At 35.7% G+C, this 72,089-nt stretch overlaps 2 protein-coding genes and 1 long non-coding RNA gene across 4 annotated transcripts in view; 1 reads left to right on the top strand and 2 right to left on the bottom strand.

Annotated features, from left to right (window-relative positions):
* The window catches only part of LOC117314649, a 4,036-nt gene extending 3,905 nt beyond the window's left edge, over window positions 1–131 (bottom strand). Inside the window, exon 1 of the long non-coding RNA XR_004529558.1 lies at window positions 90–131. This is a non-coding gene — a long non-coding RNA (uncharacterized LOC117314649). The remainder of the gene's footprint in view (window positions 1–89) is intronic.
* Window positions 132–22,866: 22,735 nt separating this feature from the next.
* Window positions 22,867–24,992, top strand: LOC117314644. 2 transcript variants are annotated; one of them, XM_033868723.1, is made up of 3 exons: window positions 22,867–22,969; window positions 23,507–23,655; window positions 24,542–24,992. In XM_033868723.1, exons 2-3 carry the CDS (start codon window positions 23,559–23,561, stop codon window positions 24,961–24,963), a joined length of 519 nt encoding a protein of 172 aa, XP_033724614.1. In that variant the 5' UTR covers window positions 22,867–22,969; window positions 23,507–23,558; the 3' UTR covers window positions 24,964–24,992. The 2 variants fall into 2 exon arrangements, with proteins under 2 accessions (XP_033724614.1, XP_033724615.1); XM_033868724.1 differs by lacking the exon at window positions 22,867–22,969 and having other exon boundaries at window positions 23,504–23,655.
* A 7,298-nt stretch (window positions 24,993–32,290) lies between these two features.
* On the bottom strand, window positions 32,291–65,128 carry LOC117314639 (receptor-transporting protein 3-like). The gene is made up of 4 exons (XM_033868718.1): window positions 64,073–65,128; window positions 45,393–45,537; window positions 35,819–35,989; window positions 32,291–35,373 (listed from the first exon to the last, which is right to left on the bottom strand). Exons 1-4 carry the CDS (start codon window positions 64,444–64,446, stop codon window positions 35,209–35,211), a joined length of 855 nt encoding a protein of 284 aa, XP_033724609.1. The 5' UTR covers window positions 64,447–65,128; the 3' UTR covers window positions 32,291–35,208.
* Between the last annotated feature and the right edge of the window lie 6,961 nt (window positions 65,129–72,089).

Raw genomic sequence — 72,089 nt, 5'->3', positions numbered from 1 at the left:
AAGAATGTTTGACTTATGGTGTGATAAAAAAGTGGTCAAAATAGAAAAAAAAAAAAAGTAATTTACAATAAAAGAATAAAGCAAATTACCTGTTGGTGTGGCGTTTTCCTATCACCAGTTGTCCCAGGTTGTGGTCTGCTGTGTGAGGTGACTTGTGCGGATTTTTATACCATTGCTATCTACTGTGTGGGCACATGTTGCTAGGCTGTAACAGTCATTTAATCATAACATCGTAAATTTACACATATCAAAGCATCATTCTCTTTATTTGCGTCTGAAATACTCGACATTTATAAAAATAAGGTACATGAATCATGATAATTTTTTATAACAAACTTTTCGTTATCCCAGCAACTACATAAACTCTTTTCAATTCATCATTCATTGATCCGATTCGCAAATATATTTGTATAAGTTGATATAAGTATTTCAGATAATCACTATGTAAATCAGACATTATATCACTTTCTTTAAACCTGTAAAAGAAGATAATGATGATTAACCATGGGACTCAGGGACTGGAGTCTATATTTATTCTTTTCTTTAACTTTCACACATTTATTTTGCGTATTCTTGTGTTCATAGTTTAGCTTGACTTTGTTGAAAATATTTCAATATTTATTACATCGAATGGGTTTTTCAAGAGGAAAATAAGTTTAGAGATACGAACGTTTACACATGTACTCGCGATCCTTTGGTATTCAATATTAAATTTTACAAAATTGATTTATTGAATTTGGAAGTATTGCACGTCCCATCTAGTTTTGACATTTCTTTCCCTTATTTTGAGCTTCCTCCATCACCTTCTAGATATATAAACTGTAGGACCTTAATAGCACTGACGATACAACAACTGTATCATACAATTTAATTCATTTTGGGAGCTCCTTTATCTCAATCTAAATTTGTATTGAAAATGGTTATATAAACCATGCAATATTTCATATATCTCTCGGTTCATTGATAGTTGGTCTAAAGAAAGTACCCGAGATAAAATTACAATGATTAAATTTACTTATAATATAACACACCACAATCACAAAATTAAGGATAGAAGTCGGCATTAATACGATTTGGAGTATACTTTTTCGTGAGATCTATCGAATTTCTGTTCATATAAAACTAATAATATACCACAATGGGAACCTACTACTATAAACCATTTGAGTCGATTGTGTTCGTATGATTTCGAAGTAAATTAAAAGGCCGAGTGGGAATCAGTCGCGACTTTTGTACAAAATGACATTAAAAATGTATCATATTATCTTAAAGATGTGCCTAATACATTGATATCTATACAGTAGATTGTACAACAATATTGCCATTCCATGTAATTTAAGTAATACAACTTGAAATGAGAGTAGGTTCCCTGGAATAACATGTTATCAACAAAAACAAATGCTTTAAACTGAAAATACAATTTGTAAAATGAAGCAGAATTTGGAAACAGCTTGAGAAACGTATGCGTAATATAAGCCGGTTTCACTGCTAATAAGGGTTGAGACAAGGCATACAATGAAATGACAATGTCGTGATAACATGTGGTCGACGCAACACAACATGCGTATTTTGCATCATGTCGCATTGTTTCCTTTCAGTTTTATTCAAGCATAGTCTTCAATTATTTCGACTGTCTTGCATGTCCGATCAAGTACAAAACTACAGCATTGCTTCTTGATTTATAGGATTTTCTTCCAACTAATACAATTTAACATAACTTACATCAATTGCCCTCAATAAACAATGTATCGTGGTCATATCTCAAGCAATAACACCACATTACATATCAACGCACAAGGTCTATATATTTTTTGGTGACACTTCGAGTTTCTTTGTATTTCAACATAAAAATAACATGAAAGCTTTATGATTACAAAGTACAAAACTCTACAAACATGTGCAATTTAAGTTAAGTCTCTATTTATCCCTTCCAGAGCTCAAGTGTGATATATAGCATTACATAGTCGTTGAAGATAGAAACATAGAAGAGTCTATTTAATCAATTATATTTCGAGGCACAGGAAGAGAAAGACATGTGAATGACACGAATCTCGAATACCTGAACGTTCCCGGTTTCGTATATGTTAAACAAATTATAATGCAATCGCAAAGATAAAAATACAAATATCTGATATTTACTTTTGAGGAATTACCAAAGGTCAAATTTATTACAGTTTTTATATCTATGAAATATGAATTTATGGACTAGACAAGACGAGGCGGACGCATTGTTAATATCAGTTAGTTTAACAGCCTCATATACCTTGTTGTTTTGCTATCACTTCAATGGCTACAAGTACAGAACGTAGCCATCTATCTCATTATATATGAAATAAACTTAATATCACTATAAAACAACTGTATTTCATGCTTGAAAAGTGTGCAAATGAATATTGGTCTAGAATTCGGAGGTCTGATATAAACATCCAGTCAGGAAGCTTCATTGTTTCTTCTTTATGATAATATCGAAATAGACTAGGAATACATTACTTAGCTGTTTCTTATCTAATGTCAACTTTACACATATATTCATTCTACTCATCAAAGTTGTCTGAAGCTCCACTTTATTAATTCTAAACCTATGACATTTTATGAAATACCAATGCTCATTTGGTCAAATATTACTATTACTTCTCTTCAACACAGACTTTTTATCGGTATGGACTCATGTGCCATTCATGTTGGCAGTAATATCATGAAGTTCAAATGTAGCATCGACTCTTCTACATGATGTATTATCGTCAGATGAACGATTCCATAGCGATAAACACGTTAAATCTTGGTTGGTTTCCTGTCTTTAAACAAAATTATAGTAAAATCGGATATGGTTACATAAAAAGCCATTTTAGTCTTTGCAATAAGGTTATAATCGACATCGTCTGTTTTCTATATTAAATTGGTGAGGAGTTATATATAATGATTCTTGATGCGGTCAGCGAATATCCTGTTGTTGTTCTCAAAATAGAAGACATTGTTAGGTCTCATCCTGTTGGACGGCGGAGGACTAACAAACCAAGACAAATTATTGCTCGGTTACTCGCGGAAAAAACGCAACGATGGCGAGGAAACATTTCAAGGAGGTCGACTCGTAAGAATATATTGGTAAATGAGGATCTTACAAAGACTAGTAACTCCATCTGTTTTCAGGCCAGGAATCGAATGAAGGCCAAAAAGGTCCTGCAAACCTGGTCGATTGAGGGGGTATCTTTATAAAATAATATCTGGTGAACAGATCTCGATTCAACGTGAGAGCGATCTTACGGCCATGTCCCATCAACGACCTTTATCAAAACGGTGTCTCAAACACGAGTGCCAGTGAATGATAGATATAATGTAACTCTAAAAAGTAGTACTGCTACTGATTGTCTTTACTTACCTTTGATGTTATTCTGGTCCTTATATAATTATTGTTTCAGCTCTCAACTGATTTTGAAAGAGAGTTGAAACTAGTAATTCTCTTCCATTCAGCCCTCTGGCTGTCCGGTAACATTAGCATTAGCACTTGTCACTCAACAAGGTGCGCGGGATTTGACCTTAAAAGACCAAACAAATACACGAAATGCATAACCCCTGTACCTACAGCCCAAGGCACTGCAACGTGTCTCTCTGTGCTTTTTTGTCATTCAGGTACGCGGTGTGTGTTCAGAACACATTACGGAGACGTTGTTCTGGAAGTTGAGAATGTTGGAAGCGGCGCGGCCCCTTACGTTCCATCCATTAATGGCGGAAACAAGCGTTCAGCTTCGGTGGCACTTGGTGAGCCTACAAAGGTAAATGAGGGTAAGAGAGTTAAGACAGACGCCATGGCGGCAAAAATGAGCGAGTTGGAGGCTCGTATTGAATTGTTCATTAAGGAGCGAGAGAATGAGGATTGTGGACCACGTACGAGGGTCACTATTCCATTCGTTTCTGACCATGACCCGTTGGGTCTGGAGTGTTATGACGGGAACGACTCTAATTGTGGAGACAGATATAAAGGTTTGGTTCCCGTGGATAATGTCGAGTTGAACGACATATATTCCGATTTTTTCCCGGCCACAGTGGCTAACGAATTTGACATGTCGGACATATTTGGGGAAACTAAGTATGGTCCCGAGGTACACGAGGGCATGGCGCGCCTTGTAAATTCGGCATGTAGAAAGACTGCAGATATTAGTAAATTGCAGGAAAAATACTTGATACCCCTGAATTGCGAGGGTTTGACGGTTCCTCGTTGCAACAGGGAAATATGGGGGAAATTGGGTAAGGATATTCAGACACGTGACGTACAATCGCAGGGCGTGCAGAAGGCCCTTGGGGCTGGTCTGATTCCTATGATTAAACTCACTCAAGCATTGATGTTTTTGTCCCACTTTAGTGAAAGGTTACGCCCATTATGTGTGGATACATTGTCAATGGTTGGCAATGCTTTTCAACTGCTCTCGGTCAAGCGGCGTTATGGCATGAGTCGGCACTACCGTCGGCGTATCACGGTATCTGTTCAAAAGATATGCCTATTACTAAGCAGCTTTTTGGCGATGAGCTCGGTAAGAGGTTAAAGGAGCTTACAGAAACATCAAAGGTCTTTAACATGTTTGGTCAGAACAGGAGCAGGAGGGGCCTGGAATAATGGTAGAATGCGTGGGCGAGGTCGCCCTTTTTATGGCAAGGCTTCCAGGCTCCAAGAGGCCGTGGGTACAGAAAACAGTACCAGCGGAAGGCAGGCGTAAACCAACAGCAAGGGCCTCAGAAGCAGAAGGACAAGAGGATGAGGTAGGTGAAATTTTACCTTCTGGCCTTTTAAAGTAAAAGTTTCCCTTTACTGATGATGAAGGGGTTTAACCATAGTCCAAGGGCTTGAGTTAGAGTTTGAGAAAGAGCCTGTTCAGGTCAAGGTTCCAGGACCTATCTCTTTTACTGCTAAGGAGATGGAGATAGTAGGTAATGAGGTTAATGACTTGATGAGGAAAGGATCAATAGTAAGGTCACAATTTGAGCAAGGACAGTTTATTTCTAATATGTTTTTGGTACAGAAGAACAATGGGAAGTTTAGGCCGGTGATTAACTTGAGGAAGTTGAATTATGCATTAAGTACCATCATTTTAAATAGGAAACTCTGCTTGAGTCAAAAGAGAGAGGAGATTTTTTCACTTCTATTGACTTGAATGATGCTTATTTGAGCATACCTGTGCATAAAAGTTTCATGAAATATCTGAAGTTTAGCTGGAGAGGCTGTCTATATGAGTTTATGTCCTTGCCATTTGGTCTTTCTAGTGCTCCTCGCATATTTACCAAAGTCCTTAAGCCTATTTTGCGAAGGTCCGTAGCTTAGGTATAGTGACCTTTTATTATATTGATGGATTCCCTAGTGAAGGCCAGGAGTAAGGAAGTATGTGAAGGTAACGGTAACGTTTTGGCCAGTAACTTTGTACTGGCAGGTTTTCAGGTCAATACGGAGAAGTCGGTGATGGTTGCAGATAATATCATCACTCACCTTGGTTATGTGATAAATTCCATTTCATTCACAGTATCATTGCCAGAGGAGAAGCTGGTTAGGATTTGTACATCTTGTAGGAATGTGCTAGGAAAGGACCTTATCTCGGCGAGAGAGCTTGCTAGTGTGATAGGTCTTTTCACCTCTGATTTAAGGGCTGTCAGGTTGTCAGAATTATTTTACAGAATAACTGAAGGTGAAAATATCTCCAGTCAGGGAAAGGCTATGATGATTTGATAGTGCTGTCAGCTCAATCTCGAACAGAGGTCCGTTTGTGGCTGGATAATGTGAGACTACTGAATGGTAAATGTTTTAGACCCATGGAGAAAATAGTGGTTATTAACACAGATGCTTCGCTTTCAGGCTGGGGAACTCAGATGGGGGAGGTTCAAACCCAGGGGTTTTGGTTGCAAGATGTCATATCAATGTCTTAGAATTGAAGACAATTTGGTTGGCCATTCAGGCATTGTGTTTACAGGCTTCAGGTAGGCACATTAAAATTATGTCTGATAATACATGTGCGATTAGTTATGTGAATAAACCTGGAGGTCGTTCAATTCAGTTGAATGAGTTGGCGAAATTTATTTGGATTTGGTGTGAGGAAAGAAATGTTCATGTGTCGGTATTTCATATACCTGGTTCGGAAAATGTGGAGGCAGACCATTTGTCTATATCTATCAGCTCCTCAGTTGAATGGTCACTAGATGTTGATATTTGAGAGAATCTGTAAACATTTCTTTGATCCAGATGTTGATTTATTTGCTAGTAGATTGAATTGTAAGCTGGAAAAATTTGTATCCTGAATGCCTCATCCCCATGCTATGTGTTATGATGCAATGGAGTAATCTGAGGCCTTATATTTTCCCACCTTTCAGTTTGGTAGCCAGAGTCCTGCAGAAAATAAAGGAGGACAAGGTGAGTTTGGCGATAGTTGTAGTTCCTTTGTGGCGGAACGAGGTATGGTTACATATTCTACTAGATATTGTTGTGGCTGCTCCAGCACGTCTGCCAAGGTGACAGAGGTTGCTGCAGTCCCTGCAAGGCGAACCGCACCCCTTACATCGCAGTCTGAGAGTGATCGCATGTTGCGTATCCGGAGATCTCTGAAAAGAAAGGGGCTATCGAGACAGGCTTCCATGTTGGTTTGCTCCTCGTGGAAACAATCTACGTCAAAATAGTACTATTTGGCCTGGAGAAACTGGGTATCTTGGTGTAGTAGAAGGCAAATTGGTGCCAAGTTACCAACTCTGTCGCAGGTAGTAATGTATTTAGCGCATTTGGTTAATATGGGAACATTTTTATAGTGTTATAAACACCCATAAGTGTATGTTGGTGCAGACTACTGTTTTGTTAGGAAACAGTGGTTTGGTTGATAACCAAGTCATGTCTAGGTTTATGAGGGGTTTATTTCATGCAAATCCTCCAAGGCCTAGGTATAAACAACATGGGAGGTCTCAGTTTTATTGAAATACCTTGAGCCCCTTTATCCACATACAGGTCTAAGTTTACAAGTTTTAACAAACAAGCTGGTGTCTTTGATAGCTTTGGTGTCGGCTCAGAGAGCTCAGACTTTGTTGAGTCTGGATTTGCACTACATGCAGGATTTTGGGGATGCTTTTGTATTCACGATTCCTGAGTTGATGAAAACGGCGAAAAGATCAAATCCCTTTTATAGTTAGTGAAGTATGTGAAGCCATGTCTTTGCGTTGTCGAGGTTTTGAGAGAGTATATTGTAAGAACTTTTTCATTCAGAAAGTCTAATAAGCTTTAAGTCTCTTTCAGGAGAGGTAACGCAGTGACCATGTCTACTGTAGTGAGATGATTGAAGTTGGCGATGTCAGAGGCTTGGATCGACACCACAGTTTTTAGGCCTCACTCCATCCGGGGAGCGTCAACGTCAGCTGCTTTAGCTGCAGGAACAGGACTTAAGGACATTCTGGACACGGCGTGTTGGAAGTCATGTTCGACTTTCCATAAGTTCTACTTTCGTGATGTCAGTGATACAGCTTTACATTTGCTGGGTGTGTGCCTACTGTTTAACCAGTGTTTTGATAATGTGAAGCCCATGTAACTTTTGGGTGTCAATGTGACATGTTTGTGACATTTGGTTGCTTGTGTTGATGAAATTTATTGTAAATTATTAAATTGATGAATTGAAATTTTATCTCTGCTGTGTTTTTGTATGGCTTGTTGTAGAAGGTTCTAATGTAACCGGACAGCCAGAGGGCTGAATGGAAGAGAATCTCCCCCTCATCCAAGCATTCCCATGTGATGGATGAAAGGGATTCTCTGTAATGAAAGCCCGAAGGCTGGACGGTTACATTCCCCTCCACACCTATCGGGTTTTGCCGCCCAGAGTCCAGTTGGGTTTGCCAACAGAGCTGTCGGGCTTTGAAATAGCACGGAGAGACACGTTGCAGTGCCTTTTATAGGGTGACCTGTGGGTAAAGGGGTCATGCACGTGTATTTGTTTGGTCTTTTAAGGTCAAATCTCGCGCACCTTGTTGAGGGGACAAGTGCTAATGTAACCGTCCAGCCTTCGGGCTTTCATTACAGATAATCCCTCTCATCTATCACATTGGGATGCTTGGATGAGGGGGAGATCATTCCGCACGCTGAATTCTGGCAGCATTAAATGTTGCAGCCAGTTGCTGTTTGCCAATTGAATCTGATTTGATATAAAACAAATGAACAAATGACTAAAATTCACATTCATATCACTTACCTTAAACCACTCTGTGGTGCAAAATGTACCCCTTTTACGACATTTTATATACATATATATTTTTGTAGCTACTGTAATTGTTGGAATGCTGAACTCGAGTACTGATCATGCATACTTTTCTTGTAAAACTTTTTTTATTACCTACAAAGTATATGAATACTACATCGTAGAGGGTGCAGATTAAACAAATACCTGTTCTACGTTTCTGGTATTACCTGATGCCGTCTGATACAATATAAATACTAATCCGTTTCCGTTCCCTTGCGTCAACGCGTAAATCCACTGACTGTGCTGGTGGTAAACCTATCATCTGCTATAAACGGAAAGCCTTACCCGTAATTGTCTTTATCTTTCTCTATGATCGGTGTAATCATAAAAGGTGGAAACAAGACAAATGTCTCTGAATAACGCAAGCATTGGCATGTCTTACTTTTTTTCTACTTTATCATTAGACGTCCTCTTAATTATATACGATCTTCTCGTTCAATATGGAGATGTCGAAATTCATCCTGGTCCGACAAGAGCTGACGAACTTTTTAGTCCTGTACATTATAACGTACTTAATTTTGATTTTGATCTAAAATTGATTTTTTTTTTTACTGAATGTAATATATATGACGTTCTAGCATTCACTGATCTAATTTGTTGTCAAAAGTAGACATAATCGAGTTAGCGGCGGTGTGGCGGTTTACGTTTGAAAAAAAGGTTATACAGCGGAAAGATCTCGACATTAGAAACATCAAAAGTGTGTGACAAGAATTAGAATTGAAATCACAGAACATATTTCTAGGTACATTTTATCGTCCTCCAATCACTAACGACCATTATTGGACCATGATTCCCTTTTCTATAGAATTTGCATTTAATACCGGTATTACAATCATCCTGATTACTGGAGATTTGATTGACAATATGCTAACGATGAGTTACTGTGCCCTAAAAACAATTTGACTTAAAGCAGTTTATAACTGAGCAAACCCACTTTCACTGAATTCTCGAGACCTTTACTTGATGTGCTCCTCGTTATTAATGACAATAGTGTTTGAACATTCCTACGTAGGGGATCCTTTTCTTCATTTTTAAAAAAAAATCATTGTCATATACATAATTATTTGAAATTTCAACATTCATCAAATAAATGCGCCAAGATTGTGATTTTAACAATTATCGGGATAAATTGAATGATGTCGTCTGGAACGAACCAGAAGCATTATTGGATTATACGATTTCAAAAATCGCCTCAGACATGATATCAAATAAAGTAATTACATTACAAGCGCTGATCCCCTCTGGATGTGCAATAGTATAAGTAGATTACCTACACTGATTTACAATGACATTGGATACACAAATGCCAAAGAAAAAGGCAATGTACTTAATAACTAGTTTGTCCAATTGACTGCACTTGACGATTCACACCACACGACGATTTTGAGGTGGTTTAAAAATGCTCTCTCTGATAGGAAACAACGAGGTGTTGTTACTGATGGAGAATTATCAAATTAAACTACTATTAAATCTGGTGTTCTTCTTGGGTCTCTGATAGAACCCTTTTTTGCATTTGATATTTATAATTGTTACATTTTTTTACACTAGTAGTATCATCAAATCATTCGCTGATGGTACTTCTCTTTATCTCGTAATAGATAACGCAATTAATTCAGACAATATCATAAATAACTTTTTTTTTAAATTCATACACTAGCAACTTAATGGTTAGTTTTAAGCTATGCACAGATTGTAAGAATGTTTTATGAGAATAGTGCGGCTCAACAGTTTAGTTGATAGGGATTAGATTCTTCAGAGAACTAGAAAGCTCCAACCGGGATCGGGTTAAAGGGTCCTACTAGATCTTCCACCGGAATTAATCAAGTGAGGTCAATACTTTTGAAGAAACGGCATGAAATGTCAGCAATGAAGGTGCAAACATCTGTTTTCAAGTAGGCAATGTTGTCATATATGTTGTGAAAGATGACTGTATACTATATGTAAACGAGTAAATCGCACGATCACGCTATGTCTACGTGACACGTCCGTATACAAACCCGACCAGGTAAAGACTACGCTCAATGTAGGAAAAATAATAATTCAAGTAAAGAAAGTACATTATACAGCATTGATGACCAACTGATTTGGACAAAAATAAGAATAATTATAAGAGTAAAGACAATTTGTTATTTCACATTTATAGAAAAGGGGAAGGAATTAGATAAACAGGACAATTTGATAGGGTTTAAGAGACTTGTATAATATGGATCATACTGATGATGATCAAGGTATAGTACAGGAATCGGATACTGGGAGTAAAATAAGGACATTAGGGATGAAAAAATACAGAGTATTATTACTCTGTCAAACGTCGGGTGGAAGGTAGAGGGTGATAATAGCACTAAATATATTTGTGATTTAGAAAGCAACAGTTCACAGAAAAGTTAATACCAAAGCTTATAACAGAAATGGCAAGGAGATAGGGAATCTGAAAGATATTTTTAAATGAAAAACCCCTTTTCTACTCAAACTCATATAATACAAAGGGTACTGTATTTGATGTGATTCATCAGACACATTCTTTAATAATGCCAATCCTTTTATTAATAAGTTAACACCTGAGTAGAGTATCTCCATGAACGGTCCTCCAATGGGTAACAGAATGTTTAAATGCCTTGAAGTATATGAGCAATGGGGACTTGATGGTTTTACAGTGGATTTCTATCAATTCTTTGAGTCGAATTACATTTTTATGAAAATATGTAAATAAGTCAATTGCAGATGAAAATATGTCCATTAATCAACGTCAAGAGATAATGCTATGTATATTTAAACAATGGAAATCAAAGATATACATATATATATATAAATGGAGACAAATTATTTTATTGAATGTGGATCAATTGCTGCTGCTTCTGTTGCTAATATAATTGAACATTCTTTAACAAATATTATAAGTCGAGCGAGTTTTGTAAAAGGTCGATTTATTTGTGAGAGTACAAAATTATAAATGATATCATTAGAAAATCGGAAAACAATGCTCTACCGGGTATTCTATTAATGTTGGATTAGGGAAAAACATTCCATTCCTTTGAACGGACATTTATAGAAAGAAGTCCAAGAAGTCCATATTTTTCTTGCTTTTTGATTAAAGGTGCTACACCTCCGGCAGATAGTATTTTTTATCAATTAAAAACACGAATAGACTCGTATGTAGTTTTCTTCAGCAATAAAAGATACACACTTAACATTATTACCACCCTCGAAAAGTTTGTTATTATTTATTTTTAAGATTAAAAAAAATTAAAAATTATTAATGCGTCCCGAAGAAATTCCATTTCGCTCCGCCTCCATATTGAATGAAATACTGATTGCGCATGTGCCGAAAACAGAAACACAAACGAGTAGGAACAAAATGGTGAAGCAAGGAAGTATGTATTAGCCTAACATCTCCATAAAGAAGGAAGCATAAATTAAAGCAGGTGTAATTATAAACGACAATGGAATCGGAACTCATGCGGAAATGACACAGTTCAGATTTTGTTGGAGAGGCAAGTGTGTATACGTACACACGGACGTAGTTTAACGTTCGGTCTGTTGTCATCTTTACTGAAAACTGTTAGCATATGATGCGATTGAATCAATGGCAAAGATTTCTTTTGTGATATGTATTGATTGCAGATTCACTATTTGTACTTCACCAGCATAAACTTATTGATAAATCACACTTGTATCAATCCAGCGAAATGGGGCCGAAGGGGGTAACGCTAGGAAAGCACCGACTTTGTAATGAATATTATCAAAAGTCATATCAGCTTAAAGCCCATAAGATTATCTTGGTTAGAGTGTTTCCCGAACATAAATCGGCTAAGTAATAAAAGAGTTATGGGCCAATAAAGATGGAAATTTACATGATTTGATTATTTTATCAATTTTTCACACCACATCAATTCATTCCGGCCACCACTTTCACTTCTAATTTTTGATACTGTTCAATATAACTTATACCATTTTAAAGGGGATAAATCAACCCTTTTACTGCTGGTGTCCGAAAAAAATCCATTCAGTAATAACGGAGATATGACCTAATAAACACAATAAATCAACAAAAATCTCTTCACGCCTGAGTGCATTCCGGGTTTTGTACTCGCCCTAATATTGAAATGTTTATTTAGTTTTTATTTTCTGTTTGCATCCAAACCTCGGCAATTAAAATTTGTAGTTATGATATGAAACATGCAATATGTAGTTGCTACAGCGATCAAGGTCAAGTGTATACAAAGTAGATTATAATTTTCAAAAAGTTAGTAACTTCTTGGCTATATTACGACAATATTTGACGTAACAAAATATTTTTTTTATTTGTAGGTCTTAAATAGGCATACATATACGGACTAAATGTCATTTATTGTCAAAATAATAACAATCTATTACATTCTGGCGGAGGTGTAGCATCTTTAAATAATCTTGTCGTACAAGGTTTTAAAACTTTACAATTCAATGTTGAAAACAATGGTCACATATTCATTTCTTATTTCAACATAACCAAGGGTGTACGGTAAGTGGACCCTCCTTATTATCTTTTAATTATATTATTGAACTGTGTTAGGAAAACGTAATTGAAACTTCAGCTTTTCTAATCATAGCTCAAATATTTACAGTCCGCCTTTGTCCACAGTCGAAGTTATTAAAACATTTTTAAACTTAATTTTACAATTTTATCTGGAACAGCAAAGTTGATCAACTGAAAATGAACCTTTAATTAGCTGATTATAAGGAGGGAGGTCTTAAAGTTCCAGACATTTCCTCTTACATTAAAGCTTTAAAACAAATATGGGTTAAGAAATGTCTGGATGTTCACAATCAGTCAAATTGGGAAAAAACTACTTATGGATTATATAGAATACATCTGAGCGACAAAATAGGGACATAACGAAAAATGGGCTATTGAAAATAACAAAAGAGAGAAATTTATGTACTTTCTGGACAGAAATTGCACAAATATATTGGTCTCTCACCAAAGATCTCCCCACATCCCCATAGCACTCTCAGCCACTATAGTTAAACTCTAATACAAAGATAAACAAAAATACTCTTTTCTTAACATTGTCATGAAGGTATTTTCTACATTAGGGATTTGGTGGATGTTTAAGGGTTAACTGTAATATGAAAAGAGTACACCCCAGTTTTTTTGTGTTATTGCTCAATAACGTAAAAAACATATTACAGTTAACCCTTATAATTTAATTAACAACGATAAGAAACATTTTCATTAAGTTTAACATGTTTATTTTGCTCCAGATATTTTAAAACACATCGATAAATACAAAATCCCGTGAACAGCGATTACTCCGCTGACGTCACAGTTTATTTTTTTATGTTATGAGATGATAACATAATTTTTTGAGCCAATGAAAAAGCTTGTTACAAGCAAAATTAAATTATTAATTTTTAACACTTAATCAGTTTGTAGAGAAAAGGAAATTATTTTCAACTTTCTGAACTTTAATAGCTTTATACGTGCTATGCCTAGAGGCTGACAGAGAGCAATCAACTGGGACGAAAAAGACATTGAAACTGTTATTCATGAAAACAGCTGAGAATAGTGAAAACAATTTCATATTTTTTTTCTTATAAAAAACGGTGTCCACGATAATAGAAAATCCAAATGAAATCCAAGGTATGGTGGTATACTTTTTTTTACATTGTTTTACCATTTATTGAAACAATATTTTCAAAAATGTTTACTGTATGAAAGTATTCGTAGATTAGAGAAAATCCGTCAATGTTTGTCCTACAACATTTCTTGATGTAGGCCGTATAGGTGCCAAAGAAATTCGAGTTAACATCTCTCGAGTTTTCGAGTTACTACATGCACATTTCGACTTAGTATCTAGTATATAAAAATTTCAAGGTAAGTGTTCATGTTCGAAGAAGGTCGAGGGTAGTGGTTGATGCGTGTAATACTTTTATATTCTTCATGTCGACAAAGGCGACTGAAGGATGGTTTGGTTTATTTTGTTTAACGTCCTATTAACAGCTAAGGTCATTTAAGGACGGCCTCCCGTGCTTGCGACATGCATGCGTGTGGCGAGTGCGTATGTGTGTTTTGGGAGGCTGTGGTATGTTCGTGTTAAGTCTCCTTGTGATAGGCCGGAACTTTTGCCGATTCATAGTGCTACCTCACTGAAGCATACTGCCGAAGACACCCAGCAGCACACCCCACCCGGTCACATTATACTGACAACGGGCGAACCAGTCGTCCCACTCCAAATATGCTGAGCGCTAAGCAGGAGTAGCAACTACCATTTTAAGGACTCTGGTATGTCTCGGCTAGGGGACAGAACCCAAAACCTTCCTCACAGCGGTGAACGCTCAACTAAAGGCTAAAAGTGAGGCATTGTCAAGGGAGACATTAGGAAGAAGAAAGTTGTTAAGAAAGAAGAGAAAAGATAAGATCCCAAATTTAGTCGCCTCTTACGATCATGCAATGGGGGCAGCAGGTACAATTCTTACGTCCTACCTGCGGGGCAATCAGAGAATGGTAAGGTCTTCATATATCGGTACATTAACAATGAAATCGATTTAATATGAACCTTAAATTTTAAGCAATAATTTGGAATAATACATGTGGCCTAAGGACAAAACAATTTGCATTTGGAGGTTTTTGTTATAAACATTGACGTCCCGAAGAACTATTTAAGGTCCCAGTCAACAACATGATGAACTTGTAATTATATTCAGGGGAACGCCTTGCGGATTTTAAGATTGAATTCGCTATGACGGACAAGGCTGATGATAACGATTAATTGACAGAAGGTTTTTAAAGCTTCAGAGACCCGGGATTAAATTTATCGCAAGGAAACTTTTGGTTTGTTTTTTTGTTTAACGTCCTATTAACAGCCAGGGTCATTTAAGGACGTGCCAGGTTTTGGAGGTGGAGGAAAGCCGGAGTACCCGGAGAAAAACCACCGGCCTACGGTCAGTACCTGACAACTGCCCCACGTAGGTTTCGAACTCGCAACCCAGTGGTGGAGGGCTAGTGATAAAGTGTCGGTACACATTAACCACTTGGCCCCCGCGGCCCTCGCAAGGAAACCCTTTGAGCATGAAATACATTGATGCCAGAGAAGGCCGTTTTCTAAGGATATCTAAAAACACGCAAAAGCCATACCTGACCCTCTGCGAATAGTCATTACAGGTATGTTATCTTTATTTACCTTACACCTTTGCACAAGGTACATTGTCTTACCTTGTACTTTTGATATTTTGGTTTTGTTTAATCGAATTGAGTTTTATTTATGGTTTCGTTATTATGTCGGTAGTCTTTGTTTTCAAACCCGTGTTCCAGGAGGAGGGAGACAGCATTTGTGTAAGAGGATAACCAACTGTAACTTTAGGAATATCGTTTTGTGTACCATATCTCGTTAAAATATTTGGAATAATTTCCCCATCTCTATAAGGACTGTACTGAGCTGACAAAAGCTTTAAGGACCGTACAATAAAAGTTCAGAGTTAGCTAGGATAGGACTAACATGAATGGAAGCTGCATCATTTAGCTGTTTCATCTTGCAGAAGTCGCCAGTGATGCTAAGGCCCTTAAGTGTTGACAGAGGAAATTCAAATCGGGCCGGAAGAAATGTTAAAATCTGGATACGAAGTATGTCTAGTTTTTTTCGACAAATATTCTCTTGGTAAAACGTTGTTCTGACCTTAAGTAATATTATTATAATATTATATTATTATCCCAAATGGAATGCTGTCACCTTCTCACGACTTGGTGAATAAGGATGAAGGAATGACGAAAAGAAAGGGAGATATGATCAGAAACTGGAATATAGAAATAATTTTTTTTTTAACCCAGCAGCAGCATCTCATAATTAAATTTTAAAAAGGGGATGAGGAGGGAGGGATTTTCTCCCGTTGAATAAACAGCCTGCTGATAACACCTCCTCCGTTAGCTAAATATAAAATCAATATGATATCTACCTCCTGACAGAGGAGAGATCCAAACAAGATAACTATGTGCATAGCTATAAAGACTAGTCAAAGGGGAGATAAATCGTCTTCAGGAGGAAAACTGGATTTAATAGAGAAAAATAATAATTTTAATACTAATAATATGTATTTATGAATGTATTTGTATACTCTATGTGCATCTATTTCTTATTTTTAAGTCTTCCCCATACCATAAATACTGAGCTAAGATTTACATCATATGTGTAATATTACACGAGTATCAATATAATATATACTTAATTTATAGAATTTATATCGTACATTTAACACACATGTATTAAGATAACTCCTTGTAGGTTCAAATAGTGTTACATGAAAATGTGCCTGACGAGTTAGATGTTGATCATAAACATATCTGAAATATAATTATTAATACAATCGCAGTGGTGATTCATGTATGTTAAACGGAATTAGAAGTACGCACAATATGTTGATTATTTAATCTAAAAAACTCATCACTGCTACACTAAATAGATGTATTACTGAATTAACATGTAAGTGCAATAATATGTTACTGAATCAATATGCGTGTTTCCCAATTGATATATATATACTTTTCACTTGCTGGTTATTCAGTTGCACAGCTCTGTTTAATATTACGTTTTATTACATAACTCGTTTGATTTTCCTTAAGTATACACATAAGCTATTTTTGCACGGCTAAAATTAATATTGCACGGTCACGTGGCCTGTAGGCCTAAAGGAAAGTCGAGATTTCAGTGATGAATCTAAGTGTGTTTTAGTGATTATGTAATAAAACAAGTATACCATGGGTGTTTGCACTAAAGTCCAGAATATTTGACCGTCGGTACTGGTAATTTACTGATGTGTTATTGAACGAGGCCGAAGGCCGAGTGCAAAAGAACATGGATCGATTACCAGTGCCGACGGTCAAATATTCGGGACTATTGCACAGACGCCCATGATATATTTATATAATATTGATGAAAAATCTAAATCACTTGTTCATGGTTTCGTTTCTTATGCGCCATGCCTGAACAACTGAAGGTACTGTGCTCAGGGTAACGATCAGATCCAACTATTATATATCTAATATCTATAATTCAAATTTGAATTATTTTCATAACATGCCTGAACAACTGAAGGTACTGTGCTCAGGGTAACGATCAGATCCAACTATTATATATCTAATATCTATAATTCAAATTTGAATTATTTTCATAATTGGTATTATATCAAAGTGTATAATCATCATAATAGTTAGTTTTGAAATATTGCTATTATTTGGTACCATTTTAGAGTATATGTTTTTAATAATAATTGCTTTTAAATATAGTTACCATTGATCTAATACATTCCCTGTACCACTATGACATTAACAGTGGCAACGACGTTATAAATAACAAACAAAATTGTCATTTGTTTGATTGTTTCTTGAGTTTGCCTGTCAGTATTATAATAATTGACTATTTTAAAAATGTGATACACATATACAATATATAAAAAACGAATAAACAAATAATTAGATAAACAATACATATTTAATAATATCTTTTCATATAAATATCTAAACAAAATATAGGTGTATTCTGTCATGCGAGGGGCCGCGGTGGCCGAGTGGTTAAGGTGTCCCGACACTTTATTCTCTAGCCCTCCACCTCTGGGTTGCGAGTTCGAAACCTAAGTGGGACAGTGGCCAGGTACTGACCGTAGGCCGGTGGTTTTTCTCCGGGTACTCCGGCTTTCCTCCACCTCCAAAACCTGGCACGTCCTTAAATGACCATGGCTGTTAATAGGACGTTAAACAAAAACAAACCAAACAAACCAAAGTCATATGTGTGAATTATGTTATATTGAATAGAAAGTATTCAATTGTTCATTTAAAAGACGAAATGATAAGAATGAGAGTAAGAATAAAGGATTAAGTAGCAAAATATTTCCTTTTAATGTTACACTTAAATACTTAAAAAGTAGACGGCGCCATCTGAATGGGCTGTTTAAACGCGATTTTAGCAAATTTCTGCTCTAACTTGGTAAGGTTTTATTTAGAAATGTCTACAACATTAAAAATGCAAAATGTAATGCAGTGCCTAGCAAAATATTCCGTTATGCTACGTTCGCTTCATTTGGATCCGAACTGAACCAAATAGGAGGATATCATCTTGTTGATGGGAAACCGCCGCTCTGGTCGGCCAAGAACTAAAGCTATGTAATAAGTAGAGAATATATGATAATAAAGTTTCTACCAAAGTGATATTTGTTGTTATTTAACTTGTGAAATGTAATACAATAGAATATCAAGTAATGGTTTTATCATAGATGTACAACATAACTTAATATTGATAAATGCTGAAATAATAATTTCCACTAATCCAGTCCATTCTAAACCAATCCAGCAAATAATATGTACGAAAAAAAACGTAACCTAACTCTTTATTATACCCAAGTTTATGATAGTATGTGTAAATAAAACAACATGTATCACTTAATATTACTACAAAATATTACATTACTAATCATTACTCAAAAATGTGACACCACTAAATATTACTTAAGTAAGTACACGTCAGTGTGCGATGAAGCACAGGTAAGGCACGTTTTACCTCTTATGAGTTACCTCCCTTTAAACGAAATTCTGTTTATTTTTGCGGATGATTTCGTGAAAACACATGATATGTAACCTCACACTACATTGTTCGTCTCTTCTGGTAATTGTGTTTTCCGGAAATTATCGACCATTTACATCTGAAAGTTGTGAATGTTATTTCTTTCTCAACTCCAAATGTTGATAAGATACATTATTATTTAATGTGTATATACATTTTAATAGTATATTGAATCGCTATACAGTAAACTCTTGTGATTATAAAACAAATTTGGAGCATTTTCTTTCGATATACATATATTGCTATATAAAAACATTGCAAATTGAAGACAATATATGGAGGATATCTAACAGTGTCCTCAGTGATACCAAATATATTTCACGAGTTGGGCTAATATTTTGATATAAGCCACACGAGTGAAACATATTTGGTTGTTAGAAATTGTGTTTATTATATTTTATAGCAAAATAGATCGAGGTAGCTCAATCTCTTCCAGAATTCATAGCGACCCCTGTCAACGACTCACAAATGTACACCAAATCGTGACGTTATGTATTCTATCTTGCATTATGACGTCTTATAACATAACGGAGAGCTATATGCAAACCTTAATCCCCCCCTCTTGCGAGAAACGTATAGAACGATGATGAAAGATAGGATAATTCCAATCAAACTAATAGATGTAATGACAGGCCAGATGACCCAAGTATTTGGCAACCCACGATTACCAGCGAAATTGTTCACGGGCTACTTTCGTTGAACATATTCAATGTTTGATTTTAATGACTTAGTTTGTAGTCTCCCGTGAAAAAACTATAAAATGCAAATCAAATACGGTTATACCTAACAAGCACAATAACATGATCATCATTGAGACATCGTCGGTGTGATTGAAAGTCTTCATGTTTTGTTCGTAACGCAAATGCACACTGTGGCGGGAATCAAGATTCTTGAAAGAGAAGTAAAACAGTTTACATATATAAAGTTGAGACACTTCGTAGTTGAATATCTAAAATATCATATGCACTTATATAAACAGTTGTTGTAGCAAGCAGATATTAGAAATCTCATGGGGTTTTTAGAAACGCTTACCTTGAAATGTTTTAAATGGTGACTACACCTATGGGCGTTAGAAATTTCCTTTTCTGATTCTTCTACACATGCTGAGTCAGCTGTGAATTTCTTTCTTGTCATACTGGAATAGTTCTAGAAAGAAGACAAGATTTGTATCCAATATGTGAAATGTCATTTATGGGTTTGAACAAGATACATGTACATAAATGCCACAAAACAATTGTGAAATGCCAGATTATTGGGCAATATGTATTCATACAAATGTATTTCAGGACAGTATTTTTTATATGACGTGAATGGATATTTCAGCTGCATCATAATTAAACAAATGTGTGCGAAACAGACTGAAAAAGGAACGACTGGACGTAAGTGTGCGAGTGAACTACCGTGTAAATCGAACTTGTCCAGAATGTTTGAAAAAACACTAAAGCGGGATAAAACGGGACTGTTTGGTCAAACAGCAATGCAGATACAATGGGTACTTTGGGCATATAGCGGTTTAAATCATGACGGTGTTAAGGTAGCACACCACAGTAAGACAGCCTGGCCATGGGCAATTTTTTTGTTAAGCAAATAACTCCTGTATTATGATATGCATAAAAAATGAAAAATAAATGTACACTATAATTGGTATATTCAGTATGAAGTAGTACATACAGGCTTCACATTTATTAAAACAAAAATCAATAAATTGGTTCCGGATTTTAAATATCCGGATTTTCCGAACGTGTGTTTACACAGGAAATTTAGTTTTGCCTACAGCGCAAAATGGAAGCCCACAGAAAAGGTAAGATAGCGGAAAAACTTAATTTACAACATATGTCCAAACAAATTTAATTCTGTCTTTGGGATAGAGATATTTAATTTTAAATAGGTTTCAGAAAAAAAATTGTGTAGAGAATTGTGCCATTTTGGGTCAAATATCATAATATTTTGCAATTTTTGAGAATTTTTAAGCTGTTACCATGGTATTCACAGCTCTAAAAATCAGTTTACTTATCCTTCAGAGCTCTATTAAAATTGCAAATGTTGTACAGATTTCAAATATATATACTTTATTAGAGGTTATATGTAAGGTTAACTGGCAATGTTTACATATCTAAAACATGTGCCATATTTTTCAGAATTTGGCATTTTTACTGTACACTGCTACCTAATACATTAACTACGTCTGACTTACCTCCGAACCGACGATATATTATTATCCGCCTAAAGTGTGTGTGTGAACTAGCTGATGACGCACATTTTTACCCCTGAATTTATTAGGATTGACATATTGAGATGTACATACCATCATACATACAAACAATAATGAACAAAACGAACATATGTAGATATTTTTCAATAGAACAACACCAATCATTCAGATAGTCAGTGCTATAAATAACTATTTGACTAAGGGACGCAGAGGGTATGTAGATACGTTAAGAAACCTATTATGTTTGCTTCGATTTTTATTACATATATTTTCTTAAATATTACGCCCGATAATATTTAACAACAGTGAATTTTACAGTTAAAGTCGCTTTAACAATAACAAATGAAACATGTATTAACAACTTCCTAAGAATAATCGTTAATAACGCCAAATCTTACTGAGTATGAAAGGGTTTCTTTGTGAAGTAATTAATATTAGTATCAATGCTGCTTGTAATGATGTTAATTTGTTTTAGAATAATGAAAAACGTCAAATTCACTGCATCTTCCGATATATTCGTTGTATTAACAATTCCTCTAGATCGTCGATAAGTGTACATAAACGTCACCCTCGATAACCCCCGATGCTGGAGTTTTGATTGTCTCGTAAATGTCATAAATACAAGTAATCAATATTTAAAAAGAGCAATAAAGTAAATACCATGTAATAGTATTGAAACGACATACGTAAGACCTAACCTGAACCCACCTTGATGTCATTATACAAATTGTATCTAGACTCTGATAGGATGACACGACAAATGGATATTTGGCGATTTGTTTGTTTGAACTAAACGTAGAGAAGCCTTTCGTATAAGATAAACTTTTCATTAAGTGTTAGAATAAAATTGACCATTTGTTACTATAATTATCAACAGTAATTGGCCTGGTCGGATCCGTAATTTACACGGGTGAAACAGAGGTAGTAAAAGTCAGAAAGATTAGGTAACGTTTTGTATCGTTAATAGGACATTTTGAGCTAGGAAAATCTTTGGTAGATGTTAGTGATATGTAATCCTCCAAGGAAATTGCTTCTTTTTGAATTTGTAGATGTACAGCCATGACAGAGGGTTTCTTTTCTTCGAGTTGCGAGTTACAAAATGCGAGTTGCAAAGTGCGAGTTGTGAGTTACACAATGGCAGTTGCAAAATGCGAGTTGCGAGTTGCAAAATGCGAGTTGCGAGTTACAAAATGCGAGTTGCAAGTCGCATTTTGCAACTCGCAATTGGCAACTCGCAACTCGCATTTTGTAACTCGCATCTCGCATTTTGCAACTCGCAACTCGCAACTGACAAAAAGTGAACCTTCCCATGACAACATTACTGTTCTATAGTATGACTCAGACTTGTAACTCTTTAGCGGAATTGTTTCTATTTAAACAGAACCGTTTTGACACTCACGATCTACACTTTGATTGAACTAACAGGTCTGACATGCATTGAAGGATCAGTTACATACATTGTAAAGACACATTTAACACAGAACATCCTCTGATGAAACGTCCGTCAGTTATACTGTCCGTGTCACTGGCCCTGTCACTACCACCAGCCTTGTTAAACAATATCTCCATTAAAGGCCGCTAGAAATTGACAGGAAACACCAGGTGAAAATGATGTTCGAACTTTGATCCAGGTGTGTTCGTGTTGGTTAGCTTACCAATAACCCTTTTAACTAAACCTAACGATACACTATACCTTCTTGTCTATTTTGTTTTAGTTATTTTTTTAGTAAAATTGCCAACCAATCAATTTGTACATTACATTACTTAACAAAAATAACGAAGACAAATCCTGTATGAACATTTTGATAAACTACATAGGGTTTTGATCGACAGTGGCTTTCTCATTAGCATGGCCGATACCACTAGAACAGTTTCCAGAGGAGATAGACGTAATAGGGATTAGGGCTTTGAATAACAGTGGAAAGGTAAGTATGATCACAATTCTGAGTTTATGACTCTTTGTTTCGAGTTTTATTTGATTAAATAAAATAATTTTGCTATCTCTGTGACTATTTTTAAGTTCAGTCTACCTAATCTACTGGTAGATACGAATATATTTCATTTTTACATGAAAATGCACTCAAAACTTTTACTTTCTAAATAGAAATAATTTTCTCGGATATCAGTTTTTGGTGTTAGTGTAAATGTTTGATCAAATAAGTCATATTCATTGAACTCTGACACTTGGCTTTCGTTGAGATCGGTTCAACCTTAAAAACACAGGCAATCCAAAGCATGGTCGAGACAAAGGAAAAAAAACAATGGTATCAGAAGTATATTTCCTTGTCCCATTATAGGTAAAAGGTACATGATGTTAAAACGCAAGAATCACTCCACCACTATATGAAAACTATTGCAGCGAGTTTATGCATCATAAAACAATGTAGGTCTACCACATGCATGCTTCCCATATTGCGGTGAGTTTATATGACAGTAACGCTTGCTATTTTCTGATATTGGAGGTATTCTGAAGGATTGGCCCGTCAAAAAGTCACCGAGGAAATAATTTACGAAATGGACTCTTGTTCCCGTCTGATTTTGTATGTTTGCTTCCTCCTTGTATCGTCAGTAAACAGACTGGACGCCCTCAGATATGGACCCAAAACAACAGGTAACTATTGTCAATTTACTTTTATTGTGTGTCTTTTGTTTGTGTTTTATGTTATTATTTTATTGTTTTAGTTTTAGATCATAATGAATTGATGTGGTACCTCACGTTATTTGTTCATTTAATACCTATTATCTGAGTCAATTGTTCTTACAAGTAATGTTTCAATTTTAGACTGATATCAAAGCAAGATTCTTCATGATTTTTGGGACAGTATATATCTGGGACGTGTTGTGTCTAACTATCATCACGGGTAATCATGACTGCTAGGACGGTATATATCTGTTTGTCGTACACTGGGACGTGTTGTGTCTAACTATCATCACGGATAATCATGATTGCTAGGACGGTATATATCTGTATGTCGTACATTCTGATGCTCTGCCATATTTTATTTTATTTCTAGATATGAACACTTTAGGACATTTTGTCTCTAATTTTATTGATATTGAAATGCAGTCCTTCAAGGATGGAACACAATGGCTTGAATAGATACATGATGAAGCATTGACATGATATGCTGTGTATTTTTTAATTATTAATAAAGTTATGCGAACAGTGGAAGCGACATTACGACAAACTAGAAGATCTTTACATCGTAGACATTAATATCGGACAAGTATTGAATTATCGATATTTTCAGAGCATTGATTAATCGACTGAAATAATGTTTTGTTTTATTGTTGCGATTCTTGGCGGACAGAAAATAAATCTTCGAGACAAGGGCCATAAAAACTCATACTGAAATGAAAACAAAACTAAGGGAATATTACACTAGTAACATACATCTATATTCAATATTATTATTATAAGGACGAATTCACTGGATAGCAGGTTAACTATGAGATGATGTACTTTGATAGATTCTGTCTTTTTTTTATATACAAAGTTGGTGGATCCGATCCAAATGGGCTTACAACCGGTACGAGACAAGGTTTCGCCTTTGGGGGATTTGGAGTGGACGCCTTATGTGCTCTGTGTATACGAATGAATAACTATCAATGCTATTTGAGATACTGTTCCGGCGGAAGCGGATCCTTTAGAAATACCGGACGAGGATCCGGAGGTTTAGCTCAGGTTGTGCCTTGGAATCCTACCTGTGCCATGTGTGTGACAGACTCTTGTAGAAGACTGTGGTGTGCAAGCGGGGTCGGCCGTATAGGTATACCTACAGGAACAGTCAATGGACTGGGTGGTGGTCTTGGACCAGGGACTGGTTATACAGGTTACGGTGCGTATAGTGTGGCAAATAGATACGCATTGTCTATACCAACATATCCGAAATCTGGTAATTATGGTAAAAGTTATTAAATGAGAAATTAAAATGAAATCTAAATGATGCTGGTCATCCGTTATTTGTTAAGCTCACCAGGAAATCGCTACTGACTAGTAAGTGACTTTGTAACTTTGGGGTTTTTTCTGTCAGACTACCTGCCATTATGCTTAATGTTGAATTGTGAAACAGAAGAAACTTTGGTAAAATGTGTTTGAACGTTAGGCCTTCGACAACAGGACTAACATAAGTTCGAAAAAAATTCTTTTTTTTTAATCAGCGTTTGCTAAATGTAACAAAAATATGATATTACAATATGATTCCATTAATGCATAAAAAGTTCATAACCATATTAACGAAAACAATGTGTTATTAATGAATGAAAATAAACTCCAGTGATCTTTCAAAATTAATTGTCTATGGAAATATCAGGCTCCATCAAAAGAATAAACGACGATCTTCATCTCACACAAGGAACTGTCCCCCGTCACAATAAGACACATTTGGGCAAAAGGGGACTCGAGATGTTCGACTCCTACGCAGATAATTACCAGTATTTCGATGACAATAATAATGAATAAATTTGACAGTCCGCCAACAAGTAAAGACAAAGCTAACAGACAAACTTTCGTAAATGACCGAAGGAGAATTACTCCCGCACACATACACACAAACAAAATGTCTGGGTGTGATTGCTAACAACAGTCGATATACGGGTTGCGGCGGAGAACAATAACATTGTTATTATAATGGTGGCCATGAACTTTTTACTAATTGTCAATGATTAGCTCGATTGTTAAACAAAGAAAAAAAAACCAATCAATAAAATACATGTAGATTAAAAAAATGGAATAACAAACCATTAAAACATTAAGTTGTTTTTTTTTTTTTTAAGTGTCCCGTTGAAACGTAACGATTAACACGTAAGCATGGTGATGATGATAAAAATTATGTTTTATTTAAATGTCATACTTAAATATACTTATTTTGATTTGCGGACCCCATTTCTTTTCTAACTGTCTTTTACACTGCAGTCCTATTTCCGCTCGTAAGAACAAATCTAACAAAGTTCAATGTAGGGTTCGTCCACGACACCACAGCTAAATATCACTAGCCACAACCTTGACTAGTCTGACCCGACTAAATCAATAATAAAGGCAGCAATGTATATCATTCATGTTTAAAGTTTTAGACGAATCGAAACCTTATTACAATGTATTCTAAAAACTAGCAACAATGTAAGCAACACAAAGCGAAATCAGATAAAATATAGCGAGAGTTATCCTCCTTTCAGCGACATGTTTTAAAAAAATTTGAATGGAAGGGACACAACTTTGCTAAACCCAAAATGCACATTAGTATATGTTATGTATTCACGGTAATAGGAGAACTCTAAGATGTTTCAATAACGAGACATCTTTTGCAAAAGTTTATAGACAACATTTTTCAACCTGCATTATTGTCGTAATTTTTAATAATTACCGTATTTTTTCTTGTCACATTTTAATCTATTTGAGCAGTGACACTTATTGAATTTATTGAATTACCGGTTTATTACACCTCCCCTTATTACCCCATTTCGGCCATTTTCACCTTTATTTTTGGCAATTTTCTTGGTATCAACATTTTAGACACTTAGCGTCACTGATGAGTTTTAGAAGAACAAAAAAGCAGTATGATTTCCAAACCATCACTGACGAGACCTAGAAGGATGACATAGCTGTACGATGTCCCAACCATCACTGACGAGACCTAGAAGGATGACATAGCTGTACGATGTCCCAACCATCACTGACGAGACCTAGAAGGATGACATAGCTGTACGATGTCCCAACCATCACTGACGAGACCTAGAAGGATGACATAGCTGTACGATGTCCCAACCATCACTGACGAGACCTAGAAGGATGACATAGCTGTACGATGTCCCAACCATCACTGATGAGACCTAGAAGGACGACACAGCTCTACGATGTCCCTAATATCACTGACGAGACCTAGAAGAACGACATACAAATGTAGCTATACGATGTCCCTTACAATACTGACGAGTCTCGGGAGGTCAAAACAGCTTTACGGTTCAGTTTGAATCAATTTGGTTCTGCTGTATCTACCTCTCAATGTTTTTGGAAAGTGCTAATATCTTTGTGTTTGGTACAATCCCTTTAAAAGTTAAGAATTCGTTGTGTTATATAGTGAGTATTAAATCTGGCCAATGGACCTCACTTCATGTTTACAAATTACCTCTGCAAATTACCTCAGAAGAGGATGGTCACCTGCATAACTTGTCAATCACGCATTTCCGCTTTTTCTTTATCTGTGATTCTGAAGAAAGCAACATGAGCTGTTGTCGAGATTGACCCCAATATATCTTATGCGTTATTGTCTGCGTTTTCTCTGTGTAATTATGTGACCAAATAGAGCACCATCTTTCCTTAACAGCAGTACGACATTTTGCAGAGTTGACATTTTAAAACATTGTGAGGAATATGAGCCTGAAGAACCGACATTCAAACATCACTTTCTTGATGTGTTTTTTTTCTACATACAAAGGTAGCCGTCAAATATCATCCTTCCATTCTAATTAAACTAAAATAAACAAGCACTTATATCAAGTTAACCTGTTCTGATGTCATTAAATTATGAATATGTACAGCAAACACTTATACTATCATATATTCTGTATAGTCAAAGGAAAAGTATTTTAAGGGGCGTTGCTAATAGCAAATCAAGTTAAAACAGTGATATTTTAAAATCCTATAAATTCCTACTATGGTGCAATATCACAGAAGTAACATGATGAACTTTTAGTATGTATCATGGCAAACCCATGGGACCTGCTGTTGACATGTAATTTTTAAAGCTGTTTGTAAATTTCAAGAGAACATGAGAAAAATGCATTTTTCAGGGGGACATAAACGGGTTATTTGTTCCGCTTATATTGCACAAAATAACCATGTAGTTTTGTTCACAAGAGTCTAAAGCACAAAATAGGAGCATTGGTTACAACCAGATTTGACTTTATAATATGTATAAACACCATTTTTATTTTGACCTTGAAATGCTAATAGCGGTTGTGAATGATATCACTCACATATGGCATATACAAAATGTACAGAGGTATTTAAAACACCACAGATACTCCTATTAGACACTATAAAGAACTCTAGAACGACAAGAAGACTGCTTTGAGAAAAAGAAAGGTCGACCGTTGAGATTTGAGTAAAATATGCATATTTCTGAAAAAGGCCCAAAACTCAACAGTTCAACAATTTGTCTTAAAAGGTCCTTCTTACTATGTAGGAGTATTTTTATTGATTGGAGCGCCTCCCTTTACGCCATATTTGTGTGATGTTATTCACAGCAAACAAAATAAGTGTCTATACCTACATAGTCAAATCTGTTCAAACAAATGATCCTACCCTGAGCTAAAGACTATTGTGAGCTTAACAGCTTGGCTATTTTCAGGTTTGATTATTTGTGTGACTTAGAATGATTCCATGCTACATCTTAGCACAATGTCCTCTATAGACAAAACTGTTAGCATTTACATCAAATTGTCCAAACAAACATTTTGGTATATCACATGACTATTTGTGTGTATTTTAAAATATATTTTTTCATGTTTGAAATTCAACATTATTCTTCTATATAGATGACCCTTAACTGAACTGAAAGTTTGTACAAACGGAAAGCGGACACTCAGTATCTTTGTCATCCATATTGTTTCTTCATTCTATTTTTTATTTCGATATCTATTGTATGGTATTTACCTTTGTCATTCGTATTGTTTCTCTATCGTTCATAATGACAATTGTCTTTTTATTCATAATTTATCTTCAATAACAATCTTTACACTATCAATAACAAATTATACACTGAGAGCAACGATGGATATGATTGTCTTCATCTCAAATTGATTTCAGGAAACAATTAAAGAGCATGGACACACTGAAGACCACTGCTAATTTCTATCATTAGGTATAGAGTTCTTATTGGTGTCACAGTCTGTTTACATTAGTGTACATAGCTGCCTGGTTTAAAGATCAAAAGTTATTTTCTTGTAACTAACGTGAATTATCAATTATATATATATAGTAAAAAAACAAATGACCAACACATTCGTTCAGCGCTATCAAAACTGCAACAAAATCATAAGCGAATATCGAGGAATAAGCAATTGGATAATTATATCGTTACGAAAGTAGTGTTTTAACTATTTTTTTTTTTTCATGAGAAAATAATGCTTTAGGACAAAACGAGGACAAACTATATATGGAAGGTGCATGTTAGAAACCATATTACCAGGGAAATAAGACCATGTGTTTCGGAAGGTTTAGCGTCGTGCGTTGTATTGACAACACTCATCCTACCATTCTACATCAAATCCAGGAAATGTTAGGTTCTCAAAATGAGGGTCTGGTTAGAGGCAATGAAGCTGCTGTCGAACAATCAGTCACCAAGGACGTCCGATTCTATATAGCTTAAATGATAGGACGTAATATGATAATAATTCCTACCGTCAAAGATCCTCAATGTCTGCCATGAATGACCAATCATGTAATACTACCACCGTTTTGTATGAACTTTCCTGTTTGATTTGTGATGTGGTCGCGAATGTAAGAGAAACTGAAAGAGCTATGACGTAGCTAAAGAACACCTAATTGAGATTTTAATTGACGAAGCAAACTGGAAACACGTCATTGCAAGGTAATGACTCTTGTATGCACCATATGAAGTTACGTGTACTGGAGAAAGTCAAGGAAGATTTAAAAGAAGCCATACTTACAACTGAGGACTGATACATTAAGCTTTCCTAATAGGGATTTCTCTTTCGTCCATACATTTGTATTAGTCGTTACATTTCAGATTTCACAACACATCTAGCGTTGTGGCATGTTATAAAATCTTATCTGCCTCAATTTTAGGAGAGGGTTGGTGACACGTTACTGGTTCTGTATTTAGGTCAGCGTTGGTGACACGTTACTGGTACTGTATTTAGGTCAGCGTTGGTGACACGTTACTGGTACTGTATTTAGGTCAGCGTTGGTGACACGTTTACTGGTTCTGTGTTTAGGTCAGCGTTGGTGACACGTTAGTGGTTCTGTATTTAGGTCAGCGTTGGTGACACGTTAGTGGTTCTGTATTTAGGTCAGCGTTGGTGACACGTTAGTGGTTCTGTATTTAGGTCAGCGTTGGTGACACGTTAGTGGTTCTGTATTTAGGTCAGCGTTGGTGACTTACGTTTTATGGTTCTGTGTTTAGGTCAGCGTTGGTGACACGTAACTGGTTCCGTATTTAGGTCAGCGTTGGTGACACGTTACTGGTTCTGTATTTAGGTCAGCGTTGGTGACACGTTAGTGGCTCTGTATTTAGGTCAGCGTTGGTGACACGTTACTGGTTCTGTATTTAGGTCAGCGTTGGTGACTTACGTTTTATGGTTCTGTGTTTAGGTCAGCGTTGGTGACACGTAACTGGTTCCGTATTTAGGTCAGCGTTGGTGACACGTTACTGGTTCTGTATTTAGGTCAGCGTTGGTGACACGTTAGTGGCTCTGTATTTAGGTCAGCGTTGGTGACACGTTACTGGTTCTGTGTTTAGGTCAGCGTTGGTGACACGTTACTGGTTCTGTATTTAGGTCAGCGTTGGTGACACGTTAGTGGCTCTGTATTTAGGTCAGCGTTGGTGACACGTTACTGGTTCTGTGTTTAGGTCAGCGTTGGTGACACGTTACTGGTTCTGTATTTAGGTCAGCGTTGGTGACACGTTACTGATTCTGTATTTAGGTCAGCGTTGGTGACACGTTAGTGGTTCTGTATTGAGGTCAGCGTTGGTGACACGCTACTGGTTCTGTCTTTAGGTCAGCGTTGGTGCCATGTTTTATGGTTCTGTATTTAGGTCAGAGTTGGTGACACGTTTTATGGTTCTGTATTTAGGTCAGCGTTGGTGACACGTTAGTGGTTCTGTATTTAGGTCAGCGTTGGTGACACGTTTTATGGTTCTGTATTTAGGTCAGCGTTGGTGACACGTTACTGGTTCTGTATTTAGGTCAGCGTTGGTGACACGTTTTATGGCTCTGTATTTAGGTCAGCGTTGGCGACACGTTACTGGTTCTGTATTTAGGTCAGCATTGGTGACACGTTACTGGTTCTGTATTTAGGTCAGCGTTGGTGACACGTTAGTGGTTCTGTATTTAGGTCAGCGTTGGTGACACGTTTTATGGCTCTGTATTTAGGTCAGCGTTGGTGACATGTTGTCCGGCTCAGTCTTAAGGCCAGCGTTGATGATACGTTGTTCGGCTCAGTCTTTAGGCCAGCGTAAATGCAGTCTCTTCATGTTATAGATAATTACCCACAACCAACAGGTTTCGGTCGAGTAAGGCACTCTTCAGCCCTAAACCTTCCAATGTGACCAGACCTTCATAAATAGTGCTGTTGTGTTATGGTACGATAGCTTCATGATATGGTCACGTCGTCTTATAATGATGCCATCGGTATTATGACGTCATCGATACATACATCGTCTCCTTTGATCAATACCTCAATTTTGGAAGGTCGAAAGAGCTGTTTAATGCAGGTTAATCAATTTGGGCCTAAATACGTCTCTTACTCCAATTGTTTGGAAGATATTCTAATCTTGTGTTTCTTTTGAACAATTCCCAAAGAATTAACTTTTCTTTTTTGTTGTTTACTGATTTTTAAACTGTGAAGAAAAAAAAATAGAATAAAATCAATCAAAAGATAAAAGAAAAAAATCCTATATTTTCATTTTGACAGCTTTTTGTATTTTTGATTCATTGAAAAACTGAATAATTGATATTCTTTGGACGTGAAACGCACTGACGGAACAGCCCGACAATTGATGGAATACCCAAACAGCTGATTTTATTTTGGCGGGAAAGGTTGTCAACTACAAGAAGTAAAAAGAATATATTTCCACAATAACAAATAACAGGATCTTCTTGTCATTGCCGTGAGAAATTTTAAATTCAATATTTAACAGACTCTTTTGATTTCCATCATCGATTATGAAGAAAAAATCACCAAAGTAGAAATTAGAAAAAAAAACATGTGAATGCGGAATCTCGAATCGAGGCGGACAGGCCGGATTACAATTTACCGAAGTGAAAACATTTATTTCGTTGGTAAGATCAACTACAGAACACACACAGGGAATGTAAATATTGATTACTTATATGTGACATATTGTAAGGTTAACTGACAACAGATTTCCTTAATGTTTTAGGTATGCATCAAATGTAAAATTGGAGATTTAAAACCAAATCCAATAGATATCGTGTTTTCACTTGCCATTCTGTGTTGCAATTGCGCTCTATCGGGACAATATACAAACATAAAACATGAATGCTTGAAAGATTTTTATTTAATTGAAATAGACAATATAAAAATTAATATTGCAAACGAACAATCAAGAAACATTAAATTATGTAATAGCGGTAAAACTTCTCAAATCACATCAACATAAACTACTGATGAGTTTAAATTATGTCAAATATCAGCCCTTTAACTTTGGAGAACATAGATCTAAAATAGTATATACCAGGAAATTAGCTCGTGACGAATGCCACATAGAATTTAACATACAGCTCCCCCAATGCGATGTATGTATATTTTATGTTATGTTAACAATTTTTCTATCTTGTTACAGCCAAACCTCGTTATCCCGTAGACTGATAGCGTCAAGGTCCTTCTTAACTCGAAGTAAAACCAGTTTCGAAATTAAAAGTTTTGTGTGAATCATACACCGATATCTTGATATATCTACCCAAACGGCAGCATCCATCGCACTACATGTATTAAAAGTAGCACATTGTGGCTTTCTCATAATAATACTTCAACATGCTCAGATATCTAACATTTAGCTCGCTGTCAGTTCATTGTTTACTATGAGACACTTTTTCGTATTATTTCACAGAGAAATAAATCTCTTGATTCTTCTGTACATATATCATCGTCAAATGGTATAAACATTAACACCAAGCTCAGCTGATGAGTTAGTTTTCACGGTGGAAAATAAAAATTATATATGATTTTTGATTAAAGAAGTTGATAATCTATATGAAAATAGCTCATTGTAAACACAGACGTCTAATGGAACAAGTTGATATTAACAAACTTAAAACAATGCCTGGTCACACAAAAACGAACATAAATGAAGGTGAGCAAACAGAAAAATGTTAACAATCAAACAATAACACTGGGTCTTGTTATCGATTCATTACTGAAGATTTACGTATTTTAGCGGTAGTCTTATTTCAGTGGGTTTTTTTGCGCTGGAACAATTGCGCGTGATTAGGTTTGCGTTAATTACACTTTCTATATACTGTTTATTTCGAAAATAATTTAGGAGCGTCAATCAATGAATGCGCTAATCTGGTAAAATTTGGAAATGCGTCAAAATTCCAGTACGCTTAAAGTAACATAGAAATAGCTTTATTTTAATTTACATATCAATGTGACCTAAAATAGCTTTATCTAAATTTACATATATTTGATATGTCGCATAAATCAGTTTTAGTAATTTAGAATGAGAAACAAGTTAAAAACGTTCTTGGAATGGTTTTGATACAAGACCCTGTGGTCCATTTCAATATGATCTAGCTGAAATGAGGCTTTGGCAGTAGGTTTATTTTTAATAAGACCTAAACTGCAATACAAAAACAAACATTAAAGGTAATACACACATTTATATAACGTAAACTATAATACAATAAGTTATGTACAATTAAGGCACATCAAGTATCAAACAGAATCATATCTGTTTGTAAACATGTCGTCGTATGACTTTTAAACGTCAGGAAAAATAAGTAAAACTTGTTTTTAGAGAAAATCAGTAGCAATAATATAAAGAAATATCCATCGTGTCTGTTTTGGTGAATTTTAGTAGTTTTGATCCTTTAACTATTTATGTTTAAATGTTTATCCATTAAGAGGATTTTTATATATGTATATATAAAACAATCACACAAATACTCAAATAACAAATACTTATAAGAAACTTTAGAACAAGATTTCCCTATATCGTGACCTGCGTTAACTTCCTTTATATTCGGTTTGATAAGAAAACTGTAAGTAAGGATATATACTTTATAATGGGACTTAAAATAAAAATACTGTTTTAATCACGTTACGATTGTACTAACACTGGAGAGTGTTTGTGTAGCAATGGCGTAAACCTGATCATAATACTACTACGGAATTTTGATACTGATTCTGATATATAACCATTTATCGCGATCGAATCCAACAATTTGCAAATAAATTGATTTGATTACATTCTGATATTTAGTCAGTTGAGACAAGGGTACACATATATTAATTACTGTAAAGTTGTAATATTTCATGGGGCTAATTATAGCTCGCGGATATCAAATTTCGAGCCACATTCCCCTTATTTATTCTGCATTAGATACAATTATATATATATATATATGTAAATATTCGTTGGGTGATTATTTTCATGACCGCAAATATTGCAAAATTAAACCCACCGCGAGTAATCTGAAAGATATAGACATTTTCAAATGGTTTGATAAAATATGTTTATGCTAAAATATGATTGATATATTATGAAATATGTATATCTATATTTACGAAACATGACAATAATAGCTAAAATTGTATCATAAAGGTTCGTTATGTACAACATAAATGCACAATTTAATAAAAGAACACATCTATGCATATTTATATTCAAATGCTGGTGAAATAATCAGCCTGATAATACTTTACAGTTTACAAACGCAGTTTAACACTGTATTGAGCTTAGATCGTCAGTTTAAGACAATGCTATTTTGTTTGGACAAAACGTTTGATTTATTGTATGCAGATCTAATAAAAAGACTCAGAGAAATACAATATGATGATTCAATCATGCCCTTCTATACAATGAACACAATTTATAAAATTTTAAATAATTCTAAACTAAACATATGAATCGAGACTGTTCAACAGTCCCCTATGCATATGTTACATATTTGTAGAATTCAAAACATTCAATAAAATATTATATATATTACATACAAACATGATTTTAAAATAAAATAATGAGCACACACTTGCTACTTAAACAGCACATTTTTAAATGACGTATTATGTCATTGCATTTAGAACGAATGTTTGACAATGAGACATAGTCTCTTTGCTAGATTCATCACTTCCTCGATTCCCTTCTCGTTTCACGTCCCTGGCATGGTCTATTGTCAGGGTAAATCGGAGTTACTGCCCTTGATATGTATATAGACATTACAGATGGCGCTGCCTTCACGAGAACGACCATTCCTCCCGACATAAACCCTCCTTGCAGGCTTGGCACAGTTCCGCATTGTGTTGGTTTCTTGGTTTCCCTGCTCTTCGGTCTATCCGAAGTGGTGGACGTATAAATCCATAGTATATCTGTCCAACCCGGTTATATACATTTCCGAGTACCTAAAAGCGACAAAAATATTTTTATAATGAAAAGAAATCCATTATGGAAACAAATTCAAAAATGTATCTAAGTGAACAAATCTATATATAATCACTCATGGCTGTTTATAAACAAATTATATCACACAATGTCAATAAATACTTAACGTTAATGTATTTTGATGAATGTGTTACTTTAATTAATCGTCAGTGTTGTTAGACTAAGGAATTGAAGGGTTACCAAACACTCGTTATGACGTTATTTTGTTTTATAATTAACCTACTTCACTTGATATCGGTCTTATTTTTAACATCCCGTGAGTACAGGGTAAGCAATAATTTGATAAATGTTTTGTTGTTTATAGTTTCCTTTCAAGAATTAAAAAATGCCCAAACGAAAAAAATACTAAATACATTAAGTTATGTTCCGTATTTATCTCACCGGATCGTTTTATTACTGAATTACCTTGACAACTTCCTCCGGATACCACATGGCGTGCTCATACGTTCCATTTTTACACCTCTGGCATTGCTGACCGTACAACTTAAACATGACGTAACCCGTGTTTGTAACGTAGTTTAACTGGAACCAAAATATAACACGTCCCTTCATCGAGGTCCATCCATGTCCACAACTCTACAAGCAAAAAGACAATGGGATATAAATATATCAAATGTGACACTTGGCTATTGTCTTCAGCAATTATATTACTCTTACTCTTCCCTTACTCTGCTGGGACTTTTACATGAAAAACGGGATAAAATGGATAAAGGCTAACTATCAGCAAACGATACATAGAAACCATAAAAAGGTGAAAGGAGAAATGGCTATAGATTCCGAAATGGTCAACGGCTGCCCGCCATGTATATCTAGCTTAATCAGGGTAATGCTATGTTCCGACACACTGAGAACCGTGGCGATAACCACAAGGTATATAAATAAAATATCTTTTATATGAGAGGTCAAAGCTATTCTATCCTGACGCCCGGAATCGAGTGATTTATTGCAGATCTGCCAATTCAGGAAGTTGATACACGGACTTAAATGTGCTCTTTACAAACACATTTGTGCATTTGAATTAGACTCACTGTCTTTGATATTTGTAAAATGCTTCTTACATGTAATGTGGAACTTTGGGTCATATCTGATCAAATTTAACATATTTAAACATTCGCGTTTGTATGTGGATTATGTTTTGTATTTTTGTTTATTGAAACTGTATCATTATGTAAGCATGTTCATCTATTAGTGTATAAAATATGGAGTACACCGAAAATAAAACCAGGATACATGTATTTTGTTATGGAAAATTATATTATGCTATATAAACAATTCCCCCGATAAAAATTGCAAATATATTGGTTATATTCCCACCACATGGCACGTCTACAGGTGTTGTAAACATTTCAAGTGTATCATAAATCACGTGATTCAGCCAAATCAAGTGCAGGAATAAGGTGAGACATAGCGTTCTAACGCGTTCAAACATTCAAGGGTAAAACCGCTATAAGAATGTGCACTTACGCCAAATTATTAAACGATTTCGTTCCTTTGTTTCTTAATACGCTTGTCATCGTTGACATTCCCGTTCTCGATCCACCTAACATCACGTGACAGGGCACCATGTGCTCCTTGTAGGACATGTAACTAAACCATTGTTTACACAAGTTATCCTGCCCCTGACCTAGGCTATCTCATGTGCCCCTTCTGTCTTAAATCCATAAGATTTACATTTTTTTTTATACTTTCAAAATTTGTCACCTGTCATGAATTTTACCAAACATTGTAATATGTTTTCCTAGTTGTTCGAATGAACAAATTATCTGCAGCAGGTATTTTAACATTTTAAAAAAATCCCCAGGTGTCATTTTGTATCTGTTTCTTGGTAAAGTAAATTTGACCTACATGGACAGGTATATGCATGTTGAAAGGCCAGCTTAAAACGTATCTGTACAACGTTGTATCAATATGCCCTTTAACACTTTGCATTTCACGTGCACTGTCGTGTTTCATTGTTTGATGTATATAGAATAGGCGAGGATATGTTACAACATATGTTAAATGAATCAGATTAAATCACTACATGACGATGTTTATAGATCTTCCCGTGATGGCCGGGTTGATAGTGTACCGGTACATGCATAATAACTTAACTTATTTGTAGTTAATGAAACGATAAAAGTTTAATCTGTATGATAATTAACTTGGAAATGTGCAGTCACATGCCAGTGCAATTATGATATCATAATACATTAATGTTTAATAAATTCATTTTTTCATGTAGTAATTATAACTGTAGTCGTTATAACTGAACTCGTGACGTGACAACTGTAGTCACACGTGACTCGATGCTTTCGAGGTAATAAATGTCTCTGTGTTAAAGATACAGATGACTCTATATTTCATTACAACACATTAACCATTATGGCCGATTTGTGTAGGTATATTTCATTAGAACACATTAACGATGATGGCAATTAACCATGATGGCCGATTTGTGTAGGTATATTTCATTAGAACACATTAACCATGATGGCCGATTTGTGTAGGTATATTTCATTAGAACACATGTACCATGATGGCAATTAACCATGATGGCCGATTTGTGTAGATATATTTCATTAGAACACATTAACCAAGATGGCCAATTTGTGTAGGTATATTTCATTAGAACACATTAACCATTATGGCCGATTTGTGTAGGTATATTTCATTAGAACACATGTACCATGATGGCAATTAACCATGATGGCCGATTTGTGTAGATATATTTCATTAGAACACATTAACGATGATGGCAATTAACCATGATGGCCGATTTGTGTAGATATATTTCATTAGAACACATTAACCATGATGGCCAATTTGTGTAGGTATATTTCATTAGAACACATGTACCATGATGGCAATTAACCATGATGGCCGATTTGTGTAGGTATATTTCATTAGAACACATTAACCAAGATGGCCAATTTGTGTAGGTATATTTCATTAGAACACATTAACCATTATGGCCGATTTGTGTAGGTATATTTCATTAGAACACATTAACCATGATGGCCGATTTGTGTAGGTATATTTCATTAGAACACATTAACCATGATGGCCGATTTGTGTAGGTATATTTCATTAGAACACATTAACCATGATGGCCGATTTGTGTAGGTATATTTCATTAGAACACATTAACCATGATGGCCGATTTGTGTAGGTATATTTCATTAGAACACATTAACCATGATGGCCGATTTGTGTAGGTATATTTCATTAGAACACATGTACCATGATGGCAATTAACCATGATGGCGATTTGGGTATATTTCTGGACCTATCCGGAGTATCCATCGTTAATAAACACGAGTTCAAAACTAGCAGAGATAAGTGAGGGTACAAATTGACTGTAGGTTATTCAGGAACACGGCGATAAGTAATTAATGAGAAAAACAAAACAAAAACACCGCTGACCCAACATGTACAATCTCCTGATTCACAATGGAGGTATCCTATCTCTCATTTATGAAGCTAACACAAAAACAAAACCATTGTAGGAGGCACGAAGCTTTCGGTATCTGCAATTGAGATTAGTCGTAAATCTGCCTTAGATTGTCACATATCTTTTTTTTTTACGATCAAGTTACTTCGAACATGGTTTTAGGTTGTAAATACGGAGCCAAATCTCATCACGAAAAAAACCCATCTTACGTGTAGGTGACTTCAGAACCATAAACATCAGTCGCGTAATAACACGACAGTTCGATCGGCGATATCGAGTTACCAGTTATAACATGTTAGATGTAAGTTGTAACACGACAAACCAATTAAAACATAGTCACATAACAACATTTAATTAACACGGAGAATACCGGTATTAATGTGATGAAGAGATATGTCAAAAACAAGTTATCTTATAAAGCTACAAAAACCGTCCAAAACCGTTTACATTAAAACTAACAATTTGTCAATTGAATTGATTGATCTCCGACCGCCACCTCAAATTATTGCCTAGTACTAGGTGATGTGAAAGTATTAAGATATATTTCAACTCGATTTACGGTTTGTCTAAGTGTTTTATGTAAAACAGTAGTACATTTGTATTAAGTGTGTCCAGGGTAATACAACTAGCTTAAGAATGCAACGTCCCTAACAACAAAACAACTCTTAAATAACAATATTTCTATATTAATTACTTAGATATGATACAGTACAGAAATGTTTTACTTTAGGTGGTTGTGTTGTACATACACACTAATAGAGGATATTGTATAAAGAGTATGTATTTTTGTGGAGCGATATACATATTATTTGTTTATAATGTTCCATCAGTATCTTCTTACTGCTGATATAACTCTATATACTGTCATATTTGCTGATTAAAGAATGCCATAATTATTACCAGAATATGTGTTTGATGCTAATAAACGACAACCCGCTTTGATTGAAACACTAACAAAATTAAATGTGACAAAATGCAAAAATGTTTGAACCCAAATGAACTGTCTTGCAAAATATGAAATATACATGTATATGTAAAAAATAGTCCAGTTTTGAGGAGGAGGAGGAGGAGGAGGAGACATTGATGAACAGTCCCTGCGATATTCCACCTTTTCTCTTAGAAACTTAATACTTCAGTATACATGTATCGGCTAATAAAAGCGACGTTACAAATGACGACGTCATATTTTTATTATATGATGATGCTGATAAGCCAATGAAAATAAATGATTGCTACAAGGAAGATCAAATTCTGGATCGAAAAAAATATTTCACCTTATTTGAATTTGAATTTCAGCTGATTTGAAAAAATGATCTCATGATGAGTTTATTGTCTGATTTAGTAATACCGGGTAGTGTCATGTAATACGACTCTAAACCACATGTCATCGTATCACAAACAAGAAAAGCCTAACAACACAGAATACCCGTGTGTTCCATACACTAGGATGTAACCGTGCTAAATGACGACGCTACCAGGTGAGGTTCGAGTACATCCCCGACAAATTCCTCCGTGTACCACTCCACTGGCACGTCGTGTCTGTCAGTCCACACACGTCCTTCTCCGTAATATGGTAACATTTAAAATAGCTACTACACTCAGAATGTTTCAAATGGTGAATTCTCATTTAGAAGTGTGATTTTTCAATTAATAAAGCCTGTATCAGATTTACCAAAGTATGACTATAAATACATCATTTGTACTTTTGTCTGCAACCGAGGCCAACAAAACGTCGCCTCGCGTAAAAGATTCTTTGTGTCATAGCCCTGACAACGCCACTATATAGCAGATTTTTGATGTTTTGTCATATGTATTTTTTTCTTAAATTGTCGGTAATATTATTTATCTACATGGCATTTTGTCTTCCTTTATACACTGACAGATTACACTTCCTAAATAGGTCGTTGTCTTTTTGGGGGAAAAATTTGAGTTATTTACGCGAAGCAGACGAGCGTCCTAGACACATATGATATATGAACTAGCCGCTGGACACAATATATAGACCATAGGTCCAACCATTTCCTGTTACATGTTAGTCTTAATGATATAATTTGTAAGGTTTTAATTCATTGTGTCTATTATGTATGTTCATATATGTAATTACAAGTATATATTATGTGAATGTGTGAGATAATTGGTAGTTATATTGACGTTACACATATCTACGTGTAATAGACGTCTTAATGTATCTGTTCTCCCTAATTGTTCTAAATTTAGATACTTAATTGACGATGCATAATAAAAGAATGATGAAAAAATATTCATTTCAAATCCCCAGGTGTAATAATTGTTTTAAGGATGGATAAATTATACTTGTACAGTTTTTTTTTACTTAATTATGAAGTTCACAGGTACTGTAAAAGAACATGTTTTAGCGGTAATTTATTTTAGCAATAACCGCGCTAGAAGCATTCCGCTTAATTATGATTGCGCAAATTGCATTCCATGTTCCAAAAGCAAGTAATATTGGTACTTAAATTCACCTGCGCTGTTCTGTTAAAATTTGATATCAGGCAAAAATTTGAGTTCGCCAAATTGAGTAAATTTACAGTAATTTACTTGTATGTATATGTATTCTTTATGTAATACATCCTTGAAAACATCTTATCCTGATAAGCTGTTGATCCCAGATCTGATTTCCCTTCTAGATTTCCAGTTATCTTGGCTCCTAACAACATTGGCGAATTCTACCTATACAATCGAAAGTTGTTATCACCAATTCAATGGCCCAAGATAAAAACAAAATTCCTAGATTATTCGAGGTAAACGAGTAAAATTTACATAGAATTTTTACCTTGGGAACTGAATGTTGACTTCGATTTAAGTAGGGTATTAAAGTTTATTCGAGTTATCAGAGTTCGGGATAATTCAGCACATTTAAAGATGGTTTTCATTTGTGTGTCCTTTGTACAATGATTAGATATAGAGATAAGCAGTGTATTATTTCGTCAATATATCTAGTATTTCACCTTATTGATTTATGTTAGACATGTGTTTATCTAAAAAACACAAAACTGAGTAAAATTTGGTTGCTTTTTTTAAAAATCAATCAATTGTACAGGGTAAACTTTCTACTCTACTTCGATAAAACCTAGTACAAATAGTCCCCAATTCAGTTTAAACTAGATATTCCTGTCTATTCAATGTGCAACCATGCATATCTTTGAGGTGATATGTCTGACCCTGGTTTTACCATCTACATTAAAGTAGATAGCTATCACAATAGTTGTGTTTTACTCAGTATGTCATGAGAAATTTACGTTATCAAGTTGATGATGAAATATCACGAATAGACAAAGGAATAGAAATGTAATCTCTGCTAATCACGGCCATGCTCCTCACTAACATTAATTACAGTGGGTTTTGTTTTTTGTTTTTTGTTTTTTAATCACACTTTGGCGGATTTGTCATATCACGACTATTATATTTCAGTGCAGATTATGACAACAAACTGTTTAAGACTGTCGCGGAAAAAAGTAATTTATAGAGTTTTGAGTTATTTCATAACATCTTTTTATACTGACTGTTGAGTTCATGGAGTGGTCTTAGTATTAACGCATTTTAATACATATTGAGAAGCTAGTTTGTTTGTTTGTTTGTTTTTGTTTAACGTCCTATTAACAGCCAGGGTCATTTAAGGACGTGCCAGGTTTGAGTAGCTAGTACAGTACAGCAAAAAAACGAGTAAAACTGTGTCATCCAGCATTGTCTGCCTTGTAGGATTCGTTGTTAGGTATATAAATAGAAAGACATGTCTCCCATAAAACAACACACGTTCTTGGTGTGACATCAGATGTACTCTTCACATGATATGACATTTAATAACTGCTAACTCTAACGAAGCGTGTACAGTGGAGCATAAGCACTATTCCAATAACCAATTAGCACATTTAAAGAGTTCGGCTCACTGAAGTTGTACCCGGTTGGCTGTTTACATTTGAGATATGTCATGCATTAACCAGTAAAGGGGTTAAACGGTTATTAAAGATGCACGATTTGATATATTGAGTCATACGTGATATTGGGATGTCAGAGGTAAGTTATTCTTGAAGGATTTCTCATTGCTATGTCAAAGAAAAAAAGAGAGCTTTAAGTTTTAATATGCACTATTAATCACTATAGATCCATTACGTTGTTTACTAATCTATCAATCAAAAACGCATATCATTGTGTAGAAACTGACACGTTGTCTACGAGTTTTTCTCTTCGGTAGATAATAGTGTTAAGGCTAAAAGTCACGTTAACGCAGACATTATACTGTTGATAAAAGGAATATTGGATTAGATGACGATTGAAATGCCTGTACATTAGTACATATCTGTGTCACCTTCGATTACAAGTGATGATGTTTCGAACATCGACCACTATGTATTCTTAAATAGGAAAACTCGGGAGAGGTCCTGAAGTGGACAGTAGTATATTGTAGATTTCCAGCTGTATTGTCATTTACAGGTAACATTCTCTCAGTATATCACCCAACATATCACTTTATAGCAAAAACCGAATGTCTTGCCACCACCCGATTTCAAACTGAATTTGAAGAAGTGAATAGATTTTGCACTTTCCCATGACCATTTTCACTCCTGAATCGAAAACATCAACATTTGAGTAAAAAATGATGCATGGTATTAGGAAACAAACATAATTTTAAGTAATGTAAATGGTAAAGTAACTTTACTTTCACGTTTAAGTACCCTCCTAGCAGAGCCTAAACACTTGTTTGACTTGTTTGATGTTGTAACTATTAACATGTACATCATGTCTCCAGTCCGTAATACAGCAAGTACTGGCGTGGACTAAAGGTTTAAGAGACCGAATTTGATCATCATCATCTAACTGTTCGATGGTTCTGTGATGTGTATAATATGAGTGTCTCATTGACATTTATCAACACATAACCCTGGTCGTAGCGAGGCCGTTTATGGCCGTACAAACGAAGTGTCATTATTTGGATGACAATCTATATTAATTAGATCAGATATTTAGGACGGGTAACGATGTTACGAAAACCTGACATAAGATTCTGTGTGCATGGACTCGACTTTAACATACACGGCATGGTACGGTATCGTGTATCTTTGTGATAAGAATACGTGATGTACCCGTTTCGTGTTACCATGTAAACAAAACTGTAGCTACGCCAGTCGATCCGTCCCTACCCGTCCAAAGGTCACAAGTCATGGTCATGCGTTGTGCTTGCTCACTGTATCGCAAAATATGTGTTCATTGTCATAAAAGGAACATTCATCAGAAGCGGGGAATGCCGAATATAAAAATCAAGCGAAACTAAACACAACATTCCAAACACAACTCCAGATATCTATAGTTTGCATGAAATAAAAAAAGATATTTTTTATTTAATGAATTGTCAATATCTTTAGAGCATTCTGTTTGGGATGACATGTGATGCTTATCAGATAACAAAAACTTGGCGATGTACTTGCTTAAAAACAATGAACGACTTGCCAATCTAATATTGCCCGTCTTATAGTGATAATTTCTGGTAAGATATTAAAACTATGGTATTTTTTTCTAAACAAACGACCTAAATTTAATATCTGCGTGGTGTCATTGGATTCAAATTCATCATACTAAGGCACTTTTAACAAACTTATAAATATGAAATATACTTAACACAATTAAAACAAAATAAAAAAGGCGTAACTTAACAGATCTCTTTGTAACTAGATGTTATCATTGTACACTCGGGTTTAGTGCTTTAGAAAGTGCGCAATCTTTTGTAATCGAAAATAATAAATAGCATGCTCTTTTAGGTCCTTAAACTATGTCACTAGTTTGTTCAGTGTCAAGGTCCTTGAGTTTGTGTTATCTAACATTGATATGTTTACCCTTTTCATTCATATTTACTGTCATTATCTAGGACGATGTGTCGTTTTCCTACAGAACATCAAAACAGGTTGTCCATCTCACCCCACATTTGTAGATCAACATTGAATATTCGGTTAAATAAGTAAAAAAAAAACGTTACTATTTCAGCGTCATTTTTTGTTTGTTTGTTAACATACATTGAACAGACGTCCAAAATAGTTCATATTACCATTAAGCTGACAATGCAAAAAAAAAGAACAGGTTGATATAACTAAGAAGTAGCGACTGTCCTCTGGAATCTTGACTGTTCTCAGCATGCATTGTCAGCTTAGTCTATGCTTAACCATATTAAATCACTCTTGATTATTAACTTTAACGTAGAAGATAGTACAGAGATGATACTGAGAGATCTATAAAGGAGTTATGACGGGGATAATATTCATATGACTCGTTATGTAAACTGTTAGGAACATAAATAGTCAAAATAGGTGATGACATTGTGATTGAAAGAGTCTGTATTGTATGCATATGTGAATGGTTTCGAAACGTTTGTTATAATCATATTTTTATATTGTGTTGATAGGATGTTTAACAACACAAAACCCACCCGTACCTGTTTATAGGACTTTAAATGATACCAAACTTATCCTTTCCTGATGATAGGACGTTAAGCAATACCAAACTCGTCCTTTCCTGATGATAGGACGTTATCCTTACCTGACATGAGAATCGGACTTTAGCACTATCTTTGAATGTCCTCCATCTGTCGTTTGGCGGGTTGAACGTGGGAACAAGGTACCACATGTGGGGAAAGTACTGGCTGAAGAGACGATCGAATTCTCCATGCCAGACCAATTCCATCCTGAAATGAATTATATTATTTTTACAGTTTCTATTTCAATGCTAATTAATTTCAAACCTTTAAATTGAAATAAATCTACATGTTTCATTTATGTAATATCATACTTCCAAAATGTTTAACATTCAATTTGAAACGACTCTGACCACATATGTTAATATGGTGTTGTATTACGTTGTGGTATTGATGATTTGCTGATATATTTTTTTATATATTCATTTTTTGTGATATGACAACAGCCTGATATAAACTTGTTCTTCGATCGGGATTTATTTTTGACTGAAATACTAGTATATCGGAATCATTGAACACACATATAAATATTGACATGCCTGTTTAAACCGCTATCATTAGACCAGAACACTATGGCAATACAGATATAAATAGCATGATAAGCTTAAATGTCTAAAGGAGATCACTCAACAAATGTAAGTGTTGAATATCGCGAGGGCCGTCACATAGCATTACAAACATAACTCCGACATTATTTAAAAAAAATGATACAATGAATAGAAACGTGTGGTAACCACTGACGGTTTTCACCAAAATGAAAACTCGCAGTAAAATATGACGATTTTTACAGTCAGATTGCTAGATTTGTAAATCGGTTGATTCATGTGTACAGCGTCATGATTTTGAGATGAGCACTTTGTATAGCGTCATTTAATTGAGATGAGCACTATGTTTAGGGACATTTAATGGTGTGTGATTAGTGTCATTTGATGGAGTCGAGGTGTGTATAGCGTCATTTAATGGAGTTGAAGTTTGTGTTTAGTGTCATTTAATGGGGTTGAGGTGTGTAAAGCGAGCGTCATTTTATGGAGATGAGGTGTGTATAGCGTCATTTAATGGAGATGAGGTGTGTAAAGCGTCATTTAATAGAGTTGAGGTGTGTAAAGCGTCATTTAAAGGAGTTGAGGTGTGTGTTTAGTGTCATTCAATAGCGGTCATCAGTACTTACACTATCTTTACAAGACATGCACACGTTTAATATTATATATTTGCATATTACCGTTCCATACATATATGTATTTATGAGAGCATGTGTCATATAAATCACCACTGAAAACATTATTAAAACACGTGATATGACAACTGTACAGGCTCCAACCCAATAGTCAACATATCATCGGTGATCTATTACACGATGTCCTAGCCGGTATAGCTCAGTGTAGTTTCGGCTTTGGTGTGCGATTCGAGAGGAGTTTACAAAAGACAAAGATATTTCCTGTAGCACCTTTCAATAGAAATTGCTGGTTAGATGAAGTAGAGCTAAAACGATATAAACTGTTTTATACAGGAGCTCTGTCCTTCTGGACTCTAGGTTAGTGAACTAAAGGACTAAAGTATTGATACCTAAATTTAAACTGTTTTATACAGGAGCTCTGCCCTTCTAGGGACTCTAGATAACAACAACAACAACAACAACAACAACAACAACTACTACTACTACTACTACTACTACCACTACCACTACCACGACCACGACAGACATACCACACGAAACTAGACTACTCTCTACCTACGGACGACTCTGTACTACACCACCACCACCACCACCACGACGAATACGACAAGACTGACGACCACCACCACCACGATACTTGACTACGACTAGACTTACGAACTACGACGACAACCACACCACCACCAACCACCACACTACTACTACTACTAATACGACTACCACCACCATACTACTACGAGGACGAAGACCACCACCACCACCACGACACACACCACCACCCACACACGACGACTACTACACCACCACCACCCCACGACGAACGACGACACGCCACCACCACCACCACCACTACTACTACCACCACAAACCACCACCACAACAACACTACTACTACCCCTACACTACCTACTACCTACTCTACTACTACGACACTACTACACTCACCACCACTACACTACACTACTACCACTCACCACCACACACCACTACTACTACTCTACACTACACCACTACACACTACCACTACACACCTACTACCACTACTACTCACACTACCACGACCACCAACCACGACCACGCCCACTACACCTACACACTACACACCACACCACAACCCACCACGACACCACCACCACCTACGACTACTACTACCTACCCCACGACACTACACGACGACCTACACCACACCACGACACACTACAGACGACGACTACGAACCACCACACCACCACACCACCACACTACGACCACCACACCACCACACCACTACACCACCACACCACCACCTCACTACACCACCACACCACCACACCACCACTACTAACTACACTATACTACTACTACGACACTACTACCACTACACCACTACTACTACAACACCCACTACTACTACTACTACTACTACTACTACTTACTACTACTACTACTACTACTACTACTACTGTTACTACTACTACTACTACTACGACTACTACGACTATTACTACTACTACGACTATTACTACTACTACTACTACTACTACTACTACTACTACTACCAGATATAACAATAGAGATTACTATTTTAGGTAGTACATCCCCTCTTTTTACAACTCATACAACAGATACACGTTATGATGTTGTTGTTGCCGCTAGAATGTAACATAACGGACAATCATTAACATAACAGGCACCACTGCATTGTCTGTTTTAGGATTGATTCAGGTTTCCTGGTCAGATTAGCAGTATAGCTCTATCATTAAGTTTATAAAACGAGTGTTACTACCCGTTCCATGCATATACATGAAGTAATAAAATACCTGTTTATATGTATTTGTGATATTAAACATCTGTTTCAGCAGAGATAATTATGCTGGCCCACACCAGGCGTGTTACAGTGCTGATTTATAACGATTGGTATTGATTTTAAAAGTGAAAATATGTTACTTGCTTTGTGAATGACATTTGTGATAAATTGGTATCAAACCAAATAAATGCATCTTGTACTCTGTTCTTGAGGACCTTTTACAGGATGCTTATTTTCCTCCAGATAAATCATCCACATTGCACTAAGGATTGATTATCGTATATATTTTACAGTGGCATACACTATTTATATCTGACAACTCTGACGATGCTAAATTTGAGTTTTGCTTTGGTTATCCTGAGCGACCAATCAATGAACAGTGTTTACGTAACGATACATGGCGGCTACACTAAACAGTAGGATGGACAAATGGACAGTTCAATTAGTATTAGCCAATAACTTAAGATGGCTATAGCTGTCAGCATATATGTTCTTTTCGTAACTGTGCCCTAAACAAAAGCTATAAAGAATTTGTTCCGATGTTTAAATTAATCCTATATTGGTTTAATTCTCTCACCATGCAGTCGGAAGCAACATGTTGTTTTCTTCAAAATTCCACAAACGTCATACTACCATTGGTTTCCATAATATGTTTAATCCAATTATTTATCGACAAAAATATATACCAGTTTTATATATCAATTAAATTATTTTTTATTATCTATTACGCGTGTCGTTATCACTCCATCAGTACCATTGTAGCTTGTCTATGGTATAGTCTTGTTGTGACCATTTCACCGTTGTTTATAACTTAACTAGTTACAGTGTCCGTGAAGATATCACCATGGATTTAACGAAGGGTTTCATCAACTGATTGACGACATAGATATTATTCAACATTCAAAAGCCTGACTCGGTTAATTATGTTGATTTTCTGTATAGGTGTAACTTATTAACAATGACGCTTGGCTTTACAAGGTGGTCACACCTACAGCTGACTCTAACCACACGACCAGTTGTCACCCAAAGGGCAGGGCTAATTACACGAGGGATAAGCATTGCCATCATTACATGTCGAAGTTGTAAGCCCTAATTGTACCTAAGCTTCCGACAGTCAGATGTAGGTTGTCCTGTTAATTTACCAAGAAATAATTATCCGGCATTTGTATAAGGAATATTACATACAGTGCTATATACTAAATTTCTGATAGCAATGTGCAACGGAATATACTTACAAGGAATAAGATCATATTTTATTAACGTATATCATTGATAATGAAAGTAGCGACTCAAGACGCCACATGTTAAGTTTAGTTTCTTTTTCCACAGATAACTTCCAAGAATCTCCAGGTAAATCTATATCTTGCCTTCGTAATATTAATTTTGAATAAGAATTACAGTTTTGCTTCAAACAGTTTTCAGGTTGTCTTCATTTACGCCCTACACCCCCCACCCCCCACAAAAACCCCAAACTTTGTTTGCTTTCTTGTTGTTTTTTGCGTGTGTTTTTTTTGTTCCTGTTTTAAATGTGGACATCATTGGGTATCTTGTCATATGGCCCACCTCGCCTAACACTTCCTGTAAAATGAAATACTTGCAAATATGTTTAAAATTTAAAATCACACTGCCGTCAACATTGCCATTTGATGTCATTTGATGTCATTTGAAAACAAATCTGTTATGAGACATTCCTTAGTTCTCAGTTACTGCAGCAGTATAGATTAAATGGATACAAAAGCAACCGTAAGAAAGATGGTTGTCAAATATAAGTGTTGTGTTAAATCTGACTACGGTATTCATTTACACTCGATTAATAATTTTCGAATTTAAAGTCGGCTAATGTTTCACGTGCTTATACAATTGTGGAGCAATCCAGCTGTGTACGGTAACAAATGTGCAAATCAAGGCCACACAAGATCTAAACCCAATATCTAAACAGAATCCATGATGAGGCGGCAAAAATATAATATGTTTTTATTCGTAGTTCCGTAGCCTATACAGTGTACATGTCGTCAAACATAGTTTGTTTTAAAGATGAAATAAATAATATATTCATTTACACTATACAGTTCAAGTATGCATATAAATACGCAAATATCGGAAGACAATTCCGGTCCTCAAAGGGATAGACGATGGCATTAAGGTTAGTAAGGCGACAATGCTGTGACCTCTGTAGAACCGGATATTTGTGGAGAACATTGAAGAAACCAACCTTAATGGGATGTACAAGTTGTATGACGTTTTGTGTTTTGTGTTTATACTCTTAATCTACAATGTTTTGTCGGTACCACCACATTAAAATATATTCTTAATCTACAATGTTTCGTTGGTACTACCACATTAAAATATACTCTTAATCTACACTGTTTCGTTGGTACTACCACATTAAAATATATTCTTAATCTACAATGTTTCGTTGGTTCTACCCCATTAAAATATACTCTTAATCTACAATGTTTCGTTGGTTCTACCCCATTAAAATATACTCTTAATCTACAATGTTTCGTTGGTACTACCCCATTAAAATATACTCTTAATCTACAATGTTTCGTTGGTTCTACCCCATTAAAATATACTCTTAATCTACAATGTTTCGTCGGTACTACCCCATTAAAATATACTCTTAATCTACAATGTTTTGTCGGTGCCACCACATTAAAATATACTCTTAATCTACAATGTTTTGTCGGTACTACCACATTAAAATATACTCTTAATCTACAATGTTTCGTTGGTACTACCACAATAAAACTAATTCTAAACGGAACATTCCATACATTTATTTTATTGACACAAAAGTTCTGATTAAATGTGCTTGATGTCCCCAGCCTGCAGGATGGAGGGTTATGTTATGTTAAGATGTGATACCCCTATTACCGAAACCCTAATCTATATATGTACATTATTGAGCCAGGTGCGCTAGTAAAACGGGTTCAGTTACTAATTCAAGAGCTTGAATTCTCGTTTGCATAAATACAGGCTGAGCCTGGATGATAGCTATCATTACAAGTTAGAGTTACACTCTGCGTGAACCTTAAATAGATATGTTTCATAGTTAAGATAAGAAAGGCGCGCTGTAATCTATGTTACATAAGAATTACATGTCTGTCCACAGTGGGTGAACTACCACAAATCAGGTTTTTATATATTCTTGTTTTTTCTCATCGTAAAGTATTAGATATCATTACTATTACTTTTTCCTTTATTAAATCTTATACGTCGTTACTATTACTTTTTCCTTTATTAAATCTTATACGTCGTTACTATTACTTTTTCCTTTGTTAAATCTTATACGTCGTTACTATTACTGTTTCCTTGGTTAAATCTTATACGTCGTTACTATTACTTTTCCCTTTGTTAAATCTTATACGTCGTTACTATTGCTTTTCCTCATTGTAAAACAGTTATACATCATATTCAGCAGGAGAAAAGCATTCTAATCAATATATTTCCAGGAACTTTCTCCAAAATGAATTTAAAAACGACCATATTTTGACGTCGTATTTTTATGACGTTATCCTTGACAACATCACTGTTCCATTTTGAATGAATTGCTTAGTTGAGTTGTAACATGGGAAGAAATGCTTCGAAACTATAAAAGAATGTGTATTTAAATATGTTTGTTATTATTATTGAAATAGATGCGATAAAAGAACTGTAATACATCGAAGAAAAATACATTTTTGTGAACAAATCTTTCTAAAGGACTGGCGGGAACCCGGATATATATTGAGACGACCTTTTCAAACTTATTTGCATCCTTTTGTCAAGCATGACGTCTTTAGAATACATTTGTAATCCTCGAATGCCGTAGATCCCTTTAAAATGTAATAAAAGATCGTTATCTGCAATACATTTGATAATCAAAGGGTAATCACTTGCTATAATATTCACTGATAACATATTACATAAACAGTATCTATCCTTATGTGTTATGACCAAGGTCAATATGCACATTTGACATTATTCGATAAGTATACAAAAGCAGGTTGGCATTGAACCATATCATATACGATCACGGTTTATTCTTCAGTAACATTTTGATATATATCTATAAACCTCACATACATTAAATACCCCTGGGTCTACTGTAAATAGGCTATAATTGATGTTTGATATGCATTTAAAGGGTTTTAAAGGAAAGTCTAGTAACATGTATACGAGTCCATTTCGTTAGTGGTAATGTCCATAAAAACTCTGACTTTTGGTCTCTTTATAAGGTTCGATTGAAAGGCGTTGAAGCATGTCTAAATAATGCTGTACCTGGAGATGTACTGTTTACAGTAGAGGCACCCAAAGGGTAAGGACGTCACGAAAAGTTTATTTCATTTAAACATATTTCACGATATTTTTGAAGACTTACGAAAACAATTGTCACTTTGGTTGCGTTTCATACGAGTTAAGATCTTATTGTTTCAAAAGCGCCGTGATAAACTCAACCTAGAAGTACAACATCAATTCGTAAAAAAATCAATTTGCAAAAATTGTCCAAATACAGTCGGTTAACGTGAATTTCAGTATTTAACCACATAAACTAGTTTCCTGTAGATTTTTTTAAAAATAATATCCATTATTCATTATCCATTCGATGATAATAACGTGTATCTATTCCCAATAATATATTTCCGTTGGCAGTAAATAGACTTGCCGGAGATGCCCGAAATTGTGCGATTATTGAACCCGAGGCTGACGTAAACATCCGACAATGCACGATTATACTTCCGGTTGCTACCCCTGACATTTTTATCCGGACTTGTTACGCCGTAGCGTTACAAGTTGTAATCAAACATATCTATATTACTGTTCTATAACGAGAAGTGTCATTGGCTAGACCTATTTCAAAATTTCCCCTAAAGGTTGATATTAAATGGAGAAGACACTGAAATCCTGTTTCAGCTTAACCGGAAAGATGGAAGATAGATTGACGAGTACATGTTCAGCTAAATAACCTCGCCAACTATTAACGATATGAATGACACATAAAAGTCATGATTTATGTGAAATAAACACAACTTTTAACATTCATATCTCCTTTCATCATAATTAAACTCTAAAGCAAAACATTTATACGCGTTGGATCCACAGAAAATAGTTATACCGTATATCTGTATACATTTTTGTTGATTAATTTTTCAAGTTTATTTCAGAGGCTCGACAATTAAACGGATGCTGGTGAGTAGAACAAACACTTCGGTACTTTAGAATATGCTCCAGAGTCAGGAATATCGAAACAAAACAAACTATTATTGTCCCCTTTGGGAGCCTCGCGATTCCTTGGAGAGCAGAACTCCGGCTGACACACAAACACACCCATAAGTGGCTGTCTGCTTACAGTGAGTAAATAAAAACGAGATGAGATCGTCAGTTAACATGTTAATATTTAGTTAGCCATAGGAGATACAAACTCGTGACACGAAATGAAATTGGGAAATAAGAAGGGTTACGGGGGACATCCCTGCAGCCTCCATCGAACAATTTGCAATTAATTTTAGGCATATATTACAGTCGGTCTATGTACTGTAAGAAGACCCTATCGTTCGCTTTCGTGTTAAACTTTCGTATTTGCTTTTTCATCTAAAATTAGCGTGAAAAGATCTAGTCCCATATATAACACGTTTTTTTTTATTTGCTCGTTTGATAAAACGTACGTGTTGCAATAAACCAGCTAATGATTTATTTAGACATGAGAGATAATTAAAATTTAAATACCGAGTTGTACAGGCAGAGGAAAAATTCCTGTAAATTATATAACTCTCTTGTCAAAATATATTTCATTTGATGATTTTTTTTTTAATTATTTTATAATCTTGATGAATTTTCCCCCCACTTTCCTATTCTCTGTATGCATTCAAGCAATGCACATGGTTTTAATGCTGTTAATGCCATGGGAACCCGTTATTGTGTCAATGGGGAAAATGCGGAGCAAATGCTAATATACCGACATATCTCATTTCGTGAGGCCTCAGCTGTATCTATTTATTGAGGGCACACAATAATACAAGATAGGTGCTGAATATGTCAGCTTTAAACAGCCTGATATGGTTTCTACGGTCGATTAGAATGCCAGAGTTTTGCAGACGAACATATCAAATTGCGCTCAAATTCCTACCTTAAAGAAAGTCCCAACATTTGGGTTCAACAACTGGAACAGACTGTTGTCGTGTGGAGATTGGGTAACAAAATAGTACAGGAAATAATGAAAAAAAAATTTATAAAATTTGTCAGCATTTTTCATAACAATAAAATCATGATATTTATAAAACTACCTCATTCATACTTTCACCAGTCTTGAGTGACCTTGACCTTATAAAACTATATCATACATCTTTTGACCAGTCTTGAGTGACCTTGACCTTATAAAACTACATCATACATCCTTTGACTTGTCTTCAGTGACCTTGACCTTAGGTAAGTAGACACATCTATCATCTGTTGTTTTTTTTAACTAAAAATCTGCTTAGCGCGTCACGATTTTTTTTTTATGATAAGATATGTCAAATTTAGGTGATGTCTAAGGTTTGACGATGTCGCGAGACGGACCACGGATAAGGTATCATTTATTCGCCTATGCATTGTTATATGTGTGTGGATACTAACATGATAAACTTGGGTTTTTTTCTGTTTTTGTTTTCGTTTTTTTTTTTTTTTTTTTAGGGGAAGGGGTCTTCTTCATATTTCTATACAAACTCATTGTCAAATGGTTTCTTTTGAAGATATTTTTCATACCCTGGCAATGCTAATTACATTTTAATTCCTTTTCTTTTACATTATCTGACTTTGAATGTATCGTATATATTTAAGAAACCTGACCTCTCGCCATAAATTTACTTCTCACGCGATTTCGTTTCTGAGATCCTCACCTCGTCTCGCTTTTTCAGCATTACACAATTACATGATATTTCGGGTAGAAAATGTTTTGTGTAAAAGTCTACTCATTGGCTCTAAATCCTACATTCCGAAACATTGACACCTTTTAGGGTTAATTTTGAAGAAGTGGTCGTATAAAGGAAGTCAAAATGCAATACAAAATATTGTTGATATACAAACTATCGAAAAAAACGACAAGGACCTACGAAGTGTACAGATACAGTGTAACAATGATGATCGCACGGACTAAAGCTTGTTCTCAGATACAGGATTTGTACATAGAGTACATCAGTAAAATGCACGTGCTTTGCGTGTCTTACTGGTTTTCCCCCCTTTACCTCGTTGGTTTCTTGCACAGGTTCAGACCAACTCATAGCAAAAGATACCAATATTATGAATATTTGAAGCAGGACACGATAGGAATGCTTCAACCACCAGTAAGAGTGTCGTGTGATTGTTTATTTCTACCTTGACGTCCGTCACAATGTCTGTAGAGTGGTCGTTATCAACAGTCGAAGTGAACGTGGATTTGGCTTAGATGAAAGAGCATGTGGATTATCATGGCGGGTTCGATTCCTGTCGGGGGCATATCAGGCATATGTCAGGTGATCTCTGGGAGTTCGCTATAGGAGTATTATACGATGACCTTAAGATATTTACGCAAGGCGTTTGGATTGTTTTTGTTTAACGTCCTATTAACAGCCAGGGTCATTTAAGGACGTGCCAGGTTTTGGAGGTGGAGGAAAGCCGGAGTACCCGGAGAAAAACCACCGGCCTACGGTCAGTACCTGGCAACTGCCCCACGTAGGTTTCGAACTCGCAACCCAGTGGTGGAGGGCTAGTGATAAAGTGTCGGTACACCTTAACCACTCGGCCACCGCGGAATGGGGTGAAAATAGAAGTGTTGTGAATTTCAACAAAATATGCTGCATTAATTACAAATTACTAAACTTTATTTTTATTTTAAATAATAGGATTGGTTTCTGATTTAAATATGTGAATTTACAAAGTAACGTTCCCCAATTAGGGGCCTCAAAGATATTCTACATGTAACGAGAGCTGTCGGGTAGTCAGGCTTTTTTGCGAAGTTTTGTGAATTCATTACCAAAGCAGGTCGACGATGAAAAGATATTATCTTTTGTAAATAGGAGTTTGGACAAGATAGCATCAGTGTTAGGGAATAGTGGCAGTATTTATAAGTTTATGTGGAAAATTAATTTGATAACTGACAACAGATCAGACTCACTTTGAGAATAGTTACCTCGGCAAAAGTGAAGACGAAATTCAAGGCATACCTGTACATATATTTGTAATTTGATTTACTAGAGGAACGCGGAAGTACTGTTCACTGAGTATTGTATAAATCGCTATGATTTCTTTATTCAATTAAGATGCACAGTACGTTGTATTTTCGCCGTCCTTAAAACAGAATACCAAACCCAAACCTTGTATTGTGATGAGATTATCATGACGTCATTGTAATTGTTACGTCACCAGCATATGAACCGGAAGCATGTGAATTTAATGACTTTCATTTGATAAACGAGGCGTCATTTAATATCAATTTTTAGAATAAGAAGCAGTAAAATTATACTATAGATAGTAAAAGCGGGTACAGGATTTCATTCCTCGCAGGATTATCGTGTGATAAACCAGAACAGGATCGGGAAAATTATCAAAACGCGTGTAATGATATCAATTTGCAATCCTCTTCAAATTAAAGGATTATATTTCTGAACAATTTGCTGTTTGATGCCTAAACTTAATGCTAGTCACGTGGTAACCGCGCGCTATTTTCGTTATTGATTAACCATTAAGTCGCGGCTGTCGGTGGACAACAGTGAGTTGGTTTAAAATCGTCAGCAGATTACTCACAATAAGTTCGCTACGATTAACATCATGTCGAAGAATATTTGTTTCACTGCCTAACAATGATTTTCGTCAGTGTACGACTCCAACTTATATCTATGGTGGCTAATTGCGGCCATTTCGCTTTGGCGAGTTGGCACTTTGTCGTGTTGGCACTTTGTCGTGTTGGCACTTTGTCGTGTTGGCGCGGTTTAAAAACGCGACATGACGACATTTCATCTCTTAAATCTCGCTTTGTCGCGGTTTGAGAATGCGCCAAAGCGCCAACACGAGATGGACGTCACATATGATGACCATAGTCCGGGTTTTAATGGACGTAATCAGCCACCATATACGTCACATATGATGACCATAGTCCGGGTTTTAACGGACGTCCTCTTATAGATACGACATCACACTAGGGTAACTTAACATGTTTGATGATACTGTGTCAACACAAATTTATCAGATTTTTAAGACAACAATAAGGATTAGATAATAATGATAATAATGAATGACATCCTACATGTGTACAATCTCTGTCTTAGATTTCAGCATATCAGTCAGGGGTTAAAATGTGTTATGTTTTATATACAAGGTGGTTGTATTTTAGTATAAATGTCATCATACGTCTGCATACAACCAATTATGGGGTCCCTGTGCAAAACATACTTCTATACACATATCAATGTTAGAGTTAAGTGATTCACACAAATTCTGTTTTAAATGCTTGACTTTTTTATAGAGTTTGATTTGTCAAGTTATTTACTTTGTATGTTGTTTTGTTTGAACAAATTATGAAATCATAAAACGAGAGAGAGAAAAATAAGAGAATCAAAATCGGAAGTACTTGGTATTGTCCGCAATGTTCTGTTAATTCTTTACTTCGTGGTTAAACATAAGAAAAAGCACGCGACAACAAGCACATCATTTACCACATGTATCACCAGCTTTCTATCGAACGGCTGAACTAATAAAGTAATATGAAACCAAAAGTTAATATTAGTAATCGTTTATTCGACAAGATATGGCCGTATGTCCATAAAACAGAGGAAAATAAATCCACAAATTCAGATTTATGAATAGATAGATGTATGTACATGTATCTAAACGAGGTATATCACAAAGGAATACCTAGTAACCAGTCGAGTGTGAGAGTCGTGATGGTAAAGTACAGCGCTGTATAGTTACGGCTATTTTTATACCTGGCTTTTGTCAATAATCAGCATTATTCAAACATCATGATGATCTCAAGTTATGATTGGATACTGGTTTCGAAATACACTTTAGTTAAATTGACGTTATGCCTACGCAGATATCAAGCACGTAGTATCGTCCTCGGTTAAGGATGAGAATACTTCAGCTATGAAGATCTTAATACTGATAATAATAACATAAACAACTTGAAGATATAGGTTCATGACGGGTCGTGAATGTTTAGTTATAGGTTTTAAATTGATATCTGAAAAAATGGTTTCCCCCTCAAAATTGTTTCTTTCCTTCGGCAGAAAACCAGATTAATATGTAATCATCATGATCTTGTAAATCGACATTGTTTATGTTGACAGATAAAAACATAGTTAACATCCTATTGTATGAGTACCAGGGTATAATGTTTATAATGAATTCAATCATATGTTAATTACAATGACAGAAAACCTTTCACTTACATGGACTACTTTTCAAAATTCGAACACCCTTTTGGTTGTTGTAGGATACATTATCCTTTGAAGATGAAAACGACGTTCTACCATTCATTGTATACTCATATGTCATATTAAAATGAATGGTGTAAATATTTCAATTATTAATAGTGTGTTGAAACATTAAATATCAAACAATTCATTTAGCTCTTCGTGTTATCAAATATGCAGAGTTATCGCCCATTATTGTATTCGAAATCCTTCAGCATGTGAATAACTAACCAAGCTATTTATATCTGGTTTCATATTTAATATCAATCCACGGCCAGACAGTCAGCGCTATTTTCATTTTCATTTTTTTTTTTTTTTTTCATTTTCTGTCTCACTCTTAAAGAACGCACATTTTTAATCCAACGGTAATTTAATTAAACTTTATAAATTGGTTCGCACTCTTAATGGTCATATTATCCGTCAAGGGCAGAGATTGTGACGAGCGCGCGCGCTTTCTTGTATCTGTTTATGCAAATCAAGGGAAGAGGCGGTTCTATAACACGGAGTCGTAGGTCACATCGCGGCAAAATTTTGAATTTCGTGTCAACGATCAAATTTTGACAAATATGACATCGTCTGCGTTGTCCTTGATCGCCCTACTTCCTGACCTTGAAATTGACATGTATATATATATATACATGTTGTTCTCTTCCTAAACGAGTGTCAGTGAGTCATGCGACTGCAGCTATAAACCTATAATTTATATAACTTAATCAGACAATGCACTTCCTCGCTGACTGTTAGGTTCAAAGGTACAAACTACCTGTCATAATAAAAAATGTCATTGTGTTCGCACTGCAGACGATATTACCATGTACAGTCATAGTTTTATTTGCATAGAAATAATGAATATTTCGTTGAGTTTGAGTGACGAGTAAAACGATTGATTAAATTGATAGTTTGACGTTACCACGCCACATCTAAATCCCTATGAATATCTATGTAATAACTTTAAAAAATATCATCGAATCCATTGCACTAGTGTGGAAGTAGATAGAATTTTCTATATCGGCTAATGTTGTTCATGCCTATTTCCCCCATCTCCCCTTTTAGATACATGTATATCCATATTTTTGACCCCTGACATCACACGCAAGTCCTACAAGGAGAGGCTGCTCTATAATGCAGATTAATGTTATCAATTACTGGATTCATATTTAAAGTGCCTTAAAATACCTATACTGTGTTTTGCAGTCATTGTTACATCTTAATTAGAAAACGAAAAATAAAATCACAATTTCTAATTTTTGAATGAAAAAAAATATATATATATATGAATATGCCATGTGATTCAAAAGGCCTTTATTATTTATTTTGAAATTTTGATATTATCTATTTATTTAGTTATTATTTACTTATTTATTGATCTATTTACTTTTTTATCTATCTATCTATCTATTTATTTATGAATTAAACTTGGCACGTGTATATTCAAGACTAACATACGTTAGCCAGTGTAAGTCTAGGTAACACTGTTCTCTCGGGCGTCACACATATATACATGTAGATATCTTATAATTCTCAGGAAAGACACACAGAGGACGTCTTGAGGTCGAGGATCGTCAGAAATATCAAAGTTTCAAACGAGAAAGTCGACACCATCTTGTAACTAAGAACCAAATACATTACAGAGGTCAGCGGGTCATCGATGCTGTTTTCACCTTGAATGACTTTGATACACGATAAAGATCCGCATCATTTAGGTACATTGACCTTCTGCTAAAATTTAAATAGATAAATTTGACCTTTGTCATTTACTTAAAATTATGGTTAAAGAGTTCAATTCTTCAGGTTTTACTGTTTGCTCAATCCATAAATCTATCAGATGATATCGAAATTAAGTGTAAATATCTTCTAGCGAAAAGCCACAGGCAATTTAATTTTAAAAGAATCTAAGAACGTAACAGTAGATGTCATGTTCAGTACAGTGTGTAAGTATGCTAATGATGACAAGTTACAATGTGCGCTTGGTGCGTTTAATATTAGACAGTGACACACTGTACACCTTACTTACAGATTAATAAAGGGTCACGTGATTAATCAAGGGCCACGTTGACAGACAAATACAATAAAGTTATGTTAATTAATCATATGCAGCATGTCAAAATGTACGACGAAGGTGTTTTAAAACGTTTAATGCATTGGAGTTCTTCACCACGTCTCCTTGCCAAGTGTTGGAATGTATGTATGACGGTCACAGACAAAATTTGTGGAACCCGGAACTTGCTTAGACAGCGAATTTTAAAACAATGACTTGGTCCTGTATCTTATTTTGGGATTCATTATTTACAAAAATCTTTTCAATTGCAAAAACAAACAAACAAACAAAAACCCAGCATACGTCTACTCGGGATGTCAATGAACTGTTTTTCGTCCGAAGTCAAAAAAATACCCATTTGTTAGTGAGGTATATGAAGTGTCTCGCTTGACCTGTTGTAGCGTAGCCGCTTATAGGTTCCTGTCGCATAGCGTTACCTTTCAAGGGTCCTATACTCCCAAGTCGTTCCCTTAAGTGGGCTACTTTACCTCCACGATGACAGCAAAATAACAGTGTTAGATTAATTAAAGTTTCGTCAAGGGCCGTTGGACATTGATGTATATGCCATGTTTGGCTTGATTTTAACACTGTTTTGGACGGTCTGCCACGTGTACAAACCACATTACGCATATTTTATTATGGTACAAGTAAGTTAAAATGTCAAACAAGCTTTTACATGTATTTATCTTTTTTTAAGTTATAATAAGTATAAATGTGTGCTTTTAGCATGACCTGATATGCTTAATAAGTAAAAAATATAGATTACATTTAATTCATTAACATACAAAATGAAACGCGCGTTTTAAAATTAAAAATCCTAAAATGTAACGCTTTGATGGACTATGTAACAGTTATCGTTCATATCTGTGTTCATTCACGGATGAATGATTTCAAAGGGATCGCTTCATTTTTTTAATTAGAATATCTCAAAATAAGGCAAATATATTTACTACGGTTTTTAAGTGTTAACAGCCTTGCCTGGTCATGTTTTAGTTTCAATACTGTTTAAATGTACCGAATGTGACAATGTACCGAATGTGACAATGTACCGAATGTGACAATGTACCGAATGTGACAATATACCAAATGTGACAATATACCGAATGTGACAATGTACCGAATGTGACAATGTACCGAATGTGACAATGTACCGAATGTGACAATGTACCGAATGTGACAATATACCGAATGTGACAATGTACCGAATGTGACAATATACCGAATGTGACAATATACCGAATGTGACAATGTATCGAATGTGACAATGTACCGAATGTGACAATATACCGAATGTGACAATGTACCAAATGTGACAATATACCGAATGTGACAATGTACCGAATGTGACAATATACCAAATATGACAATGTATCGCATTTGACAAAACGAGAGAAAAAAAGTTTTTCTTTCAAATGTCAAATATATCAGGACAAATTGTCATATTTGCTAGACATAAAGGATTAGATGCAACTCGGAAGTTGGTGGAGATTGGAATGACTTTGTCTGATGTTACAAATGCCGTCTCATAGTTCTTGCAATATTAGGAAAAGGACTCCGGGTTGACATTTGTTCCTTGATCTCTGATTTGATTCAAGAAAGAAAGAAAGAAAGAAAGAAAGTCAAGCATTGTACTAGAGACAGCAGATCAATTATGGTCTCTGCTATATCTCAGGAACGAAAGACAGAGGAGAAGCCTGGACACAGGGCTGAACTCTACTGTTAGTGCATGTAGTTTTAATGTGTAAGATAACAACGGAGACTTCTGTCTAACTCTATTTTATCTTTATATTTTTGATTTACTCGGTATGTGTGATTACCAGCATAGGTTTTTGTAATCTGAATCCTGCCTGCGAATTATCTGGTTTGCCATTTATGGATTTCGTTGTAATTAATTAATTGATTAACATCTAAATAACAATTATCTTTTGAAATATTCAGACTTTTTGATGCGTAATTTGTATTCCGATGAAATGTCTTCAATGTCCTTTTAAAAGAAAAAAAACTGTCCATGGTGTTTTTGCAATCTTGACGATTCAAGGAATATTCGTAAATTAGACTATGCACCCAAACTGATAATCCTATGACTTAAATGTTAACGCATTAGAACAGTAGTTTTTGTCAGAAATTGACTTAATGGTAGTCAATGTCGACTCGATGTGGTTACCGATGGAGAAACCAAAGGGTATTTGGTTAATGAAGCAGACGATTCACGGTTTGACAGGCAAAGACATTCTCACAGTTAGAGTTATCGCCCATTAATGTTAGAAAAGGGGAGATAACCCTTACAGAAGACTGAGGAGGAAATAGTTTGCTATGTACTTGTAAAGATACACAGACAGTTAGCAGACAATCACAGGTAGTAACAGGTAAGCGTATGGACGACATCCAAGGGCAATAAAGGAACTGTACGGGTGCAGAAGAATTAGGGGCTCGTCATATATCACGCGCTATCTTAGTTTGTCTACCCTGTGTCAATAATGCTCAAGTATGGGAGGCTACTTCTCCTGGCGATAACATGGACACTCTAAACATGATATGTATACATGACTAGCCGGGAGGGAGGGGTAGTCGGGATATTTCTCCAAATTCAAATGGCATACAAGTCTATCTTTTCAAACAGTTTTCACACTTTTTGTTGTGTCAATTGACGCATATTCATGTATCGTGTTTTGAAATGTTAATGCGTACATTTGTAGCAGCGTGGAAAGCGTTATGTACAAGTTCAAAAGATTTAAAAGCCATCTTGTATGGATATGTTTAATAAAAGATTAGCTTGTATCAAAAAATACTGTAATTAGTTTCGTAATTAACGTTCGTTTTAGACACATTGAGCTTCTGTTATACACTGACTTATTGTTTAAATCTAAATTAACTTAATTCTAAACTGTCCGGCCGGTAGTGTCAATATTAGCTCGACTAGCAGTTTGACATAACGGTACATCGCCGGCTGATCAAGTTTAAATATTTGATCGGCTCATTATAGCTCCGTCATTGAAGACATGTTTACCTGTGAGTAAGAGGAGATAAGTATTGTCAACTTTCTGTCATCGCAATGTAAATATTGGTTCAACAAGGCCGTCTTCTGGGACATAATTATAATCGGTTGAGATGTTGGCTTTCCAATTTTCAAACAAGGGAATGTCATGTTAGGTTTGGTTTAATCACCCAATAAATATACTGGTCGGTATAGGAATATTAATTTACATTGTAGGATTCTTTCATGCAATTCGTCAAAGCCTCTCGATTTCTTTAAACACTACACCAGGATATGAGAATGTGAATAAAATGCCTGTTTCTCAATGTATTCGGATGTTTTATGACAATGTTTAAAAGATTACCTCTGTGATAGCAGGAGTCCGAGGTCCTTGTCGCCATAGTTTATAAGATGCATAATTCCAGGCTGTAGAGACATTGGCGCCACGGGAGAAATTGGACTCACCCCCGGGCTGGTCGCACTGACCAACTGACCGTTAGCGCCATTTAGTCCAGGGCTGAGACCTGGGGGTGTCACAACGGGGCTGAGGCCTGAAGGACTGACCCCCGGGCTGAGCCCGGGGCTGACGGGTTGTTGTGTAAGCTGCGTAGTAAGTTGCTGGCTAATTTGTTGAGTTAGTCCCTGCGATAGGGGCTGTGTGACCCCCTGACTGAATACCGGGGCTAAGGGCTGTGTCAGCCCCGGGTTTATTGGCTGCTGGGTCAATGTGTAGATCATTGTCTCTCCTAAAGTAGCCGCCAGTTGGACAGTGAAGTTCAACCCACCTGTCGGTGAATTGATTCTGTCAGATAATATTACGTAACTTAATCCAGGATGTCCCTCTCTACCTCATCCGCTGTACCTCCTCCTCAATCACTCTTCTCACAAACCGAAAGTCAAACTGTCAATTTCGTCAGTAGAGGATTTCACTAGAATGTGTATCCGACGTTATCATAAATGTTTTCCTTGTCCTGAGTAAAGCTTTAAATCTCGTGGATTTTGGTCCTCAAAGTGATTTTCAAAAACAGATGATAAATATCCTCGTCAGATTTAGAGTGTCCACAGTTCTCACACAAGGTTGTATATCCTACTAAAATGACGAAGCTGATTGGTACACGGGTGACAATTTTTTTCAAAGTTTTTTTTCTCCTGTTTTATTACCTTCTGTGGTAAACCTAACACGGATCTGTTGTATTATAGGATACTCCACGTGCTGACGAATCACAGGTAACCTTTCAGGTAGTTTACCGGTAATAGCCTTATACAAGTTTCTCAGGTAAAAACAAAATCTCTAAAGCTTGAATCTCCTACCACTGGTATCTCCACTCTCCTCCGATACCCTTATAATACCTGTGTTGATTTCTCAGGTACGTACAGGTATATTCGTTCAGGTGAGTTCATTTGCTGACAGGTAAGTATCGCGCCAGTGATGCGGTTACCTGGAGTCCTATATATAAACTGATGGTGTCTATTACAACGTCGGTTTATGTATAGTGGACTCGCTAATTTAAGGGTTGTCTGCAAATATCATACGTTGCATTAGCATTTATAATGATTCTAAAAATATGCTAATTTAGGCTTGATATAATGAATATTCCAAATGATAACTTTGTATGTTATTTATAAGTTATAACCGGCCATACAGTACAAGGCATCACCGATGTAACACGTGTCTGACAGGAGCTACATAACTCTGTTACGAAAATCAAATCTATAAAGAGAAACTTTAAAAAATTGTTCCAAAAACAAATTGAACGTTGGTAGCTTTGAACAAAAGATGAAATATAAAAACTTTTAACGTCCATTTTTGTTCAATTCCTACAGATTGCTAATTCTTTAACATTGAATGATTTTTCGAAGAAAATAAAGGACTATCTTTATGCGAAAAAAGGACAATAGTACAAACGTTTAACTATTCTGGTGCCTGATAAAGACGCTCAAATCTAAGCCAAATCAGATCACGAGATAACGAGAAACTAAGTCGTTATAACAAGATACCAACTCGTTATAACGAGATGCGATCCCGTTATAATATGATACATTAACAAACTGTTTGTCCTCAATCGGCCATCGTATTCGAAGATGTAAACGAAGGTATGTAAGTGTTACGTTGCATATTTACGGGAATAACAAAGAATATCGACATTATTTCATAACTGTATTAAATTCTATCCCAATATCGGTAAAACGAGGGCAAAAACGAACAGAAATAACAATTTGTATTGAAACCCCTGAGGGGTGTTTTATCGATGTTGTATTGTGTAAAGTTGTCGAGGGGCGTTATATCGAGGTTTTATTGTGTAAAGTTGTCGAGGGGCGTTATATCGAGGTTTTATCGTACACAGTTGTCGAGGGGCGTTATATCGAGGTTTAATTGTACATAGTTGTCGAGGGGTGTTATATCGAGGTTTTATGGTATATAGTTGTCAGTGCGGGTAATATCGAAGTTTTATTGTGTAAAGTTGTCGAGGGACGTTATATCTAGTTCATAAAGGGCTATATATCAGTGTCATACTTTCAACGAGGGGCTTTATACATGTACATTGGTTTTACTTTAAAAGGATATTATATGGTGATTTTAGTGTGCATATGTAAATAGTTGAGAGGCGGGATATCGAGGTTTTACATTAAATAAACATGCAGGTTATACGTACACTACATGTAAACGAATGGTATGGTAGATATGTAGGTTTTACCGTTTTAAAAAAGAGAGCTATAGGGAAAAAGTTATTGTATGTACATGTATATATACAGTATACGAGCAAGGAACAAGATATATCACTGTTTTAAGGTTCATGTAAATAGCAAATCCAGTAAGATTTCACATGCCTATAAATCACTATTCTGATGCAATTAAACAGAAGTAACTTGACCAATAGATAATATGTATCATGGGGCTATCCTCGGGTCTTACTTATGACTTTTAATTTGTTAGGCTACCTGTTTGTTTGACTAGATTTGGCTTTAAAAATGCATGAACATGGATTCTCTTTTGACCTTGAAATGCAAAATGGCTATTTTGTGCAGTATGTCTGATCCACATGAGCTTTCTGTGTTCTCCTGAAACTTGCGTTTACGCATGTTTTGCGAAATTAATACGTAGCTAAACAAATTAAATATTATAAATATTGGCCCAGTTACTTTCATTCCATTTCAGCAGAATAGTGATGTATATGCTTGTAAAATGTCACTAGATTTGCTACCTTAATGAAACCATTCACTGAATAATGTGAAAATGCTATAATATTTCTATAATGACTTTTTATAATGAAATCAATGAGTACAAATAATACGTGTCGGTGTTGTGATAATAACACGTGTAGGTGTTGTGATAATGACACGTGTAGGTGTTGTGATAATTACACGTGTAGGTGTTGTGATAATAACACGTGTAGGTGTTGTGATAATTACACGAGTAGGTGTTGTGATAATGACACGTGTAGGTGTTGTGATATTAACACTTGTAGGTGTTGTGATATTAACACGTGTCGGTGTTGTGATAATAACACGTGTAGGTGTTGTGATAATAACACGTGTCGGTGATGTGATATTAACACGTGTCGGTGTTGTGATAATAACACGTGTAGGTGTTGTGATAATAACACGTGTCGGTGATGTGATATTAACACGTGTCGGTGTTGTGATATTAACACGTGTCGGTGTTGTGATATTAACACGTGTCGGTGATGTGATATTAACACGTGTCGGTGTTGTGATAATAACACGTGTCGGTGTTGTGATAATAACACGTGTAGGTGTTGTGATAATAACACGTGTCGGTGTTGTGATAAGAACACGTGTATGTGTTGTGATAAGAACACGTGTATGTGTTGTGATAATAACACGTGTAGGTGTTGTGATAAGAACACGTGTCGGTGTTGTGATAATAACACGTGTATGTGTTGTGATAATCACACGTGTCGGTGTTGTGATAATAACACGTGTATGTGTTGTGATAAGAACACGTGTCGGTGTTGTGATAAGAACACGTGTCGGTGTTGTGATAATAACACGTGTCGGTGTTGTGATAATAACACGTGTATGTGTTGTGATAAGAACACGTGTCGGTGTTGTGATAAGAACACGTGTCGGTGTTGTGATAAAAACACGTGTATGTGTTGTGATAAGAACACGTGTCGGTGTTGTGATAATAACACGTGTATGTGTTGTGATAATAACACGTGTCGGTGTTGTGATAAGAACACGTGTATGTGTTGTGATAAAAACACGTGTATGTGTTGTGATAATAACACGTGTAGGTGTTGTGATAATAACACGTGTCGGTGTTGTGATAATAACACGTGTATGTGTTGTGATAATAACACGTGTCGGTGTTGTGATAATAACACGTGTAGGTGTTGTGATAATCACACGTGTCGGTGTTGTGATAATAACACGTGTATGTGTTGTGATAAGAACACGTGTCGGTGTTGTGATAAGAACACGTGTCGGTGTTGTGATAATAACACGTGTCGGTGTTGTGATAATAACACGTGTATGTGTTGTGATAAGAACACGTGTCGGTGTTGTGATAAGAACACGTGTCGGTGTTGTGATAAAAACACGTGTATGTGTTGTGATAAGAACACGTGTCGGTGTTGTGATAATAACACGTGTATGTGTTGTGATAATAACACGTGTCGGTGTTGTGATAAGAACACGTGTATGTGTTGTGATAATAACACGTGTAGGTGTTGTGATAATAACACGTGTAGGTGTTGTGATAATAACACGTGTCGGTGTTGTGATAATAACACGTGTAGGTGTTGTGATATTAACACGTGTCGGTGTTGTGATATTAACACGTGTTGGTGTTGTGATAAGGTATTTTGTTATTATATAATTATTAGATCTCGACACCACACAATCAAAACATTAAACTTGCACAGTAGAACACACCCAATACACTAATTTATAAATAGTTAATTCAAACATTCACAGTTATGACTTGTCTATGTTTTAGTCGCGTCCATAATATGTGACATTTTGGATAATATCAAGGGGACATAATTAATTATCTATTTTTAGAAACACCTAGCTGTTACTTACCCGGTTCATAAATACGACTATCGTGAATCACCTGATAGTAATTTCAGAATCAGAAAGTGAGAAAAATATGATTTTATAATAATATATCAATGTTCTTCGCTTTATAATGATATAATGAGGATATCTAACAGTATCTTCAGTATTCACGAGTGGGACATTTTGCGCAGCAGACGTGAAAAATATTTCTGAAATAGCCACACGAGTGAGATATTTGGTATTACTGAAGTTACGGTTATATATTCTTTTTATTAAATTTGATAACAAAAAGCTTTTGTTTTTTGCAAATGTCGTTTGTAAGCAGTGTTTTGTTTAGTGAAATCAGATAAAGTAATAGTTTTTCACTAGTGGGAATATACGAGAAAAAGTGAAGAGTGAAAAATATCACTTTTATAGAATGAATTATTTTCGATATTTTACTGATAAAATGTAATTAATTAATGCTTTACCTTTTTGTATAAATAAGGGACCATGTATCAACGATTTACTATACACGATGGAAATTAATATGCTATCGGCTTTTGCAAAGTAGTTGAAAATGTACCCCCAACAAACCGACACGTTTACATGGCTTTACCCATATGTTGGACTCGACTGTCTGAGACTATTTGGAGTATTATGATCACGACTGTGATATATTTATTGTTTGTCAGAGTGACAGTTATACATCTTTGTCGCCTACATATGTAGAAAAAGGTTAGTTATAATATCAAATGCATTTGTAGAAGATCAATATCTCTAACACGTGTACATATAACAGTGTAACAATGCTTAGTGCTGATACACTGCAAGGAAACTCACCCAGTTACTGTGTGACATCATTATAATAAGATAGAAATGAAATTCATGTATTTTCATACCAATCATTAAATAATATTTTATAAATCACGTTTTTGTTGACAGTATAAAAGCTGTTTTTAAACTAATATGGATGTACATGTACAAGCTATTGCGCTATCCACTGCGCCATCTTGTAACCAAAATCATCATTTTGATACTGTCGTCACAAAACATGCAATACTGTTATCTGACTCTCTATGCAAATGTAAAGAGTACTTTCGACTGTTTCCAGGAAAATTGCCAGAAAACCGTAGCAAAAGCCGGTTATTAGTCAATACTGTTAACCACCGCGTTAACACGTGCTCCTCAGTGAGCTGTTTCCCGGTCTGCGGTGTCGGGAAACAGTTCATCGGACTATTCCCAACAAACCGGGGAAATAGTTTGGGCTGTTGACTGATAATGTATTATACAGCTCCTTACAGTTGGTCGATACTGGTTGTTCTAGGTGAATTCTAAAGCGGAAATGTGAAATTTAATATTCCATTCCATTAAGAAATTGTACATTGCTCAAACATCACTAAAACATTTAGTACATATTATTTAAAATCCACGTAACAGTATACTGTCAAATATTGTTAATGGGAGCAATGAGATTGGCTGTTTTGTATATAGATGACATCAAGAATAGACAGGACCAGATCATCGGAGATGTTCTCAGTAAAGTCAACATACCGCCGGTCGATAGACTTGTCTGAGTATAAACTGCAAATATTTACGCATCAATCCAAATCGTTTGGAGAAGAACCCTGGTGTATTTCTGGTTTGTTCTTGGAGATGAACTCGACTCCAGATGTTAACTTATCATAATATTTAAATTTTAATACATGATCTATTTGTATTTAATGAATAAACGAACAGCTCTATAAGTACAGTGCTTTGGTAGATCGATTTCTGACTTTCTGAGATTTTGTCTTCTATTCCATTACATTAGCCACATAAATGACCATTTCAGTATAGGAGAGTTCATTTTTATCATAACTATAGATATTTTTGATACCTTTGATTCACCTCCTCGTATCGGTATATTAAGAACCATAATTCTATTTTTAGGGGAAATATTGAAAATGTATCCTTTACCCATCTGCATCCCGCCGTTAAAACTTGGGCGAAGATATGCATACAAAACACATGGTTCCGAGAGGTCCAGGTTGACGAAGATCACGGGGTTCCGAGAGGTCCAGGTTGACGAAGATCACGGGGTTCCGAGAGGTCCAGGTTGACGAAGATCACGGGGTTCCGAGAGGTCAAGGTTGACGAAGATCACGGGGTTCCGAGAGGTCCAGGTTGACGAAGATCACGGGGTTCCGAGAGGTCCAGGTTGACGAAGATCACGGGGTTCCGAGAGGTCAAGGTTGACGAAGATCACGGTAACTTTTTATAGTTGACATCATGGTCTCATTTGGAAATATTCTATTGTGATATGAAGTCAAACGTATTTTATTTTCACACCTAGTGGTTCCGTTTTCGCCATCCTGATTTTGAGTTAACCGGGATTTGACCTAGATTTGTATGGCGGGTGTCGTCGTGACCTAGATTTGTATGGCGGTGTCGTCGTCACCTAGATTTGTATGGCGGTGTCGTCGTCACCTAGATTTGTATGGCCGGGGTCATCGTGACCTAGATTTGTATGGCGGGTGTCGTCGTGACCTAGATTTGTATGGCGGGTGTCGTAGAGACCTAGATTTGTATGGCCGGTGTCGTCGAGACCTAGATTTTTATGGTGGGTGTCGTCGTGACCTAGATTTGTATGGCGGGTGTCGTCGTGACTTAGATTTGTATGGCGGGTGTCGTCGTGACCTAGATTTGTATGGCGGGTGTCGCCGTGACCTAGATTTGTATGGCGGGTGTCGCCGTGACCTAGATTTGTATGGCGGGTATCGTAGTGACCTAGATTTGTATGGCGGGTGTCGTAGTGACCTAGATTTATATGGCGGATATCGTAGTGACCTAGATTTATATGGCGGGTGTCGTAGTGACCTAGCTTTATATGGCGGATATCGTAGTGACCTAGATTTGTATGACGGGTGCCGTCGATGAAGCAGAAGACGCTTATACCTCCGGAACACCTGGTCTTCGCCATCTTTTACTTTTTCATGACTCTCAATGAAAATAGATATTTCTGTTTATGCTTTTACCTCGTTTATTTGATTTTGAGTTTGAATTATGGTTTCTTTATAATGTCGGTATTCTTTTTTGTTGTCATTTTTATCCATTTGGAATCCTTCCTCCCCTCAATAAAGAATCTTCAGATGGATCGAGACCGCCGAAAAGATAAAAGAAGTGTCTAAAATTAGGTATATACGATAGCGGATCTTGGGGGAGTATGTCCGACAATACCTTTCCCCGAATATTTATGCATTGAATCAAATTGTTTCATCAGTTTGTTTTTATACAGGAACATGACTACTTTTATATAGGTTACATGTTTCTTCTGATGACGAACGTAAGTTGGAAGCCATTTGTGAATTTCCGTCGCAACTTTCATGGAGACATTA

Source organism: Pecten maximus, chromosome 16 (genome assembly GCF_902652985.1).
Source record: "Pecten maximus chromosome 16, xPecMax1.1, whole genome shotgun sequence".
NCBI classification, from domain to species: domain Eukaryota; kingdom Metazoa; phylum Mollusca; class Bivalvia; order Pectinida; family Pectinidae; genus Pecten; species Pecten maximus.
This window is presented reverse-complemented; position numbering and strand designations above follow the sequence as displayed.

Bases quoted from the DNA above. Each gene is read 5' to 3' on its own strand.
- LOC117314644 (XM_033868723.1), top strand. From the start codon at position 23,559: ATGGACTCTTGTTCCCGTCTGATTTTGTATGTTTGCTTCCTCCTTGTA. The intron at 23,656-24,541 runs GTAACTATTGTC...TTATATACAAAG, and splicing joins ATATGGACCCAAAACAACAG to TTGGTGGATCCGATCCAAAT.
- LOC117314639 (XM_033868718.1), bottom strand. From the start codon at position 64,446: ATGATCTACACATTGACCCAGCAGCCAATAAACCCGGGGCTGACACAG. The intron at 45,538-64,072 runs GTAATCTTTTAA...AATTCATTTCAG, and splicing joins GGACTCCTGCTATCACAGAG to GATGGAATTGGTCTGGCATG. The intron at 35,374-35,818 runs GTAATTCAGTAA...TGTCGCTTTTAG, and splicing joins ATCCGGAGGAAGTTGTCAAG to GTACTCGGAAATGTATATAA.